General features: G+C 45.0%; 1 protein-coding gene across 6 annotated transcripts; it reads right to left on the bottom strand.

Moving 5' to 3' along the window:
• Window positions 1–14,930: 14,930 nt before the first annotated feature.
• Window positions 14,931–70,468, bottom strand: FGFR3 (fibroblast growth factor receptor 3). Of its 6 annotated transcripts, none has more exons than XM_083861113.1 (17): window positions 69,841–70,468; window positions 48,908–49,171; window positions 44,490–44,543; window positions 38,381–38,550; window positions 33,777–33,900; window positions 33,151–33,341; window positions 29,729–29,879; window positions 25,668–25,861; window positions 24,671–24,816; window positions 24,456–24,577; window positions 23,181–23,291; window positions 22,834–23,024; window positions 22,019–22,141; window positions 20,360–20,430; window positions 18,803–18,940; window positions 18,255–18,360; window positions 14,931–18,161 (listed from the first exon to the last, which is right to left on the bottom strand). In XM_083861113.1, the coding sequence occupies exons 1-17, from the start codon at window positions 70,022–70,024 to the stop codon at window positions 17,997–17,999; spliced, it is 2,505 nt and encodes an 834-aa protein (XP_083717239.1). In that variant the 5' UTR covers window positions 70,025–70,468; the 3' UTR covers window positions 14,931–17,996. The 6 variants fall into 6 exon arrangements, with proteins under 6 accessions (XP_083717239.1, XP_083717240.1, XP_083717242.1 ...); XM_083861114.1 differs by having other exon boundaries at window positions 24,671–24,819; window positions 25,674–25,861; XM_083861116.1 differs by having other exon boundaries at window positions 25,674–25,861.
• Between the last annotated feature and the right edge of the window lie 1,361 nt (window positions 70,469–71,829).

Genomic DNA, 71,829 nt, shown 5'->3' with positions numbered 1-71,829 from the left:
TTCTCCTAAATATATGTGTACGTCTGTAACTCCACTTTAGCCATTAAAAGCAGATCTACTCACAGAACAGATGCATTTTTCAAACAGATTAATCTTAGGGGGATGATTGTTCTCATGTCAATGGAGCTAAGCCAGTTTGCCCCCATAGGCCCCTGTTTTAAAATGAAGTGATGAAAATGGGTGACATAAATGATAATTGCCTGATGATTTTCATTGCCCTGAGCTCACTGGTTGTTCTGTGAGTTTTGTGATCAAAGTGAGGCATGGATGGGAATGGTCTGCTGTTCCTCATGCACATTCCTCTCATGGTTCCTGTACTTGGCTGGTTTGTTGCAATTGCATCTTTGGCTATTCACAGGCCATTTCAGATCTAGATGTAACTAAAGTTCTTATTTGATGTGAGAAAGAGCAGCAATCCTGGTGCTTGGAAGCAAAAGGCACTGTTTGTTTTCTGATGCTCACAGGGATTCCTGTTTTGCAGCCACAACGTGCATATTTCACAGCTGTGTAGACAGCTCCTGTCAATTAACGTGAATTATGGCTCCAGAAGTGTTCATTCACCATAAACCTGCACTACATTAACTCCTGAGTTTCAACCCCTGCCAGTGGCAAATTCATTGCAATGTAGATAGAAATCATTCCAAAACCTATGACTGGAAAGACTTTTCTCTTATGGGAGTGCTCTTCGTGATGCTTGGGGGACACTTTCCAAAGTCTCTTGGGGGCACTTTGCATATCAGATTCAGGCTGCAAGCTCCTCCTGAAGCATGTGGTTTCTTGCCTCCCATTCTGTTCCCAGCTAGAGAGGGAAAATCCCTGCCCCTGGCATGGCAATAGTGGCACAGGCTGTTAAGCCTGGCCTATCCATGTGTATGGAGAACAGCTGAAGGGAGAGGAGAGCCCCTGGATCCCTTCACAGGACAACCCAAGAGCCCATCCAAGGACAATCCAAGAGCTTATTTAGGACAAATCCCCAGCTTATCTTTCTCCTTCCTCCCACCTCTGCCCCAGGCTATATGGTCTCCTGGCCCTTCCTGGGATCTGGGGCTTGCCAGCCCTCTCTGAGCTGTTCACTGCTAGCCCAGCAGGCTCTTTGAGAGGTAGATTAGTCTTCTGCTAGTCAAGTGCATTGAATTGGATCATGAAATAGTCTGTGTGTGGCTAGGAGGTGGGAGATGGTTTAAGGGGTTTTGTGAAGCCCTAGGATTTCAAAAATCATTAATTAAATTGACTTTATCTTCTGGCATTGCAGGCTGGGAACTCTGGTCTCTTGAGAACTCTGAAGACCTCTTGGTAACATTTGGTGTCTGTCAAGGGGGAAAAGATTTGCAGGTATAAACAAGAGTTAATCTTAGAGAGCAAAGGGAGATGATTGCCTGCAGGGGCTGTATCCATGCAGTAACTCACCAGCTCATATCTTTTAATAACAAGGAATGCAGGGTTTGCTTATGTTTACAAGCAGAAAGAGTGGAGAGAACTATTTCTTTTTTGGGTCCACAGACTGAATGACTTGTGTAGGTATTTAGGCAGTGTGCTCAGGCACTCAACTGTGGAGGACAAATGGATTTCAGATGGGGGTCCTGAAGTGGAGCTCAGCTGAGCTGTCATCTCCACTCTGCTGCAAGCCCTTTTAGAGTCTTTGGCCCTTTATTAAATCCTGCCTGTGTTTCAATTACCACCTTTGAAACTAAGACAAGGGAAAGCACTAATCCAGCATATCTTTGCAGTGCACAGATCTTCTGCTTAGGGGATCCATGAAAGCACCTGAGCTGGCAGATAAAGCAAAAGTTGAAATTCTGGTTAGAATTTTCCCCTGACTTTGAGGAAAAAGTAACTTCTGCTGCATGCACTTGTCAGACTGTTGGCCTAAGTTCTTTGCAAAAACATCTCTCTGGCTTGTCTCAAGCCAGGGCAAACCTTTCTGGATCTGATCTTTTGACTTCCATGATTGCTTCTATTGTAGAGTTGTCCTAAGCAGCTGAGTAAGAGTCAGTCAGCCAGAGGAGCCACACCAGCTGTTCCATAACACTATGTCTGTGCAAAGCAAACCAGAAAAACTTGCTAAGCTGCTAAGGGAAAGAGCTTCCATGAGCTGGGGAGTCCTCTGGTGGGGCAGAGTCAGTGCAGGACAATTCCCTCTGCCAGCACGTGGACTGGATTACAGATGGGTAAAGAGCCAGCAGTGCCTTTATCCTCAGGTGTGACCGGTGAACTTGTGTAGGTGGAGTTCAGATGATGACAGGAACCTTGAGAGACCTTTAATGGTGGCCTGTGTACTGACTGAGTTGGCCTTGCCATTGTCTGTAGCTCACCAAGTCAAGCCCAAATGGATTTGATGCTCACAGGTTGGTTCTCCAGTGCTGCTGTGATGCAGGTGGGCTGAATGACCTCTGCTGACTCCTGCTTTGGCTGAAGGATAAATTCTTTGCTGCAATAAAGCACTCTTGTAGCTTTTACATCTCTCAGATGGGTTACAGAGTGGGTGTGTGTAATTTAGACCTAACAGGTGCATTTCACTGGGTGTGTATAGGGAATAAGGAGCAGTTTGAGGAAATATCTTACAGGCTCAGCAAGGTTTGTTAGCTCCTTCTGAACAAGCAACTATTCCTGAGCGTGTAGCATATTCAGCTGCCTCATTTGCACCTCACCTATTACCTGCTTGCACAGGTAGAGTGCCTGTAACCACTGGGGAGGGAGTGTGTGCTTTTCAAGTGAGTAACATGAGACAGCATTTGCAACTGAAAGCTTTACTGCATCAGCTCTGGGAAAGCAGTTTGATGGGGACTGGGGTGCACGCAGTTGCCTCCAGGTCTGGGCAAGTGCACAGGGAGGAGAGCTGTGCCTATGAGCATGGCTGTGGCACACACACAAGCACAGCCTGCTCTGGTGTCCAATACTCCCACTCCCATTTTGTAGGGAGTGTGCATTCCTGATTTATCTGGAAAACAGCCTCCAGAAATTCCCAAGACAGTCTGGAGCTCTCAGCAATGCCCAGTTCTGTGGAATTTTCCTGGAACTGTGCAGAACTCCTATTAATGGTGGTGCCATTGCAATAAAACTGTCCCTGCTGTGAGAGGCTCCTACTGAGGTAGGTGTTGATCCAGCCCACACATTTATAATCTCAGAAAGTTTTTCATTTATTCAGTGGCCACCAAAACTGGTTCCTTTGCTATGGCTTGTCTGTTGTGGGAGAGTGCCTTGTGTTGGAAAGGATATTATCTGACATGCCTTTGCTAGCACCATGTTAAATATTTCTTTGCCCAGCTGTCCTTGCTGCTGCCAAAGGCAAAGTAAAATTGAATATTGTGGTGGTGTTGATCTAATCATGCTAACGAATATATTTGCTAAGATGAACTTTTCCAAGATGAACTTTTCCACTGTAGACATAATCTGTAGTTCCAGACAAGTTAAAGAGTATATAAATGACTCATTGTGGTTGTAACTACCAGCTGCTTTTACAGAGATGTTTGTTAGAGAGGAGAGCATTGGCCCATTTACCTCAACAGCACTGTTGGTGGGAAAGGTGAGGAGAACTTGGAGAAAAACTTACTGCTCCCTCAATTTCTTTTCCAATATCAGGATAGGTAGGATAAAGGCATTAGGAAGATGGTGAAAGCCATTGTAGGCACAAAGTAAGGAGCTGAGAAACGTGCTCTTGCCCTTCCATTGCTGGCTTTTGCTGGCCTGACCCTGTGCAATTCATTCACATCTAAGGAATTTAGTAAATCTTGTATCTTGAGCCAGGAAAGTGGATTTTGAAAATTGTTTCACCAAACTCTGAGGATAAGACACGCACAATGGCTGCTACTTTATCTGGAGTATGAGAGCAGCTATCACTTGGTCAACCCAGTTCATGGCTGAAATATTAATATTCTCCAGGATGGAGAAGTTGTGGCTGCCCCATCCCTGGAGGTGTTCATGGTCAGGTTGGATGGGGCTCTGGGCAACCTGATCTTGTGAGTGGCATCCCTGCCCATGGCAGGGGGGTTTGGAACTAGATGATCTTTAAGGTCTCTTCCAATCCAAACTATTCTGGGATTCTGTGATTACCACTCTGGTGCTAGGGAGGCCAGAGAGATCTGTGTGTAACTGCCCATTTAATCTTGCAGAGATATTAAGAATTTTATTAGGCATGACAGAGATGGAACTTGAACTGGATTTAAACAACTCAGGAACAGTTGTTCACCCTTAACTTTCTCCTGCAAGCCAAAGTTAGCACATCACTTCCTGTGGGAACCACTTCTGCGAGTCACAGAGGAAGCGTGGCTGATAAGATGTGTGGCTCTGAGGGTGATTGCAGGGCTTCCCTGCACAGGGAGCTGTTCCAGGGCAGTCCTTGTGATCACAAAGGACTTCTCATGGGATGGTCTGGAATGTGAAGGAGGAATACATTCATTCACTCAGCTTCAGGCAGTGACTTGGAGCATTTTAGGAGCTGCTGATCATGAAACTGAGTGAGGCAGTTCAGCAAGATCTGAGGTACCGCCATCACTTATGCCTGGATGCACTAATTGGTGGGAGACTGAAGACAAATTTAAATAAAAATACACTGCACAATTACGAGAGATTAAATTAAGCTGGATTTACTGCAAATGCAGGAGTGAAGGGAAGAAGAACAGGGCTGCAGTTTGAGTAGGTATCACAGAAACTTTGTCCACCAAATTTCCCTGGCACTGAGCATCCCACCAGAGGCAACTGTTGAGTAACCAGCTGAAGGTGGTTCAAGAAACGATCCCTTTAGGTTAACTCTTGGACCAGGTGGGTAACTCTGCAAATTACTAAGTCAAAGGGTTTGTAGAGATTTAAGCAGAGGGGTGTGGAGGGCTGAGCTGAATCTTGCAGTGCCTGTGTTCATTTCCTTTCTCTGGTGATGTCTACAGCCTGAGTTTTGATCTCAGCCTGTGCCACAGCAGCCGTTTAGAGGTCAGGGGTTGGATGCCATGTGCTCAAACAAAATAGTGCTTAAATAAAATAGATTAAAACCCAGAAACCCAATAAATGCTTTTTGCCGATGTCTACTCAGAGACTGTTGTTTGCAGCCTGATGAGAAGAACACACAGAATCTCCAATCTCAAAATGAAGCTGTGAAGAACAACCACCAAATCACAGAATCATTAGGTTGAAAAGGTCATCAAGTCCAACCATGAACGCAGCACAGCCTTGTATAGGCCACGACTAAACGATGTCCCTAAGGGCCACGCCTGCACATCTTTTAAATACCTTAATGTATTTAAATACCTCCAGGAATGGTGGCTGCATCATGGGCAGCCTGTTCCTATGCTAGAGCACAGGGTCATTTAAGAGAAGTTTAAGCAAAAAAAGACATAGAGTATTAAAGTATTACTCTCTTTCATATGACTGAAGATTAAGTGTGAAGCACAGAAGTGACTGAAATAGCACCTCTCACAGGGGTTTTAGTGGCCAGTCACCACCACAAATCTAAAAACTGTTCTATTTAAAGAAACATCATTGTCAGAGAGAAGGAAAGAGGGAGAAGTGCATTCAGAACGGAACCACTTTCTAGTTTTGCAAAACTTACAGGTATTTTCATGTCTGAAGATTGTCTTAAAAAATACTCTTATGTTATCTTAAATGTGAATCAAGAGCAGAGTTGGTAACTGTTGTCTTTGCTTCCTTTCTTTGAGACTTTAGATACTGGGATTGTGACACTACATGGTGTTTAGGTGTTGTGAAGAAAAGCTGTACATCGCTTGGAATGTACTCTCCAAATTAAACAATGAAAATACAAAAAAAAAAAAAAAAAGGTGTCCAACTGCTGACTTAGACTGAAAAGTAATCAGAATTAAAAGTCCTGCTTCTTTGGGCTGGAACTGTGAATGTGTGGGTCTATTAGTATAGAAAATTGCTGTAAACCCCATACCCTGCATTTGTCAGGCACAGCAGTGTCTTCTGCCATGCCCATTGAAACAGGACTCCTTGTCTTCCATGGAAATTTATTCTGGTGTCAGGGATGGATCACCACCTGGAAGTTAGGGACAATTGTCCTAGTCAGCCACACAGGCCATTTCACAAAAGCCAAGGTGGAGGCCCAGCTAGAAATCCCTCCCCTGGGCTCTCCCTGAGCATGGATTCACACAGGGAAATGCAATTCCCAGGGTGCTCTACATCCACACGGTCACTCAGTCCAGTGCTGACCTGCATTAATTACAATAAATGCTCTTTGAAGCGTATTATGGAGAGGGAATGGCAGGTATTTCACCTTAACTGACTGAGTTAAGCTCCTTCACTTTTGCAAACCCTTCCCCAAAGTACAATAGTGTTAGTTTGCTCCTCTCCATCCTGCAGTGAGAATAATTTATGTGGAACGCGTTTTCCCTCCTGTTAAATACTTTTTCTTAGCATGTCAAGCCCGTACATTGCTGCTGGCAAAAAAGCAACCAGACTTGTAGAAAGAAAAATTTCTGAAGAATGTGTGGGGTGTTTGGGTGGAGCACAAACGAGCAGATGTTCCCACAGAACAACAGGGTTTTATGGTGAATGAGCAGAGGTAAAGCCCTGGCTCCAGGGCAGCTGGATGCTTTAGATGTGCTCCAGTGTAAGAGCCACAGATGCAGCAGGACTGCAGGAAAAATGATGGGATGTGACTGAACCCTTGAAATGCTGCGTCTGGGCGTTTCCTGCTGAGGGAAATTATTGGGATGGTTGGATGTGGGATTTCTGGGATAATCCGTGTTGGGCTCACAGCCACGCTCAATTGACAGTGTTTGGCTTTCTGAAGCAAATTAACTAATGTGGGGTTTAATGTCAGGCAGAAGAGTGCCTGTAAGAAGTTTCAAATCTGAGCATTTGAAAATGGGCCATCTAAATCGACGTTACTTGAAAATAGCAAAATGCAATTTTTTTTGGTTTGTAATTCCTTTATTTCTGTTAGTGAGTGGTCAAAAATTATGAAATATCTCTTTCACCTCACCCAAGCGAGGCTGAGAAGCCCAGAATCTAATCTTCCATTCCATGTCAGTGTGGTCCCCGTGCCCCAGTTCCTAGGGGTACTGGAGCAATGTAATCAGATAGTTAACAAGGCTATTGCTTTAATTTGCAACTTATTGAATCTCTCAGCCCTTCAGAAAATATGTGCCTTAGCTTCGGTGTCTGTAAACTATGGTAATGAGCTGTAGAAACTCATCTTTCAAGTTCGACATCTTTGGCACCATCCTAGAAGATTACCCAGAGAAAGGAAAAGCCCCTCCCCTGTGCCCCCACTTGTCACTGGACCCTGCCTACATCCATGTTCCTGGGAGATGTGTCATCAACTCACCCCATTCCTTGAGCTAGCATTGCCCTACTAAATACTCCATTATATTTGCCAAAGTCTTTTTCTGCACCTGTAAGATGTGAAAATAGAGAACTTAATGATTAACCTAAATGATTCTCTGATAAAAATTTATTTTCTGCTGAAATTCCCACTCTCTGCGCATTAGATGCCCCACCCAAAATCTGCAGCATTGGTGCCTGAACTTCAAGGTATCTAAGATGAATGGTGTGAGCTGTGCTTCTGGAGTGTTACTGAGAGCTTGGTGATATCTGATTTCCTCTGTCTTGTTTGTATCTTGCTCATGCATGCATTCTGCACAGAAACCTGGCAAATGTTTAGCTGGACTAAATTGAGATGTTGCACCTCATCTGATATTTAATGTGAACCATTCGCACCTTTGAGGCTGGAATGAAGTGTCAGGTTACAGTCACTGTAATTAGCAGTTGCTTGAAATGATAGTTAAATCCATTTTCTGAGCCAAACATATCACTCAGATACTGAGGAAAAGAAAATAAACACAGATCAGATCAGAATTAGATTTGATAATTTGGAATTATATGCAAAAAAAGCTGGAAACTTTGAAGGGCAAGGAAATGTGGAAGCCTGTTGTTTTTCTAGCCACAGATTCTTCTTTCTGGGGGAATAAGAAAGCTGTGTTATGAGCCATGGGAGGACTGTGCTTGCCCTGTCTGTCTTGTGTAGCTGAATCCTGAGGGATGATCTGGACTTTGCAGGGAGTAACTGCAGGAATATTTTCAGGTGGTCCTGTGCTTTTAGAAAGGGGATATTGCCTTGATACAAGTCAGCTGTGAGGAGCATCCCAGATCAGAACCACAAAACAGCCAATTCCTGAGTGGAGAATAAGGTCTCAAATTGAAGTGTTGCCTTTTTTTTTTTTTTTTTTTTTTTTTTTTTTTTTTTTTTTTTTTTCCTTTGCAGGATAATCACAAGTTGGCTTGCCACTGAACAACCCCAGCTATAGCATATTTCATGGGTCTTGGTTATTGCATGGAGTCACCCAGAGGTGTTTAAAAGGCATGAGGCACTTGGGAACATGGTCTAGTGGTGGGCACAGTGATACTGGGCTAACTGGTGCACCCAATGATCTTAAAGCTCTTTTCCATTCTCAGTGATTCTGTGATGACCAACACTTAAATACCAGGAGACAACATTGTACCTGAGCATTCACCCCTAACGCTGCATTGCTTGACTGCTTCATTTCTCAACTTTAATGTTGCATAAACAACTGTTTTTCTGCCCTGTTCTACATGCTCACACATGCACAGAGGCCTTGCTTCTCCAGTCCCTCCCACACAAGCAAACCTCTATTGGCTTCACTGGAAATTTTGCCTAACACCTGAAATGATTGTGTTTTACAGGGTTCCTTGAGGTTGACTGTAATAATGAGGATGTGTCTCCCTTTTGGAGAGCTGCCCACTCTCCTTGGGCTCATACAGTTCATACATTCTTCTCTGTTCATAAAATCCATGAGACTCACTGATCTGGGCAAGGCAAATATGAGTTAGTATCCCTGATGTGAGGATTGTGATGCATTCAGAAAAATTAACTAGCTGTTGATCAGCCAACCAAAATTATTTTGGATTCCATAACCTCAGAGCAACCCCTTTTGCCAGTAATTTCTTGCCCTTTCTCTACCTTGTAAAAATTTCTTAAATTCTACTTTTGAGTACAAGACTTGGAAAAGTCATGCCAATACCACTCTGTAATTTTGTAATGAATAAAGCACTTACCTGTTTTCTGAATATCCAGTAACAGCCTTGCTTCTGCAAACTCAATTCCTGAAAATCTCATTAAAATCATTCTCAAAGAGTGAAAACTGATAGTGGGGTTTTGCATGAAATGAACTTGGTGTCTGAAGGCTCTCACTGGCTCAAGTGTCTTAACTCTTGTGTTGTTTTTTTTTTAAGAGAAAAAAGAAAGTGATCATCACAAATAAAATAATTTGGGATAAAATCAGTGTGCATGTATCTTCTATGCTTTGAGACCCTTTTGATGAAAAATCTCATCACAAACAATTAACAATTAGAGGGCACAGGTGGAGGTGAAAGGAAGTACACCCAGATTGTTTCAGCCCATCTGATATTTTCTCCAGCTTAAAGCAGAATTAGTCTTAGTGGTAAACATCAATAAAACTGGTAAGCAATACCAAAAGCATGAATTTTCCCAGAATTTTTATCTAACAACAGAACTGTTCCTAGGCTGAAGTTGTACCTAGAAAGCATATAGATATCACTATATATGTATTTGTTAACATCAGGAAAAAAACACTTGCAGAGAAAAGGGGAGTGATGCCCACCTGGCAGAGCTCCAGGTATACGCTCCTGCCCTCTGCACATACATTGATCTGAGCAGAAACACTAATTTTCTGCTATTATTAGGCTCCAGGAGGCCCAGCTCCACTCATCTGTCATAAACCTCTTTGCTCAGCCTGTACAAGGAGAGATGGGTGCTCCTTTGCCTTCCTCCCTTGCAGCCTGGAGCCAGCAGCCCCATCTGGATCTCAGTGTTGGTTCAGAATCACAAGGCATGTTGCATTTATCTGCCTTTATTTATTTATTTATTTTTAAATCTAATATTCACCATGCTATCCAGGAGCCAGATATGGTGGTTTCATACCTTGGTGGTTGCTTTACCAGATGGAAATCCCTGTCATCAGGGCTACATTGCACATCCTCTCCTCTCTCTTGAGCTCTTAGAAAGATGATAAAACTTGCAAAAACATTACCTAATTTTCATGTTTTTGTCACATGAATATTTCCTTGGGTAGTTTGTGAAGGGTTTTTTTGGCAGATGATTTTTATTATTTGGGTGTTTATATACCCCAGGCTGAGGCAATAAGGATTGCTCTGAGTGGAATGGCTTTTTTGAAGAGGGAGACACTGCATGGTCTCATCAAGACAGTCCAGGTGTTCTCCCAGAGTTTGACCATAAATGCCTTTGGGAGGTACTTGCAGAGGTTTTGCATGTGTAAACCATAAACTTCCAACAGAAGTATTCCATAGGAATGTACATGCTGACGAGAGCATTTCCACAAAAGTATTTTACAATGCCAGATCAAAAAGGCCTAAAATTTACCTCCTGCATCTCATGTGTACATTAGAGTTGGCTGCATGGTTTCTGTCCAAGAAAGAATATCACTAGATATTTGCATTATGTGTATAGTAAGAGCTCTGAGATGACTTTCAGACTACAACAACTTTGAAATTCTCACATGCAGGCTATAAATGAATTGCCCTTTCTGACAGCAGCACATTCCCAATGTGTGAATTCATAAATAACTGGAAAGGTATTGCATCTTTCTTAGGAAACCATCTGACAGCTTGGAACTTTCCCTCCTTTTATGAAGATGACTCTGCTTTTGCCACCCCTGTGCCCCTCTCTGTTGTTCTCCTTTGGTTTCCATATTGCCTTTTCCAGCTGAACATCTCAGAGCCTTTATGCTGACATGCTCAGCACTGCCTGCTCAGCAGCTTCCTAAGGGTTCAAGGTCCATGGTCCTGCAGTTATCACCCTGCTGGGATTCCCCTGGCTGGGCCAGGAGGTGTGTGGTGGAGGTCAGACCACTGGTAAGGGACGAAACTGGCATCAAATGGGAGAAGATGTCCCTAGAAGATACCTAGGCAAAACCCTAGGACTGGCACTGGATGCCCTCTGAAGCCACTGGCCAAACTCAATCAATTAGACACATTAGACACATTGATCCTGTCCCACTGCTCAGCCCTCATGGAGGCGCATGAAGACATGACTGAAATCCATGAAAGAAAATATGGTGGGCACCATCCATGAAATGTCAGCATTTAAGGACACGTTCTTCCTGTGTGGAAGATGTGTGTTTGTCACTCCAGGACAGGAAGGTGGTTGGTCTGGAACCCTGAAACATGCAATGAGCATCTGTCAGTGCTCTTTTAGTTTGTTCCTGCAGAATGGCCTCAGGTACCATCACCTCTGGGCCTGACATTGCCTGTGGGACAGACATGGATGTGGGACAGACAAATGCTGCCACGAGGCACAGGAGGATGAAAACAAATTTCCGTCTCCTGCAATATGAAGAGATTACCTGTCAGCATTACTAAAGCAGGTTTAATAGCAGGGCCCACTTGAAAACTTCTGCAAAGTCAAGCTCATTTGTTGTTTGGGAGAAAATTGGCTTTTTCTGCCTCCTCTGTATTACTGAGCGAGAGTGGAAAAGTTGGCTGAAACCAATAAATGTGTTTTCTGCCTTGCTGAGCAGACTAGACAAGTGTCTGATGGAAAGTCAGCAGAAAGACTCATTTCTTGACTAAGTTATTTTCTCTATTGGGGGAAAAGATAGCTGTGCTACCCAGGAAAGATGAGGAATTTCTTGTGTTTGGGTTTGGGCAGTTTTGGCAGGATCTAGGCCACATGCTACCTCCTGGGAAAGTGACCAGATGCTGGCTGGATCCTGGTTGTCCAGGCAGCTCTTTTGGCTGTGCAGGAACACATCAGGAGTGCATGACAGCATTTCTTCAAGGAGCTCTGTGCTGTGTCTGTGTAGGCTGTGAGCATTAAGTTATTCTCCAGATCATAGAGCTCCTTGAGGCAGCTACACTGAGAACTTGTAAGAATTCATTTGGGTTTTTTCCCTGGTTTTACCAGTCTGGCAGAGGCCTCAGGGGATGTGCTATGTTTTATATTGCCTTTCTCAGCCTTGATTTTCAGCTGTCCACTCTTCAGGTTCTGCTCCTCTCCTATTAAGAGGTTTTGCTGGAGTGAGTCAAAAGTTTCACCACTCCTGCTTGTAACCTGCTCTCTAATAGAGTCTGTAACATCTGTAAGTCTCTCATTACACCAACATTTGTGCTGCCTTTGGCTCAGGGTCAGCTGAACCCAGACCCAGTGCCTACCTGGCATGTAGGGCAGTGGTAACACCTCCCACCCCAGCTCAGTGAGTATGCAGAGGGTGGCCAGGCAGCCCCAGAGGTGAGTGTGCATGGCATTTAGCTAAATGCTAGAAACAAGTGCTAGGCAGGGTGTGTTATCACTGGAATGATCCATCTTGTTCTGCCTAGTATCAGTTTGTGCTGCCTAATTTTCTGGCCAAATGTGTAGGGAGAGCACCCTGGTGTCCTGGAGGCAGGGAGGTACCTGATGGTCTCCTGTGCCACATTTCCTCTTGCTTTTACTGTTTAAATTTTGTGCCCAGTGCCTACATGAATGTAGTACTGGGTTTGAAGATTCACTTGGCTTGGTCCCTTATTTCTGCTCTATGCTCCCAGCTGGGGTCCTTCCTCCTTGATGGAAATGCCAGTTTTTCCTGCTCTGGTGGGGAACCTGGAGCAAACCATGGATAGTGTGATGCAGACTTTGGCCTTGAGCAAAACCATTCCTGTGCCAATCCCACTTGCACATTTGGTGAGATAGCTCTCTTCTGCTTGCATGCTTTCCCATCCCCTGCTCCTGCCAGACACCACCACCCAAGAAAAAAAAAAAGGTCTGGGACAGGGCTGGTCTTTGATGGGCACCATCAGAAGTGGTCACCCAGTGGTGTGTGTGGGCAGAAATGTCCCCATGAGGCTCTGATTGCAACACTGAACACTACAACAATTTCTTTCTCGATTTTAGATAATAATCTTGTTGGGGCAGGGCACAACGCTTCTTCAGCTTGACACGTTACCGACACCTGAGATGCTGTTTGTGAAAAACAACATGATGGTTATGAAACAGAGAAACTAAATGAAAGCTAACATACCTGAGAAGGTGAAGGACAAAGAGGGTATAAACAACAGTGACAAATCCTTTCCCTGTCTCTGGTGAGCCCATGGTCCTGGGCCACAAAGCCCATGAAAGCTCTTCAGCTCCTGGCATCTCCTCTGCCATTCCCTCGTGCCCTCCTGTTGTTAGTAGCTCTGCTGTGTTGAGCAGAGCCATCATTCACCCTTTATTCTCCTTTCTCCTATCAATACAACACATCTCCATATTCCCTTTTCTGGAGATTACATAGCCCCTGGGAGGGATGAACTTGTTCAGAAGAGTCACCAGCAGGAAACACCTCCTTTGAGAATTTGAAATGGCACCAACCACCAGGAAATTTTGCTGTTATGGTTCTAGCTGCCTTCTCCTACTGACACTTGCATGGCTTCAGACTTTTCTTCCTTTTGCCAAATCCTCCCTGTCTCACCATGGAGCCATGACCAATGGAAATAAATCACAATTTTAAGAATTTATTTAAATGTTGCTATGAAACAGGTCATGGCAGCCAGTGAGAGGCTCTATTTGCATAGTCACCCACAGAGGAAAGAAGACATCTGTTTTGCTTTGAAAAATAACTCTTTCATGTGTAAAGGACATTTTGGGTTTGGGTGGAAGGCTGCAGCCACTGAAGTGGAGATGAGCTACTCTGGGATGTTCACTCAGTCACACAGCCCAACCAAGTAAATTTGCAAATTTTCCTTGAGGTTGTTTTGTGCGTTGCTCAATGCACATCACACGCTGCAGCCAAATATTCATCCTGAGCTTAGAACTGGATGCATTGTAGGGCAATTAAAGTAAAATATTACCCTCTCCTCCCTAGGCCACAAGCAAACACGGCTGTGGGTGAAAGCCAGCAGAGGAAGAATGACATCATGAAACCCAAGAGGGAAAGCAAACACCAAGCCAGCGCCATGTGCAGGTCAGCCACTGCACCAGGATAGACTTTCCTCTTTGTGACTGACTTCTGTGCTCTCTGTTTGCCCAGCAGACTTTTATTGGGAAAGCTTTCAAGCACAGGTGTGCTATGCACCACAGCTCACTGCAGAAGGATCTGGCCCTCTCCTGCTTTTCCAGTCCTGGTGGTGGCAAATGGTGCACAACATCCTCACTACCCTGCCCCATGAAGCTCCTCATGAGCCATGAGCAAAAGGCCATTTAGTCACACTCTGCCTGCAGCCCTGGATGGCCAGGGCTTGTCCTCTGGCCCTTGCTGCTCCTGCTGGGGCAGGGCTCAGGGCTGGCCACCAAACTGTGTCTTTAAAACATGGAAACAACTCATTTCAGGTGGCAAGACTCCTCTCACAACACAGTAGTGCTAAAAGAATAGAGTCTTTTCTTACAACAGCAAGGAAATGACCTGAATTTCCCATGTATTTTTTAATTTTTTTTTTTAAGTCTAGGACGGAACAGTGCTGGTGCCAGTCCCAGTGCCACAGATACAACCTCCTTGGTTGCATGCCTTTCCATGCCCAGCTACTCAAAACACAAAGGTTTGCTACTGTAGGCAGGCTGTACATAGGTAGGCAAACTTGCATGCCAAGATGCAGGTGTCTGGGATGCAGTTCAACAGGATCACTTGTAGAAATCAGTTTATGTGAAAGTGCTGGTAGGATTGGCCCAAAGTTTCCCAAGCTGCAACATCCTCTGCATCATCTGCTACCAGCAAAACCAGATTTTACTGAGCTCCCTCCCAAAAGCCAGGGCTGACACCTCTGTTAACACAAGGGCTTGTGTGGCTATAAATACACCCACTAACAAATATAGAATACTGCCCTTCAACCAAAATGTTATAAATTTATTACAAATACAAAACCTGAACTGGCCAGGACTCACAAAGCAGCACTACGAAAATTAAACTTTCCTGGCACTACAAGTCCCAGTGCCTGAAACACTTAGCTTTGCAAAGGACCCTCACAACTGGGAATAAACCTCAAAATTTATCAACTTGTTTATTTTTTTTTCTGGTAGAAGTAAGTTTCCCATGTTAACAAAAGCAGAATAGTTTTATTTAGTGTTCATCTCACACCTTTGACAGCTGCAGCTGTCAGGCACAGAAGTACAGTATTAAAATAAACTGAACAGAGTTGCTCATTGCAAAAATCACACTATGCAAACCTGTGGATTGTAACATCAACAGTATAAAATGTAACAAAATTGGAACTTTTAATTTTTTTTAAGCTTTTAAAGATAATAGTTCAGGCTATAAAACTATATAAGCATTGAATAAGAAATGTTAAAGTCAACAAGTCTACAACAGATACATCTTGTAAAAACTCAATAAATTATATATATATTTATAATATCTAGTAACATTTAAAACCATGCACAGTTTTGTACATTTTCTTTTTTCAGTACAGGAAAACTCTTTGCTTCGAGTACTTGGAATGTACACAATTAGCAGACATTTGTAAGAAAATACCAAAAAATTCTTTTTTTTTTATTCCAACAAAACAAAAATCTATAGAAATCTACCTTCTCAAACTTCCACTGAAGTAACCTCAAACTATAAATTATTTATTTTAGGATAAGGATTCTGTGGCTCTAAGAAGAAAAAAAAAAATCTTTAAATGAGATGTTGTCATCCTGTTATTCTGCAACATTGATATGCAATATGCACCAGAGAAAAATGAAAAGAAAGAATTCAGGATGCAATTTGCTTTGCCTCTTTCTGGCAGTACATAACGAAGTCTTCTGGACAAAAAAAACCCCAAAAAAACCAAAAAAACAACCCACCCACAAAAAATCCTCAGCCCAAACCTCCCCCACTGTCAGCTTGATCCATGCTAACATTCTTTCGTTCACTCCTGTGCTTTTACACAGCTATCTGGCATTGAGGAACAAAACAGCACAGCATTCTAAACACCAAAAATCAGGCATCACTGGCACTTTCCAATGTGTTAGATGCAAAAGAAATATGCAGCTGTAGCAGCTCTCCTGCAAACAGTGTCACTATTTTGCTCACATGGCATTTCTGGAGCCCAAAATACAACAGTATTGGCAAAGGGGAGAAAAAAAACCCTACCCTGCACCATCCAAAGTCAACATTTCACTTTGCTGCATACTTGTTATTAAACCGACCACAAAGAATACCTTCATTTGAAAATAGAAAAATAAACACCCACACCCCCTTAATGCACAGTGGTTAAACTGATGGAAGAATTCTTGGCCCTGTTTTTCTGAAATATGTAAAAATCATCTTTCTGCTGCTATTTGCTTGGTTTTAACCACTGGTGATGTATTGAAAAATAAACTTACCTTTGCTCACTGCAATCCAGGATAAACTAATATTTTTTTAATGAATACATATATATATTTATAACATTAAATGTAATTTGTTAAAGGACTGTACATCTATACATTCTTTCAATATTTTCCATAAACACAAAGGAAAAACTTGATTAATATATTTTTTCTCCATTTTTAATAAGTTAAAAAAAACACCCTTAAGTTTGGTGAAATTTAAAGTTTACAGTAACACTATGCTATTTAAACCAATGAACAGATATGTTAATGTCTATAAATAACTTTACAAATATACATGTTAAGGTACAATTTTTAAAACAAAACTGTGAAGATATAAAACAATCAAAAACATCTTTTCTTTTGCCCAGATCAGTATATCCTAGATCGCAATGCTTGTATTTTGAGACTCTCTCTCTCAGTACTGCTTTATGTTGCATTAGTATTATACATTCTTTTCTTTTAATATATTTATTTATATATATACACGATATATTTATAGATATATACACAGATTCTCTGGAATAAACCTTTTTGATATAAGTTAAAGGCTCTTGCCTACAGGTACCCGTAACTTTTCTCCAAGTCACTGCACGTAGATGGAGCCAAACCTCTGGTGTGAGGGGTGCATGGAGGAGCTGCTCCCCCCTCTCACCCTTGGCAAGCAAGAACAGGCAAACCCCAAAAACAAGATTTATTACTTTTTCCCCCCGCAATTGGCTGTTCTTCATGGTCAGGGTGTGACTTGAGATGCAGTGTGGGCACCCAGGAGCCAGGTTTGAGGGCACCTTCTGCTCTCAGGTAGGTGATGCTCTGCTCCCCAGGGACCCCACAGGGTCTCTGCCCATCCCTGGGCTCTGCTTGCTCCTGCCTTGGCACGGACCCGTCGCTCCCAGCCCCGTGCAAGGGCCAAGGTGCTGACACTTCAGATGACTTGACCATCTCTTTTCACTATTTTTTACTTTCATTTCTCCATGTCAACTTGCATTTCACTTAGCTCTGTTTTCTCTTCTTCCAAAAAGGATTCCTTCTATGTAGCTGGGTAGTACGATCATGAAGCTATAAAAACGACGACAACAAAAATATAGATATTTTTATAAATATATGAATCCCTGCAGGCAACGTGGCTTTTCGGCTCCACCAAAAAGGTTCATGTACAGATTGCATAAGCGAAGAATTTCCACATTCTTAACACCTTTTTTTTTTTTTTTTTTTTGCGTGTGTTTCTCTTTTTTTCTTTTTTTTTTTTTTAAAGGAAGATTTCTTTTTCTCTTTTCTTCGTATTGCAGGCACAGAATGGTTACTCTGGCACTCAGAACACAAGCACGGAGGCTGGGAGGTCAGCAACCCCCAGGTTCAACATTCTGCGTGGTAAAGAAAAATCCCTAACAAAATGAAAAGTAAACAAAAAAAAAACAAACCAAAAACAAACGAACAAAAAGAAAAAAATCATCTAGGATAGGTCATCTTGGCAAGAGATTAGTTCCTTCAGGCCAAACAGTGCTTCTTGACTTTTCATACAGCAATAGGGAAAAAAAAAAAGAAAAAAAAATCTTATAAAAAAAAAAGTTGATTTTTTTTTTTTTTACCCTGAACAGCTTGTCGACAACACAAATCTCCAGGCACCATCACACAGTTCCACTGGAAGATCCTTCACTACGGTTTCATGCTCGGCGCCCCTCACTCGCGCCTCCATGGGCACACTGCCCACCTGCCCATCTGTCCGTCTGTCCACGTGCCCTGGGGGTCCTCACGTCCGGATGACGCCGTTGCAGGGTGGGTGCTTGGGCAGGCAGGGCTCGTCGGGCAGCAGGTCATGTGCAAAGACCGAGTCATCCCCTGAGGAGCAGGTGCTGTGGGTGTCCTGGCCGGCCGGTGAGTACTGCTCGAAGGGCACAGAGAGGTCCAGGTACTCCTGCCAGGGTGACAAAGCCATCAGTGCTCATCTGTCATCAGTGTTCCCTGTGTGACCAAGTGACCCCTCCCACGCCCATCCCACTGCACTCACATCGGTGGAGGTCACGGTGAGGACCCTGTCCAGGTCTTCCACCAGCTGCTTGAAGGTGGGTCGCTGCGAGGGGACGGCGTGCCAGCACTCCCGCATGATCATGTACCTGCACACGGGGACAGGGGACAGCCACACGTGGTCAGGCCAAGCGACACCCACCTGCCTGCCCACCCACCTCCAAAATGCCTGAAGGAACAGCTGTGGCCAACACAACTTCAGCCATGGCCAGCTGGGGGAAAGAGGAGGGTTTTGTGGAGCAGTGGTCCTCATTACTGATCATCTGATGTAAGACTGTGCCCTCAGAGCAGGAGGAGGACCTGTCCTGAAGGTGACATTCCAGAGCTACAGCCCCAAGTGCCACCTGCCCAGCGAGGGGAGGTGCTGCATGTCCCTCAGCAGCCATGGGCTGAGGAAAGTCCACCTGGAGATAGCCACACAATGTCCCAGGGGGCATGTCCCAACAGCCTAGACCCTAAAGCCCAGCAGGGTGAGTTTGGCCTCAGAGGGAATGGGGAGTGGACCAGGGTCAGGCCCCACCACACACTCACAAGTCATGGGTGCAGTTTGCAGGTTTGTCCATCCGATGGCCTTCCTTCAAGAGCTTGAAGAGTTCCTCAACGGGAATTCCTGGGTATGGAGACCCTCCCAAAGTGAAGATCTCCCATAGTAGCACTCCAAAAGACCAGCTGGAAACCAAAGAAAGATCTTTAAAATTCAATGAGGTTTTTTTTTCCAAGCCCCCCCATATCCCATCCCCCTTGCTTGGCTTTATTTCTGTGCAGCCATGCATAGCTAACAAAGTCATCAATAGCATGACTAATTGCCTAGGCCATTTTTACTAGTTACTTGGAGATCTCTGCTGATCCAACTCAATAGCAAAGAAATCCCAGGCACCAAGTCTGAAATTGAAATGAGCATTTAATCAGATAGGTGACAGCCCATCTATCACCGCCAGCTCTTTGTTAGGTCTTCCACCAGCTCCACTGAATGGAACAAATCAAATTATTCATGCACGGCTTCACTGAATTGCAGGCTTGGAACCACAGGCCACTAATTGTGCAAGCTGATACCAAAACTTGCTTGTTACAACACTCATTTCACTGGCCAAGCCGGGAGAAAAATACCCCAACAAAAATCAGCAAAGCACTAATGTTACACACTTCAGTCCTGCAGCTGTGCTCTGGTTAAAAGTCCTTTTTTTTCAAAAATATCTTATGCCTTCTTCATTTTCTTTCTAAAAACAGGGATTATCTGTCTCTGTTTCACTTTCACGCACACTCACTCTCCCATTCTCTAGCTTTGATTTATCTGTCATGCCCTCTGCAGCATTACCTAAGCATGGAAACTATGATTTAAGATTAATAAAAGCCAAAATATCTGAAAAATACAGAAATAGAAAAGACTCATTTGTCCAGTTGCAAGCAGTGAGCTCAGGGGAGAAGTCAGGCTGGCTATAAAAATGCCATTATTGATCAAATATTACAATAAAAGCTAGTGTACATGTGGAGCTGCTTCAGCCCTTGCAAAATTCAGATGTGTTACTGATTTACATGTAAGGAGTGCTCTGATGCTTGTTTACTGTGCAGAGGCACTAAAACAGATGAAATAGGATTAGAAAAAATAAAATAAATGAAATGGCAAAATTAATCTGAGACCATTTGCTGAATATTCTTTGATCAAGTCTAACAGCAGACAGGGTACATCAGGCTCATTCCACATACTTGACTGAAGTATAACTCTGGGGCAAAGCGTGGAGGACCCCAAGGGTAATTTTTTTTTTCATGAGGTTCTTTTAGTACAGTATTTTTCAACTGCTGGATGAATCACCTCATTTATAAAGTGGATAAGAAATAGTTGCCTGCTTTCCAGTAATTTTTCAGGAGCTCCCTAGAGAGCCTCAGATGAAAGCAATCAGATAACAGCAAAATAAAACCACGTGCATGAAGATGCAGCTTGGAATCAATTCCTGTACTTTTGCATCCCCAGGCACTCCAGCAGGGAATGAGCCCTGGTCATGCTTAGCAGTACTTTTGTCTGTAAGATACTATAGGTGTTGCTTTCTCTGTCCTATTATTTATTTTTTTTTAAAGTATGCATTTGCTTACACATCGCTCTGGTGAGTATAGACCCGGTCAAACAAGGCCTCTGGAGCCATCCATTTCACAGGCAGCCGACCCTGTAATTAGGAAGACAATGGGAACATCCCATCAGCATATTCCCCCAGCCACAACGGCACCATCTGAATCTTCTTTTCTAATCCAGTTTGAAACATTTTCATTAACAATCACATCTGCCTTCCCGGTCACTGGGCAAAGCAGCAGTGGCCACATATAAACAGATTAGAGCACTTGATCCCTGGATCTTTGCTGACAATCTTTGCAGTAAATGCTCTCTGTACAGGACTGTATTTCACTGCCAAGGCAGGTTTAACATATCAGTGCATCTAAATCTTTGCATGGGAACAGCATCCAAGGTTCATAGATGCAGTGAACTCTGTGGCAGAGAACAGGACAACACTTCCCGTCTCTTTGTCTGGAAAGTACAGTTGACTCCAAATCCAAACGCAGTTTAGGCTCAGCTTGAAGGGAAACTTCCAAAGAGTGAAGGCAAGGGTCAGGTCCTCTAAGAAACAAATTCTGATCCTGCTAGAGGCTAAAGGAGGAGGTCTGATCCCATCCTACATCAGAGTCATAAACAGAGACTGTCATGTGAGAAATACAAGATGAGAAAGACTAGATTAATCATAATTCTCTGGGACTTTGTTTGGCCCCTGGAGGGAGACAGAAAGTACTGTTTTGTGCTTGAGCCATAATTTGGATATTGGGGAACTTTGTCTTCTCACCCACCGTCTCACTGAAGGAGACAACTAGAGATGGGACACAGACAGGATATACAAATGGGATTATGCTCTCAGTTGTCCCAAGCTCAAAAAAAAAAAAAAAACATCTGATCTGTGATTAAAATTCCCAAGAATTGTTATTAATTTATGATTTAAAAATCCTGGCAATTAAGAAAGATTTCTGATACGCAATTGAAGTGGATCAATATGGACATGGTGGGCTTCAAAGGACTGCTTGGACATTTAAATCCCTTGCAATCCCAAGATGTGCAGGTTCTGCACTGCCCTCAATCTTCCACTGCCATCTCCTCACTCTGTCCTAGTTGGGGTTTTCCCTCAGGGCTCAACATCTGCTGCAGGCTCTGAACCAAGGCACAGGGCTTCTCTCAGCCCTTCATTTGTAAATTCATCTCTAGAGAAAAATGTTAACAACTTCAGGCCTCAGTGCTTGTCTGGGACCATCTTCTCACTTTTGGCAGTGGGGTGAAGGAGCTCAGATGTAAAAATGAGAGAAATGAATGAAAGACAGGTAGATCCAGGCATACAAGAAGTGACACTCCTCTGTCAAAGGCTCTGGTGAGACAGAAGTTGGCTCCTTGGGACCTTTATGAAAAGCAGACTGGAAAGGGCTGCATTCCTGTTTGGGAGAAACCTCAGTTTCTCTTAGTCTAAAGCATCCTGGCCAGAGCTGAAACCTCACAACCAGCTACTAGCAGGACCAGGATCTGTCAGGAAAAAAACAGATGGTGGATAGACTTCTGGGACCAGCCAATCTACAGTCCCTCACCAGGTGAAATCCCTGTTAGATTTCTTCCTCCTAAGCCCCTCTAGAAAGGGAGATGTGGGACAAGGGCCACTTGCTGCAGGGATGACTGACTTCCCTGCCAGAGGGAGAACTGCGTGTGCTGGGCAGCTCTGTACTTACATTGGTGGTTTTCTTGTAATAGTCAATGTTGTGAACGTCTCTAGCGAGGCCAAAATCAGCTATTTTCATCACATTATCTTCAGTGACTAACACGTTCCTGGCTGCCAAGTCGCGATGAATGCACTGTGAAAGGTGAGCAAGCCAATAAATAAGGGCTCGTTAGCCGCTCGCGCCTGGAACCAGCAGCACCATGTGGTTTATGAGCTGCCGTTTCATTGACTCCCAGGCTCATAAAGCTGTGGGCACTGCTCAGCTCCTGGCTCTGTGTGTCACCGCCCCACCGTGCCTGATCAGTGGGAACCACCTCTTAGCAACACCTCATCAGCAGCCTCGGAGCCCACACGGGCACACACGTGCCTTTTCTCTCCACACAGGATGCATGGGTGAGAAAGCCAACTCCCCCCCTTTGTGGGTGCTTACTGGGACCTGCAGCTGCTTTTCTGTGCTGTTTCCCCCAGGAAGAGGAGTGCAGGATGATGTTTGAGGGGAAAAAGATCTTCAAATTAAGGTATCCCAAATATAGACTTACTGGGTTTTGCTAGTGCTTTTATAGGAATTTTGTGGGTGCTTAATGGTCCTGCAGGTGACAGCTGTACAGCTGCATGGTTCAGGAATGCAGGCAGCAAATGGGGACTTTGCATATGGATGAAGCCCCCAGCTTCGAAACTCCAAGATACTTCATCTAGAAAAATTTGGCCTCTAAAGGGAGAAGCCTGCAATGTTTGGCCTGGGGTTGTCCCACACACAGAGCATTCCCTGCCTTTGAACACGTGGCTTTGACCAAGGCTTTTACCAAATGAGGTTTCTCAACTCACCTTCTGAGATGCCAGGTACTCCATGCCCCGTGCCACCTGGTAGGCACAGGAAACCAGGTCCTTAAACGTGAGCTGCTCCTCGGGCAGCTTGCAGGTGTCAAAGGAGTAGTCCATGCCAGGTGGGCGACGTGCCCTGAGGTATTCCCGCAAGTTCCCCTTTGACGCATATTCCACCAACACATAGAGTGGTCCTGCAAGAAGAGCTCATCAGCACCCAGCAGAGGAGGAGCTGACCACCCAAATCTCATCTGGGCCACCTTGGGCAGCCAGTGAGTAATTAAAGAGAAGGGACAGGGAAATCTGAGTCTCCCACAATGCTGTTAGCACCGGGCTGCTCTGCTACGTACCATCCTGTGTGCAGGCACCAAGGAGGTTAATAATGTTTTTGTGCTTCCCAATCATTTTCATCATTTCCATCTCAGAGACCAGGTCAGAAAGGTCTTTGTCTGTGGCATCATCTGGAGAAAGTAGAGGAGGAAAGCAAAAAAATGTCAGGAAGAAAGTACATGTTTAAGGGTATAGTTACAACTGCTGTGAAGCCATGTGGGCTTTGATGGAGAAAGGATACTCAGAATATGGCTGTATTTGGGTTTATTCTACTTTGGGAAGAACAATCAAAATAAAAACAAAGTCTACTACCATGGCAACAAAAAAAGACAAAAGAACAAATGAGAGGAGGTAAATGTTCATATGGAAATCAATAATGCCTTTCATCTTCTGTTTCATCTTTGCAAGTATTAAAGAACAAAAATGCATGTTTTGTTCTGCTTTTCTGATAATTTCTGTCACTCAGATGGTAGAAGGTCAGGGTTGGGAGGGAATGTATTTTTTGGACGAAAAGATGCAATTTCTTTGCAAAAACAGAAAAACCTATCTACAGAAGTAGAAAAATTGGGGAAAACCTCCCCAAAGGAATGTTTTGGTTTGGAAAGATGGAAATGTTCCTATATACAAAACCAGCTTCAGAAAGGACTGCAGGAAATGTAGATTTAACAAACCTATTTCTGATAAGAAATATAAAATCTTTTTAGAATATCTCCCCATGTAACCTCAAGCCCAGGCTGCCCACTTGCCCTGCTTGCTCCAGGTGAATCCTCAGCTGTTTGTGGTTACTGTGTCTGAGGGTAGGGTGGGAAACGGAGACTTATCTAGAGGCACCCCATTTCTGGTCTCCCTTTAACCTCTCAGGTGTCTGGGATCAAATTTCTTCCATGAAAAAGTTCTTTAAGAAGGAGTTTGTCCCCTGAAATTCTGTGAACTCCACTGAGGTTGCTGCACAAGCTTTTGGAAGAACAGGCAGTGCTGGTTAGGGGAGGAGTAAGGAGTGGGCTGATTCATGGGGCTGGCTAGAAGTGAAGGGGGTTCCCCTTCTTGTCAGGGATGCTATTATCCTTTGGCAGAGAACTGGGTTAATTCCCAGCCCCTCTTCCTGATGGGATTTGCCCTTTTGCCTGCTCTCCAAGCGCAGCCCTCACCCCCAGGCTGTGTGGGTAAAGGGGAGGAGAGAGGTTGTTCCTGCTTTCTCTTTGTTGTACCTAGTTTGTATGAAAGACTTAAAAGAAAGGCAAAGAGAGGAAATCCCAGCACAATATGCTGTTCTGTCCTCTGTGGACTCCCCATACCTTTCAACATCTTGACAGCAACTGTGATGGCCTTGTTTGGCTTGTCCTTGTCAATCCCAATTGCTTCTGCCATCACCACTTGGCCAAAACACCCCTCGCCAAGTGGCTTCCCCAGGGTCAGACTGGAGGGAGGAACAAACAGGTATGTTAGGGGGTCCTGGTGTGGGGGACACTTCCAGCAGGCACAGAGATCCCAACCCGTGGCTTTGACTGACCGAGAACGAGTCAATTCCCACTTGGGATCTGGAGGCAGCTCCAGCTCGGAAACGTTGGCCAGCATTGGCCCATCGCTGGAGGAGAGGCGCGTGATCCGGACCAGGGGCGTGTTGGAATTCATGGAAGAGTTGGACTCCAGCGACACCTGCTTGGGTAGAGCAAATGAAGTGTTATTGCCAACTGTATCTCCAGGGCAGGCAGTGCCCACAGATGGATCACTGAGGAGGTTGGAGCTCTCTTTGGCTACTGACAGATTTCTGGGAACTTCTAACTTCTACCCTTGAGAAATCCACTCATATAGGCACTTATAGCCAAGTGTTTAGTGGGGGAAAGGAGGGACAGGTCAGCCAGTGCCCTCCAGCATCAGGAGGTATAATCCATTCAGTTGTTCTGTTCCATCTCCACAGCCCATACAGGCTATGAAGTGACTTCTCCCATCCTGGCACTGTCACTGCCCACCATGAGCTTGCAGCCAAAGCTTGAAATCTGTACCCCTCGCTGTGGGGTTTCACATGGTGTCCTTTTCTCCTGCCCCTCTGCAATTTCATGCAGCAGAACATCTCTAACTGCACAGTGAACCTTCTGCCACCTCCACAGAACAGCTTTGGGCTCACCAGGGACATCTGTGAAAGCAGGAATGAGGACAACCTGTGCTCTTTCTCCCCAGATCCCTGCTCCTGCAGGGAGCCTGGACTGGACTTCCCCTGCCAGATGTGCTTTCTGTGCCACTCACAGCTGCACTGCCAGAACCTCCTGGGTAAGGCCAACAGGAGTGGGGGCTACTATGAGCCAGAGTCAGCTGCCACCTCAGCCAAAGCTCCACTGGCATAGAAATAAATAAAAGGGGGTCACACTTCTAGGCTGCAGCCAAATTATGTCCCTCTTGGGCATTGTTTTTCTGGTGGAGCTTCTCACCTAGAGAGAGAATTTCAAAAAGGAAGAAAACAAAACAAAAGGGATAAAATAGGGGGGAATAGGAATCTTGTATCTACTTTCTGTTACCTGTCTCTTCAGTGGGAATTTGGAGACTTTCTGAACAGTGGGGGTGTTCATGGCCTTTTTGTTTGGTGTTTTCATCCTCCAGACAATCACCGTAACCAGCACCAGGAGAAGGAGGAAAAAGCCAGTGCCATAACTGAGAATGCCAGTGTACACTGAGCCTGAATCATCCATCTCCATGAGCTCCTCGGCTGCAGGGTGACAAGAGATGGCAGTCAGGACAGGGTGGGCAGCTGCCCACACACAACTACACACAAAGAGCACAGAGAATTTGGGCAGGACTTGTTCAGCTATGTCAATGTCAGTGACTTCAGTGAGGGGACTCTCCCAGGCCAGTGGTTTTCCACCTGCAGCTGTAGCTAAAACATTAATTCAGTTTGCCCTTTTTGGGATAATTTTACTTTGTCTTTTTAAGAGTCTCCAGCACACAGATTGAAAACCACTGCTCTAGGCTGAAGGCATCTTCCCATGTGCTGTCCCTCTGACCCAGATCTTGCTCTCTCCACACATTGTGGATGGATGCCTTGGATGTGCAGGACTGGGGTTTTCTGCACTTGGCTGATTCAGATTCTCCAGCAGACATTTCCACCAGACCAGTGCCTGCCCTGAGGGACCAAGGAGCTTGAACAGCACCCAGCAGTAAGGCATCACACAGGGAAAAAGTCTCAAGAGAAAAATCTGCTTAATTTTTCAGTAAAAACTTAGTTCTGCTGGAAAGAGGCTGGAAGGTTTGTCCCAGAGAGGTGAGATAGCCAGGAGGGTGGTGGCATGAGCCCATCAGCAGTGGCTACCTGCTTACAAGACTTCTTAAAGACCAACAAAGGTCAGCTGTGTTTTCCCCCTTGTTCCTTTCAGGGCAGGCACATCAACTAGAGGAAGGAGGCATGGGTGGGACTGATTTTCTGTCCCCCAAAGGTGTGCTGGCGTCAGAGGGACAGTCAGCAGTGAGAAGCTTTATAATGAAGTCATGCTGGTGTGGTTAGCTCAGTAATGGATCGTGTCCATTGCTGAGCAGACCCTTCAGCAAGCAGCAGGAGCCTTTTCCTGGCAGCAGCAGGCTCTGTTTCAAGGACTTGGTGGCAGTGACCAGAGGACTGGAGAAAGGGCTGTGGGTGACACTGGGTGCTGCTCCAGCCTGTGTGCCAGCTGTGAAGGGGCTGATCCTGCCAAATGGTCATCTCCTCCCACAAGACAGGAGTACCAGGTCTCCTGGGATCAGGCACTGGGATCAGGTGCTGCAGCTCTCCTCACACTGCCTTGCCCTCTGCTCCCTGTCTCTCCTCCTGCAGCATGGACAGGGCACTACAAGCTGAGGTTCCCCAGGTGGGCTGTACCCTGCACTCTCTCTGTGGGGCCTGCTGCTGCACAGACGGCTGTCCTTCACTGCCTTTGACTTCAAAATAAAGTTCTACTTTGTGATTTTTGGTCGGTTTTCTCCTGCTTATTTTTTGCATAAGTAAGAGGTATGAAAACTGTAAAAGCAGAGCATGAGTCGGAGGAAACAATATTGTGACATTCTGAAAATAACAGAGACATTAGTCTTCTAACTAAAAGAAATGTTTTCTCATCCAGTGGATGTCAGAAACAGAAACAGGATCAGATCAACTATCAAAGAGCTGGCAAATAAGCAGGAAAGATCAGCAGATCCCACCGGCAGCAGGGCTGGGCGTGGAGGAGACCTTCTTAAGCCCCAGTAAAAGTGATTACATCCCAATCACCTGCACAGATAAAGTGAAGATTAGAAATGCCAAAGTTTCCAGTTCCTAAACACATCCTGAGACAGATGTGTAGTGAGATGGACCCAAATGTGGTCTATGACTGTGTGAATCAAAGTGGGCTGTTTGAGATTTTGGGTGCCTTTTCAATAAGGGTGCATTGAACATACTTTGAGGTTTACTTCTGCACTGTCTGCAAGGCACAGCTCATACGAGATTAATATGAATACTGCTGGTACTTCCCTGGACCATGCTCAAGCCTGCCCTGTAGCCAGAGAGCCAGAGGCAGATTCAGCAGGTGAAGGGGCAGCACAGCCTCATTTTCCCCCTTTTGCAGAAGAGGTCTCTCTGTTGCACATTCTGTGCTGGCTTCATTGTCAATAAGAGCTTTGCACATGAAAGGACCACAAAATTGAGGTCACTCTGGCCTCGGGTTTCAAGCCCACTGCAGCTTTCATCGATCCCAGCTGGAGCAGGCAGCATGCAATGCCCCTGGGAGCCATGACTCCTGTGCTCTGCCTACAGATGACTCTCCTTGACCTTCTGTTTGAGATCGCTATCTTGGCCTGCTCATCCGTGAAGTGGAAATAATGCTACAGGCAGGGAAGGGTGTACTCACACCAGACACTTATGCATCTAATTTTAGGTTAAGATATGAGGTCAGACAGAAAGGATCCTTCATAAGATGATCCACAGTTCATGTCCAATTTAGGTGCCCTGAATCATCTGATGGGGAGGTTTTCTTCTCCCACTGTCAATGTAAGAAGACAAAGCTCCTTATTTTGGCACTTAACCGTCCTAACAAAGAGGCTGTAAATACCTCTCTGTTATTAGAAAAAAAAAAGATTTTGTGTGTTTTGCTGGATCATTACTGCCATCATTTAAATTTTGAGATGCAATGCAAACAGAGTCAGCTGCAAGTGTGCAACAGGGGTCTGCAGCAAATCCCAGGGAAGAGGCCTCTCTGGAAAACACCCCTGCTCCAAGCAAGGGGCGGTCTCCGGGAACTTGGCATTTCTAAAGCAAAACATTGAGGCATCCTGGAGAGGGAGGGAGAGGCCAGCACAGAAGGAAATACCTGGTAGCACCGTCAGCCAAGCAGAGTGATGTGAGAACCCAATAGAATTCCCTGCGAGACAAGTATATTCCCCAGCATCCTCAAAAGTAACATTTCGCAAGTACAGAATCTCTAGCTCCTTATCCGTTGTGTTAACACCTGCCGTCTACGGGGAAAAAAAACACACACATATAGAAAGAGGGAAAACAGAGAATAAGCCACATTCCCAGCAAGTGTGAGGACACCACAGGCAAATTTCAAAAGCAGATTAAGGTGGTTCTTTTTTTTAATTATTATTTTCCAATGGGCCATCTTCCACATTTATTTATTCATTCCCCTCTGCAACCTGTAGTCAAAAGCAAAAAAAAAAAAAAAAAAAAAAAGTTCCCTTCACCAGGTTCTTACTCTGTCCCACTAAAGAAGCATGCAAGCAAAAGCATCCAAATGAAAAATTGCCCTCACAATATGACTGACTTTGGGTTAGTGAGGTGAGTACAGGTGTGGGGAAAGAGAGATGGGAAACGAGGAAAGACAGAAAGAAAGGGGAAAGGAGGGGAGATGTAGTGGGGAAAGATTCAAGTGCTGATCAGAGGAATATACAAACATTATGGTTCATGAGTTCATTGAAAAATATAGAATTCTAGATTTTTTTAGAATTTCTTCAGGGGGCATCTCAAAGCTTTATATTGATTACAAAGACCTTGACAATGCAGTAGAAGTCTGGCTGAAAACCAGAGGGTGCCTGTAAGGAACCTTCCCGCAGTGGCACCAAATAACCCAGCAATCAAACCCTTTAGGCTGGAGTCAAACCCCAGAGCCCATGAGACTTGTTCTCCTCTATAGTTAACGTTTGCTTGCATGAGCCAATGTTGATATTTATTTCTCCATTACTTCTCCAAGGGACAGAACTGATTAATTCAGTTTTGTAGATGAAAAACTCAAACCAGTTTGGTTTTCCAGAGCTTGGAGCATCACAGGTCATTAACATGCAATTCTGTTATCAGCACTCAATTGTAAGGAAAGGAAAGGAAAGGAATAAAAGTATGAAGAGTTGATAGCAAAATCTGACAGTCATTTTATTGTGGGAATTTTTCCATGGCAATTGCTGTATAGGCATTACAGTCTTGTTAAAAAAAAAAATTAGCAAGAAAATAAGATAAAGCCATTCAGCGTCAGTTGACAGGGTATAATACAAAATGAATAGTAATTTTAATCACTAGATTCTTAAAAATGTTATAGCTCATTCTTGCAGTTGCCAGGGCCTTGGGACAGAGTCTGTGGTTTACCTGGTTTTGGTTTGCGAATGTGGAGCCAAAATGGCTTTTCGGCTATGCCTACGAAATTGTTGGCTCTACACAGATATTCTCCTTCATCTTGTTCTGTCACATTGAACAGATTTAGGTTAGCATCGGCTTCAGCGTTTTTACTGATCCAAGACTGCAGGAATAGACAGAAACCTGAACTTCAGTAAACCAAACAATAGCTGCATCGCACCTACATCAGCTAGGATTGACTGTGCACGGCTGTGCTGACATCCCCAGCTCACCCTGTGGTCAGACACCTAACCCAGGACCTGGGTGGTGAAGAGAAGTTGCCTTTGGCCCCCAACCATGTGCAGGTGAGCTCCCTTCCCTTCACACATGAGATTTCTTTTTGAAATCAGACCAGTTTGCCCCTTCTCCATCTGACAGCAGTAAAAGGCGCTATGGTTTCTCAGTAACTCTGCAGACAGGAGCACCAGAGAAAGGGCTTAAGCAGAGATTTGTGTTTGCAACCCGGCTCAGCAAATACTGTTTCAATTATCAGATTCCAAAATAGAATTTGGAAACAAAATATAAGCAGTGGCGGTCTGAAACTCGCTGCTGACTTTGCCTTTCAGAAATTAGCTGTAATTTTTTCCACTGCTTATAGGAGCCTCTTCTTTACTAAATAAAGTGGTGTATATAAATCAAACAAACTTCAGACTTTTAAGCAAAGGGTTTATTTCTCTTCTTCTGTGCTGCCACAACAGCACACCAGCTTTTTCCCTAAACACTAAACAGTTGTTTTTATTTTGGCTGAAAATGTGTAACTGTTTTAAGTGGCCTCAGAAGAAGCTTCAGTTCTGGAAATGAAAATAAAGCAACTCTCTTCTCTGTTTTGGTCTTACACTCTCCAGCCTGGTCTTGATGCCTTCCATTTCCAAGCCTGATCCTGCCCGTATGACTTGCAGCTCATTAAAACCATCAGGGCAGGCAGCTCTGATAGGTTATTAGGAACTGAACCCAGAGGAGGTACCAGAGAGGAGCCCAGTGTCCGTGTCTGATGACAAACATCACCAGTTTTGACCTGAGCTCATCTCTAAGGTTTACGTGCAAGTCTGTCTGCCCTGACTAGTGGGAAAACGTGCCTGCCTGCTGTTGCTGCCTTGTTTATAATTAAACCGGGCATGTTTCAATGCAGAATGTACAATTTAGCCTTTGACAAAACTTGGGCACAGTGTTGCCAGCCCCCCTCTGTAACTGGAATGCATTTAGTGCTCTTCTGTAAAGAAAAAGGGGTTTTCTTTGATCACAAATTAGCTCAGGCTTTCAGGAACTGATGCAGGTGATGGCTTGATTTTGTCAGGCTGTTTAAAAAATGGTTTGAAAGTACAGCATTCAACTTATCCATCTGGACTTGGATGGGGTTTGACACTCGCCCCCCCCCGCTTTTAGATGTGGGGGGCAGAATTTCCCATGCTGGGCACTTTTCTGTCTCCCTTGCTGCGATGGGGACTGCCATATTCCCCATACTTAAACTGCCCCACAGCAGCTCCTACACTCCACAAAATCTCCTGAAAGCAGGAGGGAAGGGCAGGCTGATAAAAAAAAGCCTTATCTCCCTGCAGGCAGCCCCAGTATGGGGCAGGAGAGAGAAGTTCTGGGGCTGTTCACTGCACCCTTCTCCTGCCAGGATGCTGGAGCATGGCAGCAGCACTGCGTGGCACGAGGGAAACAAGTCCATAAAGCAAACAGACTGGCCCTGAGACGACAGCAAGATCATTTTATCAGATCTTTACTTGTGAAAAAACAAGCACACCACATTTAAAAAGGAAAAGAATAAAAAATCCTTGCAAAGCTGGGCCTGACACAGCTCTGTGGAGGCCCAGTACTGGCGCACAAAAGATGCATCCCAAAATGGAAATGCTCTGTGCCCCAGCACTGATGCCGGCATTAATACAATTCAAAGCATTCCTGATTAACCAGAAGTAGTAAATAGACGTGTGCTGGTCCTATTCAGCAAAAAAACATAAAAACCAAACAAAACTTGTGCTTTCAAGCGCCTGCCTGTGCTCCCCTTCGAGGAATGTGGAGCCTTTGCCGTCCACAGAAGAGAAGGTATTTGGCAATTCTAATTACCTCCCCACCCCAGTGCCGCTCCAACTTAATTTTAAAACACTATTTATACGGACTATTTATATGTTCTTTGCCACGGCAAAATGGGGGCTTGTGCTTGTGACACAAGGCACTGTTCGCAGCCGCCCTGCAAACTTCCAAAAGGTAGCACTTTATCCCACGGGGACCACACACGGAGCTCAGAGACTATATGAGATGGCATGTGACACAACCAGCTTATTCAGAGCTTGGTACAGGGCTGTGAAACCAGGGGGAAATTCAAATATGCATAATTCAAACACATTTGGGGAGGTGGCGAGGAATAAAAAGTTTTCTAAGCTCGCGAGAAGCACATGTTGCCAGTCCTGAAGAACTGTCTCCAACCATTTCTTTCAACCAATCTGTTATTTCAATCTGTGTAATTATTTCCAGGGTCTCTGGCTTTTATTATAATGTATCTGGCTGCATTACAGTTTTTGTAGATACTGTCTGATAAGTGGTGGTTGCTTTTTTTTTAAACTTCACACAAAGAAGAAGAAGGGTGTGTGCAGCAGGATGTGCACAGGGAACATCCCCACACAGGACAGCCTCAGTTTGAAGCTGCAGGGACAAAATCTGGTTTCAGCACGAACTGCAGAGCCAGAAAAGCTACATTTGGCCCTATATATTTTAATAAACACCACTACATGATGCCTTTAACTATTTTTTATTTAAAGTATTTTAGAAGTCAAATGTGCTCCTCACTCCCTATTCCCTACTTTTATATTTACATTGGTTGAGGGGAACCAAAACCTCTGACTTTTTTATGGCTGTAATCTGAAACTTGCCTTTCAAGAAAGCATTTTAGGAAAGTAAAGTCTTAATATGTGCTTTTTGCTCAATTAAAAAAAAGGCTTTTCTGAGCATTGATAATAGCAATGTTCACAAATTTAGTGGCTGGAACAAGATGATGCTGGCTCTCAGGTGCTGGTAGTTCAGCATTATTTGGTATGTGCACAATGCAATATGCTTACTTGGAAAAGGAAGAATGTGTTTTAGTTGGGAGACTTTTGTTTTAATAAACCCTGAAAATACCTCCATTGAAGCTGTAAAAAAAGGGTATTTTTACAATTTTAAGTCAAATGCAATCTGACAGCTCCTTCATTATGCTGCATTTCTCACAGTTGCCTCAGCTCTTTCAACTCTGCTTATCTGTGCCACCACAGTAGTAGTGTTATCTCTGGCAAACAGAAGAATTTGGAATATCGATTCCAGGACATTTTTGCTGTGTCCCCTCCAAAAAGCAGAGTACTCCACTGGGCAGGCTTACAGAAGGACTGCCCTGAGGGTGAGAAGGAGGAACATGTACCAACCTTCAGCACTGTGACATACGGGGTCCCATCGGGTCCATACTTGCTGCCATTGACTTCCACGTGTTTCAGCCACTGGATGTGAGGCTGGGCATCGCTGTAGACCTTGCAGTGAAACTCCACATTGCTCCCTACCACCACAGTCTGGTTGGCAGGGAGCCCTGCTTGCAGGATTGGTCGGTGGGGTGACCTTTCTGAAAAACAGAAAAGAGGAGAAATCCTAATTTACTTATTATTCCTCAGCAAGTATTCTCCTCTGAAACATTCATCTTATAGCTTTTCAGGGGAGATGGTACATCTAGGTTTGTCCCCCAGGGGTGTCCTGATCACTGCTCTACCCAGGGCTTCTCAAGCCAGACAGGGAAGAACCACCAGGCAAGGAAGGAGGTATATCAGCTCTGCCATTCCTTCTCTGGGCGCTCTGCAGACCCACTAAGTAATTTAATTATCACAGAAGTGAGCCCGAATCATTGGCCAAATAGAAGCTTGTTGTTGGTTTTAGAGGACACACAATCCAACACTTTGGGAAAGAAACCAAGCTTCTGCTTCCCACATTCTATCACACAGATATCATCACCTATTCAACATCACCACAGATCTGCTGTTGAGGGCAGACAGTGAAATCTCACCTAACACATCAAGCTGGTAGGTGTGCCTGATGTTGCCATATTTGTTCTCCACGACACAGGTGTAGTTTCCTCGATCTGATGGCACAACACTCTCCATCACCAGGCTCCACTGCTGGTGTCGCAGCTGGAAGAAAAAAAATCAAACCATCAAGCACCATCATCACCAGACCTTTCGAACCAATGAACAATCACTGAGCTTCCATACACTTGGACCCTAGAGAAGCCTGAACATCACAAGGACCTGTTTACAAGAGTCATTAAAGTCTTAATGAGAAAAGGCATTAAGACCAATGCAAAAATGATGCAACACACTGAGATTTCTATGGGGACTTCTATATCTTTCCACAATAATCACAATAACAAAGCTAGCTGACAGCTGAATGTGGCACCTCTCATTAGAATAACCACTTCAGTAGGCATCTATATTTTATGTATGATCACACAGGATATGTATTACATGTATTTTGATATTCTGATCTGTATTTTAAAATATGGGCGCTATGGAGGCAACAGGTTACGGCATCTGTCTGAAAAGCAACGGGTTTCTCCAAATGAGTTAGTCCCCTAAATTCCCTCCAAAAACCAGGAGCAAACATGTCCAGCCTCAAATCTGATCCCTAGGATGATGCTTGGTCAGCCCTTCTATTTTGGCACTGAGTTTTATACTAGTTGGTTTTCTGGATGTGGCTCATGTCCAGAGCTGATGGTGGTTCAGCAGCAGAAGGGAAAGCACAACCCATGTCTCCACCCTGACCTGCTGACCTGTGATCTCAGCTAGAACATTTGTTTCTAATGATTATAAAGGAAATAATGGATATGGAAAGCAAATCTTGAATTAATACAGAAAGCAACCAACAGTAACAAATATGACTTCAGGGTGCATAGCATATGAAAGCTCTCCAAATCTCTGGATATTAATTTGATGCCTTCTGCCGCCCAAAGCAGAACATTTAACTTTATTTAACATTTTGAAGGTGACCCCAAGGACACAGAAGCAGGAGATTTACAATAATGCTGCACTATAGAATCTCAAGGGCTGATGGAAAAAACAAGGGTGTAATTGCTCCTGAAGATTTCTCGCTGCAGCAGGTGAACTCAAATATGAAGTCATTTAACCTCTTTTGCTACACATAAATTGCATCCACATGCTTTCCGTAGAAGGGCTGAGTTGCAATCAAAGCCAGAACTCTGCAAAGAGCAGATTTAAAACCATAGGACCAGACACCTTAGTTGCAAGATAAGCAAGCAAATGTCACTTTAACAATTTGTAGACCTCTGCAGCCCTGAAAACAGCACTGCTGAGTACCCCATTTTTCAGAGAATGCTGAATATGGCATTTCTTTTGATTTCAGAGTAGTGGTAACAGGAGGTATATCCAAACATTTTGTACAGACATCTCAGCTGTGGCAGATGTGTGGTCAGGTCTGACTGCACCTCTGCCCACCCAGCATGGCACAAATGGAGGAGCTCAATGAAGGAGCAGAACCAACATCTCACCTCTTGTAAAGCAACATCCCCCCTGCTGCATCTGTAACCGTGTGGCAATTACAGAGTAAGAGAAGCTCTAAGAACAGAGAGCCTGGACCCCAAGCCCACAGCTGAACATACCAGATTGTCATGGAAGTTTCAATGCAAATGTGTGGCTGCACAGTAGTTCATTTCCATACTGGCTTGTCTCATAGTTGTGTCTAAAGGCTTCTTTAAATCTGCTTTTCAGCATTGCAAAATGTTTGCATCTGAAACCCCTAGGAGCTACTCCAAGGAAATGGGGCTCCAGACACACGGATGACTCCCTAGTTTGATCTATATTCTAAAACCAGGTCCAAATTAAGTGTTTTACTAAGGATGCACTTTCAAAGACACTTGCAAAGACCTTCTCTTTGTCAAGATTGTGATGTGAACTTTGGACTCTGAATAATGAACCTGGGGGCACAGACTCATGGGGCAGAACTTGTTTGGAAACTTAGTGAGACATTTTTAGTTTTGAAAACTTTTGGCAAAAGATAATAATTCTCATGTTAGGATAGTCACTGCACTTGATAAAACACTAGAAACATGAAGTGACTTAGTGCAGGCATTAATCAAGTGGGTGAGATACTGGAAATCCCTCTGGTTTATTTGGTGTTGTCATTCTTGGCTCCTTGTGAAACAAACATTTGCAGACACACTTGGAACCTCGTGTTTGCCAGACTGGTATGCAAGTCAGTGCAACAGTCTGGGGAAGGGATAATCCTCCATCTCCCCTTCCCCTCAATCTTCCCTTCTAAGGTCATTTAACACACACAGGCTTACGATATTAGAGATTCCAACACGGATTTAACCATTAATGCTCTTTGGGAAATTTCATATGATAAGTCATATGAATTTCTTTTCTTTACCAGTTAAGGATGAACTGTAACAAAACCAGGTTAGCCTGCCCATCATGTTTTCAACACTCACCCTTCTCTCTTGCAGTCTTTACACCAGGCAGTCACATGGGTCTAAATGCCATGTGCAAGGGGCAGATGTGGAAGAGTGGTCAGCTTTCATTTGCTGACAACAGACTTCTCACAATCAACACTTAAACTCTTTCACACACTGAAAACAAATGAGAACATTCCCAGCTCAAGGATTTCTGGGTTAAGACCAGATCTTGAGATGAAGCAAGCCAACCAAACTCTGTCAGATCTGGATCTTGCCCATTCTTTTCAAGCTGCCTAATCCTGTTATGAAGTTAAGTTGTAACAGGGAATTTAAATCTTAAATACATGAGATACCAAGCAAGTTTTCAATCTCCTTTTCTGGTTCAAATCTCAGCTGATATCTATCAGTATATTTATACTGGATAAGATTTACAATAGATTACTTATATCTAACTGTGCCTCATGACCAAAAGCAAGCAAATAAAAGAAGGAAAATTACAGAGAAAGATGTCTTTATATCAGGAATAGGACAAAGAACTACACCTAGACAGATAGAGAGCTTAAACCAATTTTCCTGTAATTGTCCTGACATTGCCTTCAATAGTTCTTTTAAGCATTGACTTGTTGCTGGAAGGTGCCCCCAGAGAAACAAAGCACAGTGATGCCAAAGTCTCACTACTGTGTTTCAATGGATGAAATGTGTCAATTTAAGCTCAAACGCAGATTAAAACTACTGGAAAGTGGGTAGGAGAATTGCTTTCAGCTTTAGATTTTTTTTTTCTGCAGGCATAATTTAGTGCAGCTGATATGACACATTTTAGTAAAAAGCTGTTGGAATGGTGCATGCAAGCCTGAAAACACTTCAGGATGATCCTTACAGCCGGCAATTAGTAAAAGATGCTCGTGCTTTGTGAATGTCATCTGCTGAAGAGCAGTTTACCCACAGGAGTTGCCTCCCCACTTCTTTACACTCAGTGGCTTTTCAGAAGATCCAAACCTGAGCGTGTTCTCAGCCTCATCCAGGCTGGAGCAGGCACAGGACTGAGGAAGGAGCTTTAAAGGCTTCACTGGAGCCATCACAAAAGGCTCTTTCAGGAACAGGTCTGAGCTAACAGGAAAGAAACAGCCCAAAACTGTGGGGAGGGAGGACTTTTTTTGAATCCTTCTCTGGTTTCTGGAGCATAGCATGCTTTACATGCCCAGTCCCCTTTCAAAACACTACGGATGTGGCAGGCATCAGCACACAGCTATTCTGAGTACTGATGAAGGTACCTTCCTACAAGGCACCTTCCTTCCTTAGCAGCAGAGTCCAGGCATATGTCAGGGCTGGCAGAGTGCAGGCAAAATTTGCTGCTCAAGAGTCCTTCCTGCTATGATGATCTTGTTATAATCAGCTGCAGCAGTTTTATTGTCCCCAAATAAAACCAGAAAAAAGAGTCTGACTGTGACCTCAAGGGGATAAAGTAGTAACAGCAGCAGAATCTTAGAAAAGCTGATTTTCCTTTTAAAATCCTGCCATAATTCATCATATAAAGTAGCAGAGACTTCTGGCTAATTAAATAATTTGACTGCAGTGGAGTTTTGTGTCCCTGAGCTCTATCTGTAAACATGAGCCAGAGCATTTTCCAGAACACCTCATGGTAGAAAGGAAGCAGGGAGAAGAAAGCAGCCAAGGAGCAGATGCTATTACTCTGGCTACAAGGGAATCCAACACTTGACCAAGGGTCAGTGATTTATACCACAAGAATGTTAATGACTACCAGCAAGATGATCCAGCTCTTTGGTGAGGTCTTTCCTATACCTTCAAAGGACCCTGAATAGGTTTTCTTTGAGAGCTGGGAGTAGCTATGGCTTGGTCCAACACATCTCAATGCACTGGGCTCATCTCCAGAAATTAGGACAGTGGTTTCTGCTCCTGCTTTTTCATCCCTGTTCACAATGCAACCATAAACCCAGCCCCATTTTTACCTACTCCCTAAATTACCACTATAGACAAACTCAGAGGGAATTAGCCTTTGATCCCAAAGGACAGTAGTCCTTTTTAACACTTTGGTGCCATGCAACTCCTAAGAGTGCAAGAATCACCTTCATTTCTACACGGTCAGGACAGTGCTCTTAAAACTACCCATGTTAATTACTGTGCAATAAAACCTTCTAGTTGGTAGAAATAATAAAAAACTGAGATCCAAAGCAAGACCTTACCTTAATGCCTCCAATCCTGTGCTCCCCTTTGAACTCCTTGCCATTTTTCAGCCAGTAGATGGAAGGAGTTGGGTTTCCTCCCGCCGGACATCGGAAGCGAACGGTGTTGGCGGCGGGAACTGCCAGCAGCTTCTTCTCCATCTTATCTGGCCGGGTCCAGAAGGGGACACCTGAGAAAGGAAAAACCAAGCTGAACAGGCCCCTTTCTGCAGCAGAGGGTATCAGCTGGTGAGCAGATGCACTTGAGGAGTCTTTGGCATGTGCAGATTGACAGTTAAATTGCTACCTGCTGCAGTTAAGATAAATGACACAGAAATGCTTTCCAGCTAAATGACTCTCGTAGACATAGAGAGAGTGTTTGCATTTCAGTTTTGTGATGAAAGGTTCATGACCAGGTTCTTGTCTTGGTAATGCCAGTATAAATCTGAAGTGGCTGCTTTTAAATCAACAAGTGGAGTTATCCCAGATCAGGATGAGAATCTGGCCGCAGCGTGTAAAAAGATACAGATGTACCTTTGGGACATTAGTAGCCAAGAAGCATAAACATCAGAAAGATGTTAGAACTGTAAAAGAATGTTGATGGGCCAATAAGGGAGCAGAGAAAAAGTATGAGTTGAGTGCACTGGAAAATGTTCCTCCTCAGTGAGTACAAATGTAGTGTAGCCTCCTTAAGGGAAGGAAAGAAAAAAACGCCCCAGTGCCAAACTGGTTTATCATGTTTATGTTCTTTAAGTACGAGTGATTTTAGTTTTAAAGATTCATGTTACCTTTGAACAGGGATAAATTTTAAAACACCAGTGTTAGCATGAGATACTTTTTATAATCTGCCTCAAGTACAGTTCCTTGGCTGTGTTACAAACATTACATATTAACTCCAAATTAAGGCAGCAGCAGCGGCAAACTCATTATACTGGGAAGAAAGAAAAAGTTTTTAAAAAAAGCCTCCCAAGCTTTCATTTCTGCTTAAGGAAACACTGCAGAGCTGCACATGCTGTGCTCCCCCTGCCACATCAGGGCTACATCCAGCCCCCCAGATCTGTGCCCCACACCAAAGCCAAAGGAGGATGGGGGCCAGGCAGTGTCTGGGCTGCAAAATAGCAAGAAGGAGGGCAAGGAGTGTAAATGGCATCTCCTCCAGCTGGGTTGGAAAAACTCTCAGACATGGAGCATCAGTTGCACAGGTATGTGCACTTCTGGCCAAGACAAACTGAAGGCACTGGTCCCTCCAGGAACTGCCTTGGAGAACACGATGGCCACCAAAGCTGTTGGGAAAGCCTTGCTGCTGGCTGCTCCTGCAGTGGTGACAATGCTCAGCACACCACCAAACACCACAGCCCCATCTCAGTGCAACTCTGAAGCCCCTGTAATCCCTTCCCCTTAATGACAAGGGTGTAGAAAGTTTTCCCTCTTGTTGCATCCCTTTGAGATGCATGGGAGCTGTTCCCTTTCTCCAGCACTCCTTAGCCCTGATGCATTTGGCTGCATGATAGCCAGCCCACTGCAATTCCAGGTAAGTCAGTGATGGACCCCACCTTGGTACAAGTCCCCAGTGTGCCCCGTGCAGGCTCCCTGCTGCATTCCAGCTCCAAGGATATTGCAGGAAAGTACATACAGCTCAGCCAAGGTAATCCATGCAGCACCCACTGGTTTTTAGCATCTGCCAACACTCTCCTCATGTTTCCCCCTCCTTGCAAAGTCTGTGAGGAATTGGATGTCAGGAGCTCCATCCAGGATGCTCCTCCACGTGCTAGAGACAGCTCTGCTGGGCATGCCTCATGTCCCATCTGCCTTCCCACCTCTGCAGAGGGATGGCTGGATATAGGTGCCTCAGTATCACCATCCCAGGGAGGGAAATCCAGCACTGAGGGTTTACATCTGCCCTCAGCCTGCCTTGCACAACAATGTGATGCCTATCAGAGTCAGCTCCACCACGTATCAGAGGGATCTGTGCTCACCCATCCCGCATACGCCTCATTTTTCAAATAACGAAACTGCTCAAGGCCCTTTTCTTGCCAGGATGGCACCGGATCCAGCAGGAGTATGGCTGGCACAAACATCAGCAAAAGGAGGAATCCCTGCAGTTCCCATGGTCCTGGAAAATCCCAGCTACAAACTTTGCTGTGAATACACATCCAGGAGGCCTGAAGTACTACATGATAAAAATGAGCTAAAATGGGACATCACACAGCCACCTACCATTCCAAATGCTAGAACTGCACAAAAATGGGGAATATTAAAAAAAAAACATTAGGAGAGTGGGTGCAACTGCTAAAGGAAGAACAGGTCTTGATGGTAAAAGGATGATGATGTTATAGCATGAGGGAAGGGAAGAAACCAAGCAAAGACTGGGCAAATCCCCAGGCAGCAGCAGGGGAGAGAACGCAGAGGACACTTGGGGTGGCATTGGAAAGGCTGGAGAGGAGAGGGCTCCAGAAACCATGCTGGGAGATGTCTGGTCCTTGGTTTCTGAAGCCTGGGCCATTTCCTGGCCAAATGCTTCCTTTTGGCAATGCACCCTGATTTTCTGGGGATGTTACAAGAGGTTAACAGGGCTACAGGGGAGAGGTATGGCAAAGGTCAGGAATGGATGGAAAAGTCCCCTTTTGCCACCACCATGGAGGGCAGCCAAATAACCTGCTGTTTGTTGTTTGATTAGCATATCTGCCCACAATAAATCCCATTTTATGGCGTTGGCAACAATTATCCAGGCACTGAGGTGTAATTACATCACATGGTCAGGACCAAGTTCCCCCTTTTGCCTTTTGGGGCTCTTCCCTTTTACACAACATGTACATGTGCTGCAGGGTGACATTTTATCATGTTTTTTTCACTCAAAAGATGAGTTTGAATCTCACAGGAGATCCATCAACCTATTGGCTGCAAATGTTGTCACTGAAGCCAAGGAGGATTTTGCTATCAGACATAAGAGAAGAGCAAGATGGAGCTCAGGAAAGTTTCCAGCTGGGGATATTCTCCACATGGAGCAAAAAGCAGGATTTGCTCCTGCCTCCTGCAATTAGGCAAGACTTCTTCCCTGAGTGCTTTCCCTCATTTGGGTGCTCTTCTGTGAGATTCAGGGCTTGCCAGGGCTGGGCACCCCTGGATCATTGTGCCAAGACTCAAACAGGGCATTGCTCTCAAGTCAAACTGGAACTGGAAGAAAGCGTCTACACATTGAAAACAGTGCCTTTGTTCTCACTTGCAGGAGCAGTGAACAAAACATCCCTGCTTTTGCTTTGCTCTACTCTCAGAGTCCTTTCATTACCACTTTTTAAGGGGCTGAAAATGTTGCTAACTCTTCTTTTCAAGTAAAGCTTGCAAAGCTCCAGAGAGTTTTGGGAGCAGGAAAAGAGGAAGGATGAAAGACAGGAAAATTTTCTAGACCAGCTCTCTCTAAATTAATTACCAGCAATGGTTTTGCATGTGCAGGTGTGAAAAAAATAATAATAAAAAAAAGCGACCAGCAAACATTATCACCAGCCCTTTCCCATCATCAAACACTAAGCCTGACGGTCCGTTTTGTTCGTCAAAGACACCGGCCACCCATCCAACTGGAATGACCAATTAAGAAAAAAACTGAGAGCAATACTTGGAATAATTAATACAGCCAAGCGCTCATTTAGCAATTAGGAGCTGCCACCAAATTCTGTGGCAGACAGAATCAACCCTAATTGTGTAATTTCCCCAGCTGACGCCTCCGAGGACAGAGCCAGATTTAATTGGAGATTATGGGGGCTCTTTGAAGGTGCTGGGGCTGCGCAGCGGGGGCTCCAAACAAACAGACACAAGAGGGGTAGGGAGCACTGGGGCAGAAGAGCAGTGTGTGAAAAGGGAGTTTTGTTTTTGTTTCAGGGCCAGCAAAAACAGCTGTAGAGAACAGAGGTATTAGAAAGCCTCTTTCTGCAAAGGCGGATCATGGTTTGTGACAAGGCTGCAACAAACGAGCTGATTTGAAGCTGCTGAAGTTTCTCCTTATTCTTTTCTGCTGCTCATCCCTAAGAGATGCCCTGTTTCTGTATTGCCCTTCAGAGAGGAAGCTGAGAGTGAGCAGAGCAGGGCACTCCGCATGGAATTTGGTATTTCCAGCCTTTAAGATTAACAGGATTGGCTTCAAACTCATGATGCTACTGGAATCAGCTTTCCAAACTCTCCACTGATATGAGGATGAGAAACTCTGTTGAGTAACACAATTAAGCCAGAAAAGTAACTTATCATCACGAGGGGCCAGGACAAAAGGATTTTATTCAGTGATATGCACTGTGACAACACTCAGTGAGACAATGCAGGATGGATTGCCTCGCTCTAAATATGAAACACTATCAGTTATACTGACTAGATACCTCTAAGGTTCCTTCCAACCCTAACCATCCTATGAGTCTGTGGTATTCTTCTTTTGCATTAAAGCATTTATGGTCTTTCCTCCTCTAACTACTGACCACAGCTGTCTCTGATGCCCAAGCAGGGGCTCATATACCCCATCAGTAGGGTACATTTTTGCCACAGGAGACAGAGGACCTGTGTCTTTGGGCTGTCCACAGAACATGGTACTGGCTACATCCCTACTGCCTGGGATGGCCCTTCAGCCCCTGTTCCTGGAGGAATATCCTGACAGTGGTGATACCAGGGTTAACAACACAGCTCCCCAGACTCAGGAGAGCTCTGAGGGTTAAGTGGAAGATCTGACATCAAAGAAAGCAACATAAAGCACATCCATGTCATGAAATGCTATGAGGTTTCACCAAACTGACACATTAAGGCAATCAACTATTTTTAAAGCAGAGGAGAATCCAAGTTTTTTATAATGAGACCTTTAAGCAAAGCCAGCCTTTACCTTCAGGTCTAAAAACAGAGGTGGCCTCAAAGTCAAGAAGACCCAGAAAACAGGCTATAAATACACGTGGTGAAACGTGTGTTTTCTTTTTCAGTGAAGAAAAATGTCTTTCTGTACCATAAGCCAGCTGATGTTTTGCAATACCTGTTGCTAAGAGATTGAGTTCTCTATAAACCACATTAAAAAATGTACAGAATGATCAGTTGTGCTCATCAGAAACTGCTCTGCAGCAGGAAAAAACCCTGACCAAACCAAACCTTCCCTAAGTCTGTACCATTCTTCAGCAGGGACCAGGAGCCCTGAGCACCTCTGCAAAGGTGCCTGTCAGCTGGCAGGATTTGGCTCCTAATTAGAAGCTATCAGAAAACCACTAACTGCTGTTGATGGGTCTCCTGGCACTGTAACTCACCATTACTGTCCACACACTGCACACGCAGCAGTATTAACTTACTGCAGCAGCAGACCTGTGTGAAAGAGTCCTGCATGTCCAATGCTATGGGCAGGAGAGATTTTCCAGTCGTGTTGAACTTCTGCCAATGTACATAGACGATTGAGAGTTCAAATGCAAGACATTTATTTATTAGAAACACATACACATGGGCAGCTCACTCTGCAGAAGTATAAAGAGCAGAATAAAACACAACACTAACACCCCTGAAGCCTGTAATGATCCTGATTAATGCTGCTGCACTTAAAGAAAGCAGCACTGGGATTGAAATAGATTCACTGTGAAAGCACCAAGCACTGTCCTGGGACTCTCTTTCTCAAAAGAGTGAAAGAAAAAGCCAGTAAAGCCAAAGAGGTTAGTTACTCTCACTTATGGATCAGTAAATTTGGCCCTTGGCAAGTGTACGTTTTGTACTCTGACTCCTGTCAAGATGCTGGTAAGGACCAGAATCAGAATAGTTAAAAGCAAAACAGTCAAGGTTTGAAATGGTATAAAACTGGTGTAACATACAAAATATATATATATAGTAAGGGGGGCTCTCTGGATTTACATAGAAGGAGAATTTTAACTACTCATCTATTCAAATCCTCAGCATCAAGTCTTCAAAATATAGCACTGCTGCTGTAGGATTCCACAGCAGCAATACCCCTCTGGCAGCTGTTTCTAAATTTTTAGATAAATTTCATCATGGTTCCATCCTAAGGTCACTGATTTCAACACAGGGAGAGAGAGCTGTTGTGTGACTACATGAACACCCAGATGAGCTGCAGTGCTTGGGAGCCACAGCTTCTTCAAAGAAAAGGCCTCTGTATCCCAGGAAAACAACTTACCTGTATCTTCTGACTCATCATCATCATCCTCATCATCACCTGATGAAGGGGAATCTGCAAAGAGACAGGAAAGAAGTTAAGGAGGAAGAGGATGGTATGTGGGGACACCACACTGGATGAGGCTGTTGGTGTCACACACTCCAGCAAGGAGGGGACACCCAAGTGATGATTCAGCCTTCCCTGCAGCTCCACCACCCCACCCCCCTGATGCTGCTGGGCCAGGCACAACAGGGACAGGAGCTTTCTCAGCTGGGAGAGAGGTGTCATGAGTTTGCCAGTGCTCTGAAAATATGGTCCAATGTCAAATACTTGTCTCTGTGTGAAGTGCTCTCTTCCTCATAAACACGAAAGAAACTCTAAATCAGAAAATTTCTTTTTGCAGAACAAGTTCTCTGACTGATTTTTTTTCTTCCCTCTAGCATTCACTCTGAAGACTTTTTATTTTACCATGTCTCAAAAGTACAGGTCAGCATTCCTAATTCACTTCCCCTGCATTTTTCTTTTAACCCAATATCCCCCTGCAACATCTCCCTTCATCAACTCCTTGTTCGAACACTAAGACCAAAACTTTTGAACTTCTTGCAATCAAACCTCTCTCCACCAATGTTTTGATGGCCACTCCATGAACCCTTTAGTTATACTCCTCCCATAGAGGCATCTCAAGGCTGTAACTCAATACAGGTAAACAGGTGGGAATTTTCCATCTGGATCTCTCCAAAACATACTGAACTGTTTCTTTTAATGTGGTCTAACATTTCACCTTCTCCAAGCTATCCACAATGAAGGCTCAGTCCCTCTTTCCCCTCATCAAGAGACTACTGTAAATGTAAATGCCATTATCAAATAGCAGCCAAGTGTTTGATTTGGTTTACACAGTTCAGTTTAGTACAGTTCAGCATCTGGAAGATTTAGGATCACTGATATTACATAATCTCCAGGCATTTTTCTTTAAATAAAGGCAAAATGCTATTAACCCAGCAGCCTTTATGTTCTGAGACAGTGGTAAAGAACTTGGCCTTAAGCACTAGAAAACAGAAAACATTATGAGTATTGAACATGTGGCCACAAATGTAAAGCACTGCTTTAGATCAAGCCAGGCAGAACATCCTTCATTGCAAGATGCACCTGAGTTTTCTAATGTTTTCCGACCAGCACAGTGAAGGTAAAAATGGAAAAAATAAAAAGGTGGGGAGGGGATAAAAGGAGGGAAAAAGAAGGAAATGTAACAACAAGCAGTTCTTCCCTGCAGAATCTGGAAGGGCCTTCCAGGCATTTTCACCATCCACAGAAGCAACACAGGAAACATTTCCCTGCCTTAGACTGCAGGGGCTCATCGTGTTTTGCACCTTCTCCTTGGCAAAGCCTCAAGGACGACTTTAAGCACGTATCTAACTGCAAATCCACAGTTGAGGTCCTGCTGGCAACAGAACTAGGGAAATGCCATGGGGCTCACTGAAAGTGAAGTGGATGTTTAGGTGTTTTGGCTGATCCAGCAGGTTCACTCAAGTCCTGGCAAAGGCAGAAACTGTGCCAAATCCCCACCAGCATTGACAGAGAAATCAGCACCTTCTCAGCTCTGCTCTCAGATTTGGTTACCCATATATTAACATTATTATAGTTTACTTCTGCTTTCCAAGGAATCCAGCATGACCAGAGGAGTAGAATCAATTTTTAAACTAATTCAGAAACATTTTCACAAGGTTGAGGGAAGTCTTTGGCTTTGCTTGTTTTTAAGATGAGAAGTGCAGCTTAGATTTTAAGACCAAGTATCCCATATTCATAGCTGCTGTTATATTCAGGTTACTAAAACATCACCTTTTTCAAAAGGTGACTAAAAATTATAAGTAATTTGTTTATCATTTACTAAAACAGTAATCCTTTGCAGAAATTGTTGTGTATTGGCAAGAACTGCTCAAAAGGGCTTTAATTATGAATGAAAAGGGACTTAATTTGTTCAGTCACCTGTTTTGTAATGCTTGGGGGTCTTGGGTATTTTGATAGCCTTGTTTGCTGGTACCAGCCTGCAGTCCATGCTCATCACAGGGGTGCTGCTCAGCCACTAAATCCAAAGGCTGTTCTGTGCATAAAATGGTTGCAGAAATGGAGCTTCTGCCAACAGGGTTGGGTATCAGTTTGGGCATGCAGCCTCTGCACAATCCTTTCCAAGTGCTCAGGTTTTAAGGGGACAGTATGTTTCTTTTTGTAAACTAGCAAAACACTCAAGCCCTTCTCTGTCAAGGCAGGAATTTTAAAGAGATCAAATCCTGCTAATAATCAGCCTGGTTCTCAGCCCTTGAATGCCAGCTCCAGCATCAACTTGCTCTGCTTCCAGCACCAAACACTGCCCTGTGCACAGTCAGAGTCACTGCAGAACAGTCAGTTTGTTGCAGACTCAAATCTCTCCAATCTCTGGCTCTGTGTAGGAAAATCCTGATATGCCCCTAGGACCTTGAAGCATCTCTCAAAATGGAACTCGTGTGGATCAGCTATTCCAAACGCACCTAGCCTAGTTTTGCTCACTTAAGAACACAGATCAGAGCAATTCCAGTTTGTTAGTACAGCTTTAAACCAGTTTAATGCAGAGAACAATTCCAGCCCCAAACATCAGATATCCACGTGAACACCTGACCAGATACTTGAGCTAATTGCTGGCATTACCTTAAAGAACTGGGGACACAAACCACAAATCTCTGATCACAATCTCATCTCTGCAGTGCCACGCTGAGCAATCAATACCAATTATGAAGAAATATCTGAGTATATGAGAGGCACCACTATTGCCACACAAAGCAGGGCTTCAAAGTTTAAAACAAGTGCTGCTGACAGCTAAAAAGGAGGCTCCCACATTACCAGCACTTTGGTGGTAATGACAGTGGGCTAATAGAATCAAAGACTCATAATGTTGTCAGAAAGCAGGTTCAGGTTACTCGCTAGTTCTTAAGCTGTTATTAGCTATTATTAGTGAAGAGGAAAAATACAGGGGCTTAAATTTTTCAAAAGCAGAGGATTATCAGTCCTTCCACTATTAAAAACAATTTCTCACTTTACAAACTTTTGGGGCTGGCAGCTGTTTCATTTGAGCATGTAACCAGCTGCCCTCTCCTGCCTCCCTGCTGCCCCTTGAACTCAAAAGCATTTTCATGTCACTTAGGAAAAAAAAGAGAGAGTAACATTTCTAACAACCTGCAGTTCACTGGATAGTTCCAATAATCGTACCTAGTTAAAGAAAGCCTTTCAAGGGCCAAATACTTCTTTAACCATTTAATTGATATGACCTTGAAGCATTCACAGCAATCTCCAGTAAGGTTCAATAAAAAGCAGATGTTGCTGAAGGCTTGGTGAAACAAGCTTTTATTCTCAGGTTGGTTTTCTCTCACACAAAAATCCTATTGCTAAAGAAAGCTCTTTATAGAGTGGATGTGATTCACAATCACAGACATCTCTGTGTTTGGTTTCCAGACAGAGACTTTTAGTTTTTGAAGGAACTCAACTTTTGGAAAAAGGACCTGCTGCTCAAGGATTCTTGAAAAACCTCCAACACTACAAGGGCAAATTAAGTTTTTAAAACCTGAGATCCACAAGGGGCTAATTCTCCTGAAAATTCAGGCTTTTAACCTGTGATCATCAGGACGGTTTTTATCTGCTCACATAGATGAGTATCCATCTACCAATGCATCAGCCTGAAATCATGAAAATGACCTTTGTATTGGTGGTTAACAACAGATTTTTCTGGCACTCTGTGTTTAGTGATCTGGGCTTGGACAGCTTGTAGCTGTTCTGTTCTATCATCCTCATCACAAAAAATATGGCCAAGCAAATGACAGCATGTGCTTTTGCTAACACAGCACTTGTTTACAATGTATGAATCCCAGCAAGTAACTTTGATGAAGGACATATTTTGGATATACACAGTTTACAGATAAGCTACCTCTAAAATAAGCTAGCAACTTGTGATAACTGTGATAGAGGGCAGAGATTTACCAGCCACAACAGAGAAACAGTTTTTCAGGAACTTCCAGCTTTTACGTGCAATTTTGCCACTGATTTGTCACATAACATGGAAAACATCATTTAACCCCTGCGAGCCACAGTTCACTCACTCCCAAAAGACTTCAAAGGCACATGTAGCACTGCATCTATTTGAGTGTTAAGGGGGATCTGAGGTTTGATCTGACTAGCACCCTTTCTAAGTCTCTCCCAGTATTAACATCAAGCTTCAACATTTGGTATGGACACGCAAGCATTCTTCAATTGGTTTGTTTTGCCAGTCTAATCACTGTCAGGAGTTACCAGGGAGGTGCAGACTTTCCAAGGACAGACAAACACCACAAACCACCAGTTGTGCTGAACATGTGAAAGGGCAAAATTAAAAAAAAAAAAAAAAAAAAGCACAGAACCATCTGTATTTCTGCACATACCTGTAACTCTGACTGTAAAATTTCCCAGGACCTCGTTGGAATGCCTTGGCTTGCAACTGTACAGCCCCGAGTCATCATATGACACATTGATTATCTTCAACAGTTTTTGTCCAATATGAGTTCTGTTGGTAGGTGCAATTCCAATACCGTCTTTAAACCAGAAAACAGACACAGAAGAGCCTTGGGTGTTACAGGAAAGTTCAATGGTATCTCCATTTCCAAACACCAACTCTTCCAAAAAGGCGGTCTCGCTCGTCAAGTATTCTGCAAAGGGAGAAAGAAATGGAGATGAATAAATAAGAGCAGGTGTGAGAGACAGAAAGGGCATTTAAAAAAGAAACATATCTTGTATTTGTGCCCAGATCTTCCCCTTGCCTGCCACAGGCAGGTAGCTGTGCAAAGACAGTCAGGTCTCTGGCTGATCTGCAAGGATGGCTTTGACCCTGTAGCAACCCAAACACGTACAACCCCACCAGATGCATCACAACAAACAGCACAGACCTCTAGAAGGGCCACTGCAACACCCAGTCCTGCAGGTGAGGGGGTGATCTGGCAGAAATAAGTGTGTGCTGGCAAGTTCACAGCTCAGTCTCTGGACCTCCTTTTGTTTATTCCTGTGAGTCTGTCCACAAACCCAGCAAGGACAGGATATAAGGAGCAGAACCAAGGATAAACTAAATTTCTTATGTGACTGAGTGACTCAAAGGCAACATCTGTGGGCTGAAGAAAACAGGACAGAAGATGCAGGCTGGAATAGCTAAAATAAATGAAACCATCACTAGCTTCCTGCTGAAGTTATTCTGTGTGCAACAAAAGTGAAGAACCAAAGACATATTCATAGATTATGACTTCACTGTGAAATGAGTAAGTACAGCAGCTCCAAACACCTGAGGATGTAGCATTGGCTCCAGGCTGCTCTTTTGCCTTGAGGTAAAAGAGCTGGAGCAGGCTATAAGAGCAAAACGTATTCCTTTTCTCTTCTTGTCATGCATATTTTTATTCTTGTATAAATGTAAAGATTTAAAATATAAAAATGTTGCAGTCAATAGCCTTGCAGGGTAGAAAGGAAGGAGTTTAGGAGCCTGAAAAGGTGGTATTTCATGGGAGGTATTGTCTCACAGGAGGCAAAGCCCACACTCATTGGGATTACAAAGAACCTTTCCTCATACCATGGCAGCAATTCCAACTCAAATATTTTATGGTTTGGCCAGAATGTTCTGGTGTGCATACAGTCAAAGCTTTAGGGTTTTGGGTTTTTTTCCCTTTTAATAAAATTTTACCCTGAAAGCATATTCTTTTAGTCAATCAAAAAAGAAGACTGAGCTCCGTGCAGAATCTCCTCGTTAGCAGACCAGCACTCACTGCTACATTTGAGTGTTCACCCATGGTCTCTTCCCAACAGGGATATATCTCTGGGGAAAATATGGTCAAGAAATATTCTGGTTTAACTGTTCAAGATTCTTCTTCCTTCTAGATTATGAGGATTTTTTCACTGGTACAAACTTTGGCTTCAAATTACCAAGGCCTGTGGCCAGCTTTGCACTTGCAAGACTGAGTACTGGTCTAATTCTGATGGAACTTCTTGCTAATTTAATCTACTGGAAAACAAACCCCACGCAACTGTACAACCCCTCCATACAAAGCACAGTTCTACCAAAGCTGTTTGCCAAATGATCAAGACTTGTATATTTTGGCTTTTGTATTATAAACCTACTGAACAGGAACAAGCCCAGACTAAGCACAGGCCAAACTGTACTGGTTAGCCATTTAAAAGGAAATGACTCTTTTTTGAAAACCATAATGAACCTGGGGTTAATGACAAAGTAAGAAAGAATTTTTATAAAACATATACAGGGAATGCTGGAATGAAGAGAAAAGTAAGACTCAGCAGATGGACTGGGGTCTCAAGCTTCTTCTGCGGAATGAAGCAGCATCTCTTGTTTCTGACAACTTTATTTTGGCATCTCTACCCTCAATCTCTCCAGCAGACATTGTGATGCAAAGTTTGGTTGTAGTGACTTTATTCCTATGGACTGGGAATAATCTCAGGAAAGATGTAGCAGTGAGTTAAAAAGGAGAACACTACTAAATGGTCTTAATCTCATTTCTGTTAACTGTTTTTCAAACTTTTGTTTTTATACTTATGGCTTAAAAAACAAACAGGACCCAAACTGACAATCTCCACAAAGTATTTAAATGGGCACTCAAATGCTTTTAAGCACTTTGCCAACTGTGACCTTGGAGAACCAATTTTTACTCTCCTTCCTTATATAGCTTTCAAGTACAAAGATAAATCTGAAGGCAGAGACAGTCTCATTTCCATGCTTAAAACAGCAGGAGTTCAAAGCAGGGAACCAAAGCTCACATCTCTCACAGGGTGGCCAGAGTCCAGCACCTCCTTCCTGCCTTCCAGCTGCAAGTGCCTAGTGTTTCCAACACCTTTTCAACCACAGACATCAAGACATGAAGGAGACATGAAGTTGCCCCCTCTGAGGCCAACTCTCCAGCTAGAAAAAAAATAGGAGGGGACACAGCCAGGACAGCTGAGCCCAGCTGACCCAAGTGATATTGCAGACCATATGACATCATGCTCAGCAATTAAACTGGGGGAAGAAGGAGAAAGGGGGATTGTTTGGAGTGGTGGCATTTGTCTTTCTCAGCCACCACATAAGGGAGCCTGGCTGTCCTGGGGATGGCTCAACATCTGCCCTGGGGAAGTGGTGAACTAATTCCCTGGTCTGCCTTGTTTCTGTGTACAGCCCTTGCTTCTCTTATTGTCTTTATTGCCACCCATAAGTTTTCTCAACTTTTACTCTTCCAATTCTCTCCTCCATCCTCCAAGATGGGGTGAGCAAGCTGCAGTGTCGGGGTGAATTCCCAGATGGGATTAAACCATGGCACACAGCTATAAACTACCAGAGAGTTAATTCATGTAAGGGTAACAGGAGCCCACTCTGATACTTGCCAGCAGAGCAGGGATTAACACATTTGCAGCTTCAATGGGCTCTTCGAGAGAAAGAGCCAATCTGGGTTGTGGGCTCCCAAGGTATGACTAAAATTCAATGAATTATTAGTTTAGCCAAAGCAATAATGACTTGAGAACTACCAAGAGATGCATCTGATGGAGATCAACACTTGCAGCATCATCACTGCTCCTAACAAACACACTATGCAGAAAGAGATATTTTTTTAAGCTGTTCAGAGGAGCAAAAAGGCAGCAATTGGCTGGAAACACCTTCCACAATGAGGAGCAGTTGGCCCAGCAACGCTGAAATGCTTTTGTATGTATTCACTTATAAGGATAAGATACTTCATCTCTGTAGCTGCTTGGCTCATCCCAGCAATAACTCACTTTCTGTGTGGTTCACAGCTCCAAGTACTTAAGTGTGTCAGTATTTCCATCAGCTGTCTGTTCCTCTCAGACATCAATACTTGTTCCTGGCTGAGCCTGGAAATGTTTTATTTTGGTTTTAATGCATGCAGCTTTCAAGTCATTTATTATTCAGCCACGAAAGGACTAGGAAAAGGTGGAGGGTGATATGTTATCCCTGGGCTGCTAGGGGCATGGAGGGTGGTGGGCTATTCCCAGGCTGCTTATGGCCCCCAAAAAATCCAAGCCAACTTAGAGCCTGCCTGATTCCCTCCTGGGTGTCAGGGACTATTTCCAGATGCTGCTGGGGACTGCTCCTGGGCAGCAAAGGGTCACAGTGAGAGGTGAGGGAGCCCCAGGGTCCCACCTCACCCAGGGTGCTGGATTCTGGCTCTAGAAAACTTCTTTCTCTTCACCTTTGATTTTTCCCCTAGAATAACTTCCTACAACCCCACATTTTCAAATACCAAAGTGTTCAGGAATCTCCTGAGGAACTGCTCTGGTGGGGTACATCCATCACCCACCATCATCATCATCCTTTTCTTTCAGTAGCCATCCTGCACCAGGAGAACATCCACCACACAACTCAAACTACACTGGGACTCCCCCCACAGAGCACTTGAGGCACACAACTTTCAATACCACCAGCCAGAGATTCCTCACCCCACCCTGAACCCTGTCAATCCCCGAGAGCCTTTCCAGGATTGCTTCACAGCCCAGGGCTGGAATGGACTAAGGCTCAGTTCTAAGAGGATCATATTTTTTCCCTTTTCAAGCTGGACAAGCTGTATTTGGCATGTTAACAAGCACAGGGACAGCAGTGCTCCACGTATTTCTCTCTTCAGGTTAATCTGAAATAGTTTCTTGTTCTATGTATTTTATTGCACCAAATCCACCGTGACAGGATACATTATAGGATCACAGAGCAACAGCCACGCCAGAGCTTTCTCCTGTTAAGTTTGTTATCCCATTCCCAGGGAGATCAGAGTCCCAGCCAGCAAACTGGTGCATAATTGCTGGAGGTGTATGAAAACCACTAGCAAACCTCCATGTGTACATCCAGGGGGATGGACACAGCCATGTACACTATCTCCAGACTCAGACCAGCACTGTGTCCTGTATATTTAGTACTAGTTTATTCTAAATAAGTGTCCTACCTGTGTTAACAGAGTGGATAGTGGGTTATCCACCCAGAGAATAATATTTAGGTGTTCTTCACAATACCTGTGTGGCTGTTCTTGGGATGGAGTCACTTCCTCACCTCACCCTGGGAGTTCTGCACTGGGAAGAGCAAACTTCCCAGAAGGGAAATAAAACTCTTTTCTTGCCAAATATTGTTCATTTAAGACCTGTCTAAATCTAAAAAGTATCCAGGGAAAGTGGCCTCAGAGTCACCTCTCCAGAGGAACCATGCCATGCACAGAACCCACATTCCCATTCCCTCTGTCTCCTACCAGAGAGGCAGACAGGCCCTGGGGGAATATTGAAAACCTCCAAACCAGCCCTGGGCCCTGCAGCACTGCAAGCCCCTGTGAGAGGTGGGCATGATAAGATCCTGGGATAACCTGTTTCCCCAGGAACCTGCCTTCTCAGGGCAGATAAGATCGAGGGAGCGGTGCAGTCCCCACGTACCCTCACCGCTCTGCAGGGAGCTGATGGGGTATTTTTTTTTAAATATATATATTTGGCAGTGCTTTATGCAGGGCACAGCTTCCCCTCCTCTCTGCACAGTTGTGATGGTGCCAGAGGTGGAACATTCTCTTTAGGTATATATTTTCTATTATAATTTATTTATAAAATAGAAAGGATTATATAAAACATTCTGTTTTCTCTCTTCCCTACCTCCTCTCCCCTTCTGAGGTCAAGACCTCTCTTGCACCACACTTCCCAGTGCCAGGCTGCAGCCATCCTGGGAAGAAGGGGCTTACTCTGGCAATCACAGCAGCACAGGATGCTTTGCTGAAGCAGTATCACCTCCCAAAGTGGTGTTTTGCTGGGTTATCTCCCCTGCTCAGCGGGGCTCACACCCAGAAATAAAATACTGCAAAAATAAAGTATCTGTATCTATGAAAGTCTAAACTATGATATAAAAATGTCTTTAGATAATCATATCTGAAAAGGGTTTGCCTCACAGAATCATTATTTCACAGAATTATATAGCCACAGAATGGTTTGCATTGGAAGGGATCTTAAACATTATCTCATTCCAACACCCTTGCCATGGGCAGGGACATCTTCCCCTAGACGAGATCACTCAAAGGTACTACTTTATTTTTCCTATATTGCAAGTGTTTGCTTGGAAGGAGGCAGTTCTCCTAGAAAAGCTTAAAACAATTTTAATAATACTAATGCTACTACTACTAATAATAATGCAAAGTAGACTGTTTATACTGTATTTGCACTGCAGTGGCCTATGCAATTGTTAGCAGATATTTCTTTCAAAGACATTAACAAGTAACTGCACTGTGTTACCACTCCATGGGGATTTTTCTTAGATCTGTTTTGGGAGAAAAGCAAACCTTTTTTCCTAGATAATTAGCAGAACAATAACCAGGTTTAGTTCTGTCATATGCAGCTTTCTTTATAAACAATAGATTATGGAAAGGAATAAAAAACCCTCTACTGTTTAGCTTGGCTATCCCCGACTTTGGAAGAGCTTCCAAAATGGAAAAAGCAGATGTTGCAAATCTGCCTTATCTACTGAGCAACTGTTGACTCTGTTGTGCAAATCCTAATTTACATCTGCATGAAAGGTTTCAGAGATTAAATGGCATTCAAGGAGGAATATTAGCTTTTCTCCCTCCCTCCAGCTCTCCTTTGAATGGATTTACTACTGGCAATTAGCTTTCTGTTCCATCGGCCAAGTAGAAAACAGGATTCATCAGGACTCTACGGTATCCTCCTTTTAATGGACTGTTTTCCTAGATGACCCAATTCAGGCACAGAGAGTTTAAAGAAATAAATTGTCACAAAGCTAAAACAGTTACTAAAACACTTTGGCAATAAGGATTTTCCTCTGACACTTGGAAGTCCTGAAGGGGACAAAAAACCCCACCAGAGAACAAATCAAAGGGGTCTCCTGCGTACACCTAAAAAAGATGGGAATGTAAACCCCCCCAAGGGGCACAAAGCTTTGGTTGCTGCTGAGAGCCCAGAACTGGTCCCAAGGAGCCTTCAGCTGGGGATTGCTGCCTTAAGGAACAAGCAGTGATAGGGAGTTTTCCTTACAATCTGGCCAGATTGTACAGTCAAACACTTGGTTCCCCACTCAAAGCAGGGAAACAAACACCACTCACACGTATCTAGTTAGCTCAGAGTTCTGCATTGAACTTTTTTTACAGAAATAAAAGAAGTGGTATGAAATGTCTCCACTTCCCCAATGGTCCCCAAAGACAGGGAGCAGTGGATGGGGGGCAGCATGGGCACGCTGAGGCCCGAGGCTATGAGAGCTCCTCCTCAAGGCTGGCCATGCAGATATGGCTCCTACTCTCCCAGGCACCAAAGTCTGTGCTGCCCCCAAGGAGGGCAGCAATGAGCTGCATCAGTTCTCAGCAGCCCATGCTCAAGGCAGGGGTGACATCAGTCCCAGCCTGGCATGATGAGCACACCTGGGAGCTGCTGGCCCACAGGTCACACTGGCCACCTCACCCGACTGCGGTGGCCAAAGGTGGCCAACCCACACCGCTCCCTGCTCAGGGCAGAGTGAGGGGACACTCACTGATGGGATGATCCTTGGGGGAGCACAAGAGACTCTGCTGCCATCCTTTTGGTGTCTGCCTCCTGCTGCCTCTGAAGAGCAGCAGCCAACTTGGCCTCAGCTTTTGCTCAGCACAGCAGGAGCATCCCGGCTTGATGTTGACAGACAGATCCCACCACAAAGCGGCTGATGTTTTACATTTCTGCTCTACATGCCTGAGGAAGTCCAAAAAACCCTCACTATTGCAACAAGCAAGCAACTACCCCAAACCCTTTCAAGCCAGCAGCAGCAGCTATGTAAACTGAGGCACAGAATGAGGCTCTCCAGCATCCCAACAGATTGGGCAAGGCTTGCCCCAGACTCCATCGGAGCAGCTCAACTGTGGAGGCCCTGAGCAAACCTGCGCTCTTCAGCATCAGTGCACCACAGCATCCCTCCGACTTCGCTGGGCAAGTTACCTGGAGGAGTTTTGTAGGTGACACACCCCAAGCAATTGGAAGAGTTTGCTACAAGAACACAGCTTACACAAATGACTGCTCCACAAAGCTTAGAGGAAAGGAGAGCAGCTGTATCTGGAAACATTTTTAAACTTTGTTACAATGTTGCTGAATGATTCTTCTGGTTATTTTTTTTTTCCTGGACTCTTTCTCTATACCTTCATTTCCTTTCTAAAAATCCTTCAGAAATTCATTTCTGCTGGAGTTTTGACCTCCAGGGTGGGTTTTCAGCTACTTGGTCTGTTCTACCAAAATTTCACCACCTCTCAGGCGGCTCTTGCAGATGAATTTTTAAGAAATACGTGAGTTGTCCAGGCTCAAAAGTTTGGGTTTACCTCAGAGGAACTTTTAAAGGGATGCAAATGCTCCTGTTCCCTTTCCAATTCCCAAGCCAGTTTTGCCCTGGAAGCTACTTATGACGCTTTCTGAAGTGGGCTTTAAGATCACATGGCATCAGAAAAAATTTGCCATAAAGCCCCAACCTTTCCCCTTCGGTTCACAGCTATGCAGCTCCAAAATCCCAGGTCCTCTGCATTTCCCTTGCACTTTTAATGTGCACTCCTCTAATCTTCATTTAATGCAGGCAGCTGGCTGCAAATACCCCCAAACAATGACTTTAATCCTAAGTATCCTGAAACCCCCCTTTCCTTCCCGCACCAAAACTGAAGGAAAAAAAAAAAAAAAAAAAAAAAAGAACAGCCTCAAGACAGCAAGATGGAGAAATCCAAACTATCCACTGGGCCAAAGGATCAGAAAGACACAATGAGCTAAATTTTGCCGGGTTTGCTAATTAAAAACGGAAGCTACCCCACTTCGAAGCCAAGGCAGGGAGGTGGGGCGAGTTCTCATGCTATTCAAAAAATCGGCTTCCAACTGGGACCATATTCATTCCACATTAATTGTCATTCCAACTACGAGTGTCCTAGTTTTCAAAATGAAAACTACTCTCCGGTGTAGCTAGTGAAAACTAACACCAGTTTTGAGGCATTAAACAAAATTTATTGATTGCATTTTCCCACCCACTAAAACTTTATTAAGCATTAAACCTGAAACTCCTGGCCCCGTTTCCTCCCTCTACCCTCTCTCTCCATAAAAAGGGTCAGGCTCCTCTATATGGAGATTAGGACTTAATGTTTGGTATTTGTTTATGAGCCTATCAATTGCCTTTATTTTCGGGGGGAGAAAAGCACATCTTAAAAAAAAAACACCCCTCCTGTACAGGGATTAAGAGAGGGCAAAGGTTTAGGGTAGTTTGGGTGGGTTTTTTTCCAACTGATTGTGGGTTTTAGATATATGAAGGATCATGTTCACCTGAATGAAAATAAGAAAATATTCCCCTTTTTGTAAGTTTCCCTTGAGTAACATAAAATGCTATTTTTCAAAGATCCCTATTTCTCAGTAATAAGATGCAGAACTTCAAGTCTTCTCTGCTGGCTGTTTTCAGCTGTGTAAAAGGGAAAAAATAATAATAATTTGGGGGCCGTTCTGTCTGCATACTTAGTAAAGAAAACAAAGGTCAAACATTTGAAATGCAAAGGTCGGTGATTAAGCCCAGAAATCCATATCGATGCATCAAAACGAATAGCCAGATTTTGAGAGTGCTTAAGCGATTTAAATGCAGAGCTGACCTGGCTCAGCATCTTTCAAAACCAAGCTTGTTATTTCAGAGTCTCAAGCGAGATTTAGGTGCCAGGTACCCCAGTTGGAGAAATTTAACAGTAATCGCCTTTCAGGAAGTCTGATCCACTTTAATGTCGTGAAAGACAAATGGAGATTTTGTTATTTAGGAAACACCTCTAACTAAAGCTGCAACAGTTTGTCCTTGTGCTAAACTGAAGACTTATCCTTCAGCATTATTAGAAAGAGTTGTGAGAAATGGCAAAGAAAAGTAATGTCAAAAATTCTTTTATTTCTCCTCTTTAAAGAAGGCTGCTAAAGGGATTAGACAGCTTTGAGTTCACTGCTCTGTTAAATCAACCTTACAATATTTTTTCAGCTTGTTTGACTTGCTGTTTCTGTATACATTTGTGTTTTCACCTTTCTGCATTCAAATCCCACGCTTAGCATTTGTTCTGCGCTTCTCACAGGAAACTTAGTCAGTTCTTTATTTGTATTAAGTCTACAGGGTTATAGAAAACAGACTTGGAAAACAACCCCTAAATTAGCAGGGCTTACCGGCTTCCGCGCATACACGCAGGACATCGCACACCATCCAACCTGAATGCAGGGCTTTATCATTCCCAGCAGCAGCACCAGGGCATCAGGTTCACCAGGAGAGACCTTTTAATGGTCTCCTGTAAGCGTATCTATTACAGTGGGGTTTGGACTCCACTTGACAAATTAAGAGAGAGTTCAAGGAAGTCATGCGTGTCTCGGTTCCCACTGCCTTCAACCAGTTTTAGTGCTCCCAAATAATCACCTACAACCTGCACTACGTTAGGTTCCAGAAATTCCAGAAGCAGAGTAGATAACTCTATGCAAAGATATTTCAGCACTGCTGTAAGGAAATGCAGACCCTCTGCAGAGAGCTATTTCCACCTTCCTACAAGAGGATGTGGCTGGTCCTACCTGCATGAACCAGGGACCTTCCACAGGCCCTTTGGGATATATTCCCCATCCTTCTGACTCAGATTTTCCCTTTCCTTCCCTCACCAGAAACATAAATTCTTCTCTGTGCAAATGATCCTCTAAGAATTAGATGGCTGCTGTTGTGATACCAAAGATGATCAGTGAGCAGGCAAGCCAAGGAAGAAAGAAAACAGCCAGGTGGAAGATATAGATGATATCTATATCTAAAACTGAGCCCAGCAGCCACCAAAGGCTGGATTTGTCTGGCACCAAAGCTAAGCTCCTGCCATGATCCCTTGGGTGGGATGAATCACCACTTTGCACTACTCATGAAGACAAGAAATTGGACAACCCTCCTTGATGAATAACCCATAAATGGAGCAAGAGTTGCACACAGCGTTCTGCCCCCTCCACTCTCTTTCCAGGGGTGGGTGGTTAATCCAGGGTCATCTTTTCTTCCTGCCTGCCTGGAGACATCCTATGTCACCCCTGCAACTGCTCCTTCTCATGTCCAAAACAGCTGGGCTCAAGCACTGGGTTAAGTTATTCCTGCAAAGACTGCACCTCTTGTCTGCACTTCATTTGCTATGCACTGGGAGGAGGGGACAGGGAGGGAGAAAACCTCTACTTCAAACATTAACACGTATTTTGAAAGCACCTGAGGAGGTTTCAGGGCTCTCTTTGCCAGAACTAACACATTCCACCCACAAGACTATCTTGTTCAGAGCAGGGAGATGATGACTTCTTACAGGAAGGATTTGCATCGTGTGGGGTCACCAGACCCAGGATCAGGCAGTGACCCACCACCAAGACCAAGGCAGTGGGTACAAACCTGGCCCTTTCTGTCACTGCATTAAGGGGGACAGGGCAAAGGAGAACCCCTGCGGTCCCCTCTGCCACCTCTGTGCTTCTCTCCCCTTAATGAAGACTTTAACGATGCAGAAGCCCATTGCCTTCCTCAAATTCAAGATGCCAGCATGCCTGCACTTAAAAATGAGGCAGAAATCTCATTCCTTCACTAAATAATTCAAAGGGTGGAGCCCCAGCACAACTCTTAACACTTTCCAGGAGTTGTTTTTTTTTTTTCGACTGCAGATCACAAAGCATTTCTGTAGTATGAGGCTTTGGGTTTCCTTTGCCTCCTAGTTCAAATAATGGCAATACTAACTGAACCACTGGGCAAAAGAAAATTGAGTGTGACCCTTTTGTCAAAACTCTGGGGGCTCTCATTTGCTCCTCCAGCTCTCTGCCCTAACTGGAACAAGGGCAAGAGAAGGTGCTGCTGTCAAGACGCCCCTCTCTGAAATACTTTTTTCCAGCCTGTGGTATCTGTAACACAGTACTCTGTATTTAAATTCCATGGCATTTACTGTATTTATACTATATCCTAGGACGGCAGCTGGAGTGTAGGAGAGTGGTTTTACCCAGTATCTTCAAGGCTAATGCTGATATCCCCCATTAGCCACTTACACCCTTCTTCCCAAGCTGAGTGAACCAGGAGTCTGAAAAGCTTGAAACGTATTTTTTATGCTTGATTACAGATTTCAAGTGCCTGACACCAGGCCCCCACTCATTATATTTTGACACTGATGACTTTGGGCTGAGCTGGAACAAACACTTTGCACTCACTCATCTCTCACTACATGCACCAGGGTTTAACTCGAAAGAAGGTGGGTGATGGATTTGTAGCAACTTTGGGCAGGGATGCAGAGAGGACACCATCTGCTGTTTCTTACTTTCCCCCTCACTCCCCATCCCACCCCTTCCTTTCTGTAATTAATCAATTCACAAATCAGGAGGCAAAGTTTTCTTGCAGCCTCCTCTTGCAATCATTCCTGCTCAGCAAAGGCTGAGGACACGGCAGGGCAGCTGCAAGGTCCAAATGCTGCCTGTGGAGCTTGGAGCAGTATTCGGGCCACTCAGTGGGAGCACTGCCTTCCCAGACCTCAGCTCGTCCAACCCAGGGGCCTCCCAGGGCCCAGCCCACCACATGCTGAAAGAAAGAGGCTTTCGGAATTTTCATTGGAAAAAAAATTATGCTTTCACAGAAAGCTGTGAATTCATGCATAACACACTGACTGTAAAAATGAAAAGCACTTTTAATTTTTCTCCCCCAACTGCACTCAAATCTTTTCTTACACGGTGAATACTGGAGGTTGGAACAGGGTGATATTTAAGGTCCCATCCAACCCAAACCATTCCATGATTCTATGGTTCTAAATACCAGCCAATTTATGTACCTCCATTAACCAGATCCCCTCACTTCTGCATGAATCCCCAGCCTATTACCATAACTATTTAAACTGGACATGTTTTCTTAAACATTCTTCTTTCATAAACTGCCAAGTGACAGTTGTTTACTGTCAACAAGCCCGGGTACTCCAAGACAGGGAGAAATATGCCCTTGCAAAAGGCAGACATACTGGCTACCAAAGGAAGATTAAAATCTGGTGTTTTTCTCCCTCCTCAGAAATGCTTTATTCGTACAGATACTCATGATACTGATCAGGAGAGATGGTACTATGCCTAATTCCAATCATTCTTTTAATTAAAGACAGGCTCATTGAGGAGTTATCTTCTCTTGAACATGCTAATTGTCAGGGCACACTCAGGACTCCTTAACCTTCTCCCTGCACTTGGTTTCTCCTCTTCACTTTTAGCAGCCGTACTCCCATCTCCCAAGGCACACCTTGGCTCCTCTTACACAGATCCTGCTACTGGCTAGAAACAAAATGCTTTCCTGGGGGAATCTATAGAGAGAAGTTAAAAAAAACTTTAAACAGAAATTAAATCACCAGTTCGTTCAGGCCCTACAGTCTCCACACAAAGCTGCTGAAGTATTTTGCTGGGAGGGAATTGCTTGTACCTGAGTCTCGCCCATGAAAGCGGGGTTATTAAAAAAAAAAAAAAAAAAGGAAAAAGAATGCTATAGGAAAACCTTTTCTTGTGCTGTCTGCCCAGGAAGTGCCAGGAAAGCTCCTGCATGGGCTCCTGTGTGGTGCAGGGTCCCAGGTCTCAGGCTCACTTGCACAGGATTATTAACACGACGCATTGATCTGCTTGCAGCTCACAGCGCTGGGGCTGATGCCGGTGACACTGGTGAATTGGCAGTGAGGATGGGGCAGGAGGGGACAGTGGCCAGCACAGCAGTTCAGCTCCACAGGGGATTCACAATATGGGCACAAGGGAGCCAGGTCGTGGCTGTCACCACTGCCTCTGGTGCTTGCGTTTGGGTTGTGACACTGCCGCGGGCTCCCATCAAAGCTGGAGTTACAAAAAGCAAGACGGGAAGTGAAGGTCTGTGCTACAGCTGGTTAGAGAGGAATGGGAGGTCACTGAAAGCCAGTTCCAGGGATCTCCACCCCCAAACTGGGAGCCCTTTTACTCGCCAGAGTTTCCTCTGCTTGTTAAAATGTTTGGGTCATTAGAAAACTTCCCAAACAATCCCTGCTTATGCTAAATAGCTGCTCCCACCACGATCTGTGAAGGGCTTCAGTCTGCTCTCTTGGAAATCAATGGGGGCTTTTTGCCTAGGATTCAATAGGCACAAGATCAGGACCTCATTATTATTTTTACAGGACTACAAGAAGCAGAGAATGGCAGAACCCCTAAAGAAAGCAATGACCCTCTGAACTGGGAGCCAAATTTGCAATGAAGGATCTTTACAAGCTCTGTCAAGCATAGAAATAAAATTTAAAATCTAATTTTCGGGATCTTTTCTGTTTTCTGACAGGGAAAGCACAAGGTTGAGGAAGGCTGGTCTCATCATTTGGATGCAGAGACATCTCCTGTAGCTCCTTTTTCCTCCAAAGAAAAGCCTTCACAGACATGTATTTTACCTTCCACAGGGGGAGTGAGCAAGAGGAGATGAGTCAGTTCAGGTGATGCCAGTTACCCTGCGGTGTCCCACGGAACAGAAACACCTCCAGGGCTTCACATGACCTCCTCTGCCACACCCCACAATGATACCCCCAGTAAATCCCTTCTGCAGGGGCACCACTAGCAACAAAGGGGACCAGATGACTCCTGGGATGTGGTCCTGCTACAAGGACCATGCCTGCATCCCATTTTCACAGAGCCAGGTGCCACCTGCCTCTTGTGAGAGGAGCATCAGAGATGCTCTCATCCTCAGCACCCTGCTTGAAGCTCTCTGACAGTGAAGTCCTCACCTTCTTGCCCTTTATTTTGCATCACTCCTCCCTCTTGGCATCCATCAGTGAGAACCCACCCACGCACCACCTCACCACCACAAGGTTTGGCCCCTAAGCAATACCCAGCTGTATTGCTTTCTCCCCTACACCAAGCTTGAGCCAGGTCAACTCCAAAATGCTAAAAATCCATCACTTCTGGACATTAGTTCAATCCTTATAAGCCAGCACTGGTCTCCAGAACTTTACTGATTTAACTATATTAGCTGAAATAATTTAGTGAGATTCTTTGTGAACAGCACAAGGTAGCTCAGTGCAATCAAGGCACAACGATAAAACACTTCACTTTCCAGGGCAAAAGTTTTAAATGAAGATAAACTCACAAACACTTTCACCAGTTATGAAAAAGCAACAGTTGGGAAGCCACCTCTGGAGGGTTCAGGCATGTCATGGTGCACTGTCACTGCCTATTACTGTCTTTCCCTAAAAGCCTCATGCTCAAGGAACTTAACTGATGGCTTGGCTCCTTGGGCGAAAAGGAAAAGAGGAGAAAAAATCCAAACCAACATGCTGCCATGTGTCAGCATGACATCTGCAGGTATTCAGTAGGTCAGAGTACACCGTGGTCACAGTGGTGCAAACAGCAGTGCCGGGGTCCCGGGGCTGTGACATTCCCAGGGAAGAGCCCTCGGCACACACGGCACATGGAGCAGCGCCTGCTCCCAGAGAGCGATCCCGGGCTGCGTCCTTTCCTCACCCGAAAACTTGGAACCCTTCTCACTTGAGTTATTAATTCTTTTAACCCCTCACAACCTGCAGAAATGGCACAGCCCCAAAATCTCACAGATGCTAAACGTGTAAGCACATGGCAATTGTTTTGCATACAGTTCTGCGTGATAAAGAGATCTACTTCCAAGTTTTAATACAACCTTTTTATTTAACCAACTCGTTCTCTTGCCTTGCTCTCTGGATTTGAGGAAGCAAGGCCAGCACACCAGACCTACCTCCACCTCTGCAATAAATACCATCCCTTTAAATGAATACATGTGAAACTGAAGCAGGTACTGGAGAAATGTTTTCTTACTTGACTGTGCTGCTATTCTTCAAAAATAGCTTTGCTACATTGAGTAACCCGAGTGTCACTGCCAAAAAAAATTAAAACTGATATAACTACCTCCTGGCTAGTTCCTATTCACCTGAACGCAACAGCCCTGATAGCCTATCAGAATAATAGGGCAGATTTACATGTGATTACCTTTCACATTTTAACTACTAAGTTTACTAAAGGTTTTACTCAGCCCATATCTCACAGTTCTTGTTTGCTTTTGATACTGCAGAAACTTCCTGGTCATTCAAGCCAAGGAGCAGAGACTTTAGGGGTAAGCACACCAGGAATACAGCATTCACTGCAGGAATAAAAGCCCTTCTTCACACATACAGAGCTTTAAATCACATCTATGGCACTTGGCAACCTGAGCTCTGAGCGTATGAGAAAGGAGACACTGGGGAATCAGCTTTACTTCAGAGAAAAAGTGATTTTTTTAACAAGATCACCAGATAAACAGCCAGAAGAGGGGAAACTGCTGAACTGATAAGCTATGTAGGAGGCCAAGAAAAAAAAAATTCAGGGTGTAACAAGGTATTTTAAGGTGCTTTTGGCTCTGTATGCATCTTCAGACATGCTTTTAGCCCAGTGTTTGCAGAGAGGTGCTTTCAGATTTACTCCTCCTACAGTCTGGGCTGCCTGCTGCCACATACCACAAGTGGCTGTGCCGAACCAGAGTCCCAGTTGCTGAAAAAAACCTTGAGTGCAAAGCAAACTTTTACTGGCCTCCATCCTCTCTGGCATACAGTCTGGTACATGTAGAATCAAGTTTATCACTAATCTCTTTTAATAGAGATGAAACGGCAAACACTGAAACAGCTACATCAAACCACTCTATTGAATGGCTTGGAGTCAGCAGGCAATTTCAAGGTTGGAGTGTTTTTTAAGGGTCAGAAAAAAAGGAAGAAACAGGTATGCGGAGTCAGACAAACTCCCAAGACACATGAAAAGTTATGAGTGTGTAGCCCATAAAGGACAAGACAGAAATCTATTCAAACAGGGAAACATAAGAAAAATAGCCAGATTCATTGTTTGTCTGTGTATCAGGTTCAGCTGAACTGGGAAAACCAGAGAGGGAATTTTGATTCTATTTTCAGTATGAACATCGGAATTTGTTATAAGCCTGATGGGTCTACCTTATATACAGTAAAAATTGCCAAAAACTAAACCATGATGACAACACAGCCACTTCCCCATGAAACTTAATGGTTCATGCTCAAGCTCCTGCACTGAATCCTACACACTTCAATGACCAGCCAGAAAAAGCCACCAGCAGGCCATACCCTAACCTTAGCTAAAATTAAGGTGCAGCAAATGCTTTCAGTCATAGCTCTGCATGCCAACGAGAGAACACTTTCAGAACCACCTTGATCAAATATTTTTATAAACTGAAAATTTTATTAATTGCTGAGAAACCAGGCTGATTCACTATCCTTTAGGATCCCCAAATGAATCGCAGATGTACACAGTAAGTATTCAGAAAGGACAGCTTTCTAAGTATTTAGGTGCATATCAAAGCTCACTGTTATTGATCATATTTTAAAAGGAAAAAAAAATGTTTCTCAGCCTTATAGAAGGGAGGGAACCCTCCTCCAGCTTTATGAAAAATTTCAGCTTTGTGCAGCCAGCAGACTGAGTCCACTGTATGGAAATGGTCTGAATATAGAGGGAATGCTGTAATCAAGAGTTCTTTGGCATCTACATTCAGTCAGGCTTCAGGACAGGTTCACCTTCCCAAACAGCACTGAGGATTTTTCTGGAGGGAGTTGTAAAAGTTAACACGCCAGTCTGAGTGGCTTACTTTAATTACAAGATTTAATTAGCAGATCAACACTTTGCTACACAATTTTCAGATCTACTTTCATCACGTTTCCTACTCAGTGGTTGCTAATAAAGTCTTAATTAAAAGAAAAAATCCTCAGATTTAATTGGAGTGACCCTTGTCAGTATGTGTAGAAGACATCACGTTATACAGCTACTACTGAATACATTGAGCCCATCTCTGCACTGAAACAGAATTTCCAGTTTACTGTTTGCCAGGTAAGAAATAGATTAAAAAAAAAAAAAAAAGTGATGTTTCATCATAATTTACTTGTGTCCTCTTATTTTATTGAGTATAGTAAAATATGCTAGTCTCAATATTAAAGACTTAATTAGCTCTTTACTGGCTGCTGCTCATGAGAACAAATGGATCAACTTTTAATCTCAAAACTATCACTCACAGCTGCCCATTGACTCTAAAACATTTCTGGTGTAGGGCACAAAGTAAGCAGCACCATCAATAAATATATGAGAGGCTCTCTGCAGAGGGTTTGAACGCATAAGCCCCAAGGCGAGCTCCAGGAACAGCCAGTGCCATTTGGCACTCGCTTCAATATCCCTATAATTTCAGGATGAACTTTGAAACGCTCAGGTACACAAAGCAAAGTGACACAGATCGCTGTACCCTACACCTTGGACCCCTTGCTGAGCTCATGCTGGAAGGCTGCAGTTGCCATCAGCTGCATGAAAAACACTGCAGCCAGCACATCACCACTTCCCTCCACACAAAAAAGTCACAGGAATTGGTACACATGCCCTCCCATTAAACTTAAGCAAAATCTCAAAATGGCTCTTTGTTATGTTCTGCTGGCAAAAGAAACTGCCTGTGCAGTATTAACTCTGGGTGACAATTCCACTCCTTGCACAAGGAAACCTCGGTTCTTGCTCCTGACAGATTGGGAGAGCTCTCCCCTCCCCTTCCCTGACAAACCTGATCAAACATTAGCAGCTCTCTATACAACTCTTTCAATGCACTCAGACAGCCTCAGCAGCTAACTAGTACAACACAAATCCTAAAGAACCCAGAAATTGCCTTTTTCACATATACCATGTGCAGACACACACAAGCCAGCTACAGAAGACAGGATGGTTATCAGAATTTCTTAAAAGTTAAATGCTGTTGTTTCAGTTGGGCTGCTCTCTAAGAAAACAGCCAGCATTACTTGACATTCACAAATCGTACGAAGTAATATCTTTATCTGAATACTAATGCAAATTGGACGGGCTTTTTTATATTGATGTCTATTCTGTGGCTGCTGAATAGAGTGACCGCATGCTCAAGACTGCAAAGGAGTTCACTGACCTCCCTAATCATCTCTGTCATAGCCCCTGAATGACATACACATTCAATCCTGCCTTGCCTCTCTTACTTTCATTCATAAAAAAAAAAAAAAAAAAAGAGAGAAGGAGGGGGGAAATTTGACATTGTTCTTCCTGCAGAAGCCCGGAGAACGGAGAGAAGAGAAACTCAGCCCAGATGAGGCCCCTGGTGTTTTTAGTTTAGCTTCTATTCAGCAACAGCCCCGCCATCTGCCTCCTTCCTGCCAACAGCCGAACACCTCCCTGCGGAGATGTTAAAACCTGCACCCCCTCCACCTCCGCTAATAGCCAGTATTCATATTAGCAAACATACACATACCTCGAGAATGCCTCCCTTCAATGTGTGTTTTATGTAGCTGAGTATAGGCACAAAGCAGTAGCTGTTATAGCCTTCACAGCCCCGTGTGGAGAATTAGATCACTGGGGAAAAATCCTTCCAAGCCCCTTTATGGAAAATAAGGCCTTAGACTGTAAATGCAAAGCCCAGCGAACAACAACCCTCAGTAATGAGCCAATACCCCATGGCCCATTTGACTAGGAGAAAGAATTTGCTTTTTACCATTCAATTCAAAAAGACTGAAAAAGTAAAATGTGTTTTTACTTGGCTCTGAAGGTTTATATTCTTTACAGTTTCTTTTGCACAACCTTTTCCCCCCCAGGTCGGACAGGCAGAGCCGCTGGCTTTGCCACAGAGCTGGGGAAGCAGCACTGGCTTCAGCTTCCCCACGCACGTGGAAGATGGTGGGACAGCCACTGGCACTGAAAAGCTCTCTCCTCCCTCACATCCCTCATAGTCCCTGTCCACAGGAGCTTTTAACAGCTCACAGTGGTGGGGCAACTGTTGAAGACACTGCTGGGTGTCGGGGTTGACGGGAACCCTCCTGGTTCAGGGAGGAATCCCGGTTCAGGGAGGAATCCCACTTCCAGGGAGCAGAGCGGGAGCTGACAGTGCCACCTTTGCCTTGGAGAAAGCTGACCGAGAGGTAAGAGAGCCTGTCCCGAGGAGTTCCAGGGAGCCCCTGGAAATCCCAACCCATCACCCACTCCACAGGCATCACCGGAGAGATGTTTCCCTCCGTGTGACCTCCAGTGTGCCACTTGCTACGATTCCAGCAGCGTCCCAAAGCTTTAACTTGCAAAAGTGTCTTAGAGCACGGGAAGGTTTTAGCACCACTTCAACACATCATCAACCGCAGCTACGGGCTGAAGGGGAGGGTGGAAGCCCAGGGACCACTGAGGCAGCCACCGAGGTTGCTCCTGACCCCCATGGGATGGACTGTCCCTGAGGTGACAGCACCAATACACACTCCAGGCTGCGCCAGCGAGAACCGGGGACATTTCGCTTGTGTCACTCCCAGCCCTGTGGGCAGCACAGGCTGCCCGCTGCCTTCCGCACACCCGCCTCATCTGCTCCGACCGAGTCCCCGCGATGCTGCCCCATAAATCAATTCTTTTGGCTGTGAAAAATGAGCCAAACGATTTACACTAAGAATCTGGTGTTTTATTAGGACTTTCTTAAAAACAAACCCAACCCCCGGTGTGATTTATAACCTTAACCAAAAGGGGTATGAAAGTAATGCCCCCCACCCCCCAGCCTCCACCAAGTCCATTTATTCCCCTGTCACTTTTTTGGCAAACAGGCTTCAAACCCTTTCCTGAACAATGGAAACTTTCTGCCGGGTACATGCAAACCGGAGGACGGGGGGCTGCGAAGGGGCTCCCTTCCATTAAAGAGCTTTGAAAAATAAACAGGGACTCAGGTAGCAGCTGAGGCGGATCAGAGAGACACGATGTTTCAAACCCGCCGTATATTACTTGGAAAGAAGAAGGAAAAAAGCAAAACCCAGCTTTTGTCCGACGTGTTAACTTTTTTTCACTTGTAACTGCAGCGCTGCCACTCCCGGGGAGAGAGCCCGTCACCGGCCCCGCGGAACGCAGCTCCCGTCCCAGCACAGCCCTGCTTCATCTACAGCTCAGCCTGTGCCTACCCGGAGCCGTGCTAACTCCACTTTTGCTCCCAAGAGGCGGATATAAATGATCTCTCCTTACTTTTCCCACCCGAACACAGGCAGTCAGAGCATTTCCGATGTGTGCCGAAGATGCGCCGCTACACACGCACTCGAGCATCTTCCCAGCTATCACCCGCGGGGGTGCCCCAGGCACTGCCTCGCTGGGGAAGAGGGCTCCCGGCAGACAAGGATCCTCTCAAAAGCACTTCGTCCCTCCTGGGCGCCTCTGAGACTACCCCGAGCCACGGCGAGCTGGAACCGCCCCGGCCCCGCGTTCGTAACTCCCGCTCCACAGCCGCCTCCATCCCTCCGCCCCGCTCCGCTCGCTCCGGGCCGGGGACTGGCAGCGCCCGTAGAGCCCGGCGGAGCACGTGTGTGCGCGGCCGCGCAGCGCTTACCTGCCGCCTGCCCGCCGCTCCTCGCCGCCGATGCCGCCGCTTTGCCGCCGCCCCGCCTTGCCGCCGGCATCCCGCCGACGGCCGCCGCCAGGCACAGGCACCAGACGGAGCCCCAGGCCGCCCGCATGCCTCCGGAGCGGCGCCGGGGCAGCGCGGCCGCCGCCGCACCGCCCGCCTCAGACATCCCCCGGCCGCCGCATGCTGCCGCCGCTCAGCGCTCCGCTCCGCCGCCGCGCTGCCGGGAGAGGAGAGAGGCGCTCAGCGCGGGGAGGAGGACGAGAAAACCCCCCGCCCCTGGTGCCCGCAGGGAGGAGGAGCAGGAAAAAAAAATAAGAGTAAAAAGACGGAAAAAAAGTGGTGGGAGCAGGAAAAAAAAAAAATAAGTGCAGGGTGCCGCGCGAAGCCGTGCGCCGAGGCGCCTACCTGCGCAAGCCCCGCGGCCGGCCGCGCACCGCGCATCGAGCGAGCGAGGGAGGGAGGGAGCGTCCGCAGCAGCCGCCGCTGCCGCCCGCCCGCCGCCGCGGCGCTCCTGCGTCTGCTCGGCGCGCAGCGGGCGCGGAGCCGGGCGGCAGCGATGTCCCCGCCCGCCGGGCCGGACCGCCCGCCCCGCCCCGCCCCGCCCCGCCCCGCCCTGCCGCCGCCGCCGCCGCGGGGGGCCGCGCCCGCCCCGCTCCCGGCCCCGGGGCTGCGCCCGCAGAGCCCTCGGGGGGGAGCGGCGCCCGCTGCCCGCAGACGTGAGATTAAAGTTGGCGCGCTGCTCCCATGGCGGATCCCGAGCGGCGCCGTGCCGGTCACCCGCCTGTCCCCTTCTCCCGGCCCGGGAACGGCGCGTTCTCTGGAGCGGGGCGGCGGGAAGGGGACCCGTGGGTTGGGGACAGAACTTCTGTGCGTGCGGCACTTCGGCTCAGCCTCGGCCTCGAGCAGCAAATGGCCCACGCGCCCGTTCTCCCTGCGTGGCTGCCACTCTGCACCCAAAGTGAAGCCACTCGCTTCGAGCGCCCTGACTTCACCCCCCCACACCCACATTCACTGTGGTGCATTGATGGGAATAATCACAGACCCCACTCTGCGTGTTCTCGGCTGCCAACTGGACTAGCTGTTTTAATAAAATCTGACTAAATGGATCTAGTAACACTTACAGTTACTATTACAATGATCTGGTCGCTGTCACAGTTATGTTTGGGGCATTGTGGTCATCTCAGAGACCCCCGGCACGGCCGAGGTGCTGAAGTGACACGCATCAGTTACTGCTGACAGCGAGCTGAGCTGCCTCATGCAGAGAAGTCAGAGCTCTGCTTTAATCCCACTTGACACAGCAGCTCATTCGCTGAAAATAGACGCAAATATTATCAGAGCTGAAAATGCTCTGCAGAAGGGGCCCCAAAAACCCAACGTGCATAAGAGTCAAGGGGAGGGTTTTGGGTCAGAGGAAGGCCGGGCAGCGCGGGGGTTTGGCTCGCAGCGAGGGCAAACAGGGGGATCCCTCCTGGCCGCCCTGGAGGGCTCGGAGTTCGCGCTGGTGTCGCTGCAACCGGGATCTGTCTTGACACCTTTATCAGGCACAGAGGCTCTGACATCTCAATACTGGGCATTGTGTGGGGAAGCATTGAGACGGGGCCGCGGCGAGGAAATCCTACATGTCAGCGGAGACCCTCGCCAGTGACACCACCGGTTTTAAATGAAAACAATGGAGGGAAAAGCAGACATATAAATAAAATGCGCTTATTTCAACGTCACAGAGAAGGCTTGGCAGCATGTCAAGCTGCACGATATTTGCTCTCATAACTGCTGTGCTGGAGGTGCCAGAAAATCACTAAAAATTAAAACAACAACAGCAGCATAATTATAACACTGTGCAAAGAGTTGTTGGTGTCATAATTTTGAAGACAAAATTGCAAAAGCAAAGCCAAATTCTGCTCTCAAGTAAAGCCACCAAAGTAAGATTGTTGTTGTAACATTATTGCTCCTATTGCTAGTGTTAGTATTGTT

The sequence above is a fragment of the Zosterops lateralis genome, assembly GCF_965231275.1.
Source record: "Zosterops lateralis genome assembly, chromosome: 5".
NCBI classification, from domain to species: domain Eukaryota; kingdom Metazoa; phylum Chordata; class Aves; order Passeriformes; family Zosteropidae; genus Zosterops; species Zosterops lateralis.
This window is presented reverse-complemented; position numbering and strand designations above follow the sequence as displayed.

Coding starts and splice junctions, on each gene's coding strand:
- FGFR3 (XM_083861113.1), bottom strand. CDS start 70,024: ATGTCTGAGGCGGGCGGTGCGGCGGCGGCCGCGCTGCCCCGGCGCCGC. Junction 49,172..69,840: donor GAGCGGCGGGCAGGCGGCAG/GTAAGCGCTGCG, acceptor CTCCCTTTGCAG/AATACTTGACGAGCGAGACC. Junction 20,431..22,018: donor ATTACAAGAAAACCACCAAT/GTAAGTACAGAG, acceptor TCCTAATTACAG/GGTCGGCTGCCTGTGAAATG.